The sequence below is a fragment of the Balaenoptera borealis genome (assembly GCF_965194805.1).
Source record: "Balaenoptera borealis genome assembly, chromosome: 8".
In the NCBI taxonomy this organism is placed as follows: Eukaryota; Metazoa; Chordata; class Mammalia; order Artiodactyla; family Balaenopteridae; genus Balaenoptera; species Balaenoptera borealis.
This window is the reverse complement of record NC_138865.1, coordinates 21,520,658-21,592,746: the sequence shown is the minus strand read 5'-3', so window position 1 is coordinate 21,592,746 and position 72,089 is coordinate 21,520,658.

The window sequence follows — 72,089 nt, the reverse complement described above, 5'->3', positions numbered from 1 at the left end:
TGCTTTTCTGGAAGCATACGGAGACCTACAGACTATTTTTTTAATTACTCATCAAATATTTTGTAGGTGTATTTAATAATTAGCCAGGTGACTCTGCTAGATACTTATTTAGAATGCAGCAACCAAACAGGGGCTGTGTCTTCTGGAGCTTGCAGCCTCGCAGGGAGACAGTCCATCAACAAGCACAGGGTGCAGGAAAGTTAGTGACAGAGGGAGCTCTGGGGGTCTGTGGGACAAAAAGAGACCAGTAGTCCAGAGATAGAACTGGACTTCTCAGAAAGAGGAGGAATTATGCAGACAGGGTGGGAGAGCCTGCCGCTGCTTCGGACCAGCCCAAGCAAAGACTGCAAGGTGTGAGGGGGGAAAGAAGGTGAGCGCAGTTGGGATGCAGCAGCCAAGAAGGCAAGTCTGGAGAAAGGGGCAGAGAGACTCCGCAGCCAGGAGAGCCAGGGTCAGGAGTTGGACGTGACCCTCAGCAGTGGGAAGAGTCCCTGAGGCTTTTTAAGCACAGGAATGACCTGGTCACACTCATGCCAGGAGGAGCCGGAAGGTTTTCCTGAATATATTCTCCAGGAGAATATATTGCCACGTCTCAGGTCCGTCTTATCACTTGCTTTACCTTTTGTTCTTTGATTATAACTGAAATTCACAGGAGAAAAGGTTTGCCGCATCATCGCCAAGGTGGAATATATTGCCACGTCTCAGGTCCGTCTTATCTCTTGCTTTACCTTTTGTTCTTTGACTATAACTGAAATTCACAGGAGAAAAGGTTTGCCGCATCATCGCCAAGGTGGTATAACTCCGTGTGCTAGTCAGCTGAGGTGGTCATAACGAAGTGCCACAGACTGCTGGCTCACACAACAGATATTTATTTCTCACAGTCCTGGAGGCTGGGAGTCTGAGATCCAGGTGTCAGCAGGGCTGGTATCTCCTTGGCTTGTAGATGGATGTTTTCTCCCTGTCTTCACATGGTCTTCCCTCTGTACCTATTTGGGTCCTAATTTCCTCGTCTTATAAGGACACCAGTCATATTGGATTAGGGCCCACCCATATGACCTCATTTTAATTTAATTACCTCAGAAAAGACCCTGTCGCCACATACAGTCACATTCTTAGCTACTAGGGCTTAGGACTTCAACATATAAATTTGGTGGCAGAGGGGGGGCGGGGGCGGGGCGGGCAGAGAGCACAATTCGGCTCATAACACCCACTTAAGTAAAACGCTTTTCACAAGATGTTATGGCAAAAGAATTTTGAAGCAAAGGAGCCAACAAATTTTCTCTTGAGACTTTGGGAGCTCAACCAGTCAAATTTAATTGAATCCATTTACCAGTAAGTTAAGTGCATCTGTACACTATGTACAATAGGAAAGCCTATTGTCACTAAATCTATGTAATTGAATCACAAAAGATGGCTTCCTCCTTCTCCCCCAGCACCTCACCCTCCCCATCAAATTCTTTTATCCTTTTCCAGTAAGGAAAAAAGAGAACTCTTTCGGGAATGTTTACATTTTACCTTTAAACAAAAAGGAGTGAAATTAAGCGTTGTAAAGTCTGGCCATGTTACATGTCAGTGTGAAATGATTTTCTCTGGCTAGACTTTACTCCACTTGTAACCACGTCCCCAGCATTATCCGAGTCCTGGAGATGGAATGCATGGTGGGAGAAGAAATAGAGAGACCCATCAACATTATGATATATTTTTGACGGTAAGGATGGCCTTACTTAAAAAGCCTTCAGTGCTTTTTGTTGAGTTTAAAAGTCCCACTTTGCCTTAGATACTTCTCCTCCTTCCAATTTTACTGTGATTTACAACATACTCTCTTATATAAAAATTACCCTCCTGACCAGAAATTCTTCATTCTGACATCTGTCCAAAACTGTTTCTTCTGCAACTTGCAGTCATACTACTTGTTTTAATATCACCACCTCCTTCTTCTTGCTGTCACATTCTTGCAGAAAAGGCAAGTGAAAGAAAACATTCCTCCTCGGAGCCCAGGAAATGCAGTAGAAAAATCTGTGTCGAGTGATTTGCTATATTTATGGAACCAATAGAAAACAAACACAAGACATGTACTACAATCAGAAAACTCCAGTTTGCTCTAGTTTTTAAAATCTTGGTCTGCTTTCTCAAGAAGGAGAGTGAGCGACAGCCAGAGTTTATAGATTCGTTACTGAGAGGGACAACCCATGCAATGATCAACTTAAAGACTTCTCATTTAAAAGCAGTAAGATGAGAAAGGCTAGACAAAATGACCCAGTTAGCATAGTACATACTTTCAGGAGTTCATAACTCTACCACTATGGTGGAAAATTGGGAAACACTGAATTTTCTGTCACAGAGTAGAGTGGTGTGGTAGAAAAAAAAAATTACTGATGAGGAAAGATATTGAGGCAAAACTTCATGATTAATCTATTATGTACAAAGTAGAAGGCCTCTGATCTTGGAGTATTAATTAAGTATCCAGGGCTGATATGTTAACCTAAGATGTTTAATAGCTCTGATATGAGACCATGGATTATTTACAGTTTAGTTACTATAAATTATAAATGATTGGGTCATAGAGTCAGTCACCCTACATTTAATGTAACCCCAGTGGGAATTTTGAGCGAGAATTTCACAAGTTTATCCCAAACATTTTCTGAAAGAGCAAAACATAATGCCAATATAGTTTTGAAAAATAAGGAAAAATAGAGATTGCTTTTCCTTACCAGAAGCAAAACATACTATTAGAGACTTCTACTTCTAGGGAAATGGCATAGATGTACATTTCCTTATTCCTCACTGTAAGTACAACTAAAAACCCTAGAAATCATATGTAAAACCAACATAAGAATACTCTACTTGGTAGAGGGAAGAAAGCAGACTGTTTAGGGATCTTTGGACCCAAGGAATGACACCATAGTGAGTTCCCTGGGTTTTCTTTTCTCTTCATGTATGCTCAGACTGAATATTGAAGAAGGTCAGCAACCTGTAAACACCAATGTACACAGGACAGAAAAGGTTCTCCCAAAAGACTGCTCCCTCTAGTCAAAGAACCAGGAAAGGGGCAGCCTAGCAAGGCAGAAAACTTTTAGACAATGACTACTCTGTTCCATCCAAAGACCACAGAAAAAGCTGTGACGCCACCTCCACACTCACAGCTGGCTGAGTGGAGAGCCTAGACTTGCACCCTTGACAGGCCAATAAGGTGTCCCAACTTCCCACTAGAGTGCTGTCAGACAAGGCAGAGTGAGGAATTGGGACTTTCATTCATATTGGGTGGTAACTAGTCCTTCTCCTATATTCTGTGGTGTCTGTGGAGATCACATGGCAGGTTGGACTTGCACCCTTACTCAAGGTGTACCTCCTCTTCTTGCAGGGGTGATGTTGGAGGAGCTCTAGTGGAGTTTCAGGACTTTCACCACACACTAGCAGTCCAAAGGCCATCCTCCCAGCAGTGTCAGTGGAGACCTCCCCCCAGCCACAATGGTATCAGTAGAGGCCTACTTGGGAGCCTGAAATTCTGCCCCCGTTTAACAGTCCAGCAGTACCTAGGAATCCCTCCCCTCCCAAAGTCAATAGAGATGAATTGGAGAACCTAGACTTCTACCCCATCTGGCAATAACAATGTGACACTTCACCTCCACTTCATCCATCAGAGTAGTATAAGAAGAGGCCTGCTAAAACACAGGTTTAAATGAGATGTCTTATAATGTAGTACCCACAAGGTCCAGGTCTCAATCAAAACCACTTGACACTGCACTGTGTCTGACCTTATTGTGGGCAACAAACACTATTTCTGAGTTTACAGCAAGAACATCTGTGAGCTCAGTGAGTCACCTGGTGTCTCCAAGAATACAACCCAGATCCTCAAGATAGACATCACCTTCATAGTGCCTGAGTACAAGGAGCATGACTTCTGAACGCCTTTCAAGTTCCTGATGCCTCTACTTGACTGGTTGGTCATGGCTGGTTATGTTGCTGCTCTCAACTGTGCCTTCAGAGGCCACCCAAAGTTGAAGGCCATCTGGATGAAGAACAAGATGCGAATTGGAGAAGATCTCAAGTTCCTGATGACCAACTACCAGGGGGTCCTGATGCTGAACACCCACCACTCGTCCCCCTTTGACTTGGAGACTTACTCCTGTTGGGCCATCAGTGAGCTTGGGAAGGTCCTAGCTGAGTGCAGGCTGGACATCTGAGTGCTGCAGTGAAGCTCTGTCTTCCACCTGCCAAGATATTTGGCTGCTAAGTACTAACCTGGACCTCCCCAAACACGTTTCCCTTTCTGAAGTTATCAATGAGAAGATAATAGTCTTGTCTTGAAACAAACAAATGAACAAAATAAAACAAAAAAAACCACTTGACATATAAAAACCAGGAAGGTCTCAACCTGAATGAAAAAAAAAATCTATAGACACCAATGCCAAGATGGAACAAATGTAGAATTATCTGACAAGGATTTTAAAGCAGACATCATAAAAATTCCCCAACAAGCAATTATAAACAGTCTTGAAATTAATGAAAAAAATAGAAAGTCTCATGTTGTACAAATGAAACTAATACAACGTTATGTCAATTATACCTCCAAGAAAGAGAAAGTCTTAGCAAAGGAATAGATGATATGAAGAACCAAATGGAAATTTCAGAACTAAAATATATAAGGACCAAAATTTAAAAACTCAATTGATGGGCTTAACAACAGAATAGAGAGGAAAGAGGAAAGAAACTTGGAGATGCAATGATAGAAGTTACCCAATTTCAACAACAGAGAGAAAATAGACTGAAGTAACAATGAGCAGAGCCTTATGGACATGTGGGACTATAGCAAAAGATTTAACATTCATGCCATTTGAATCCCAAAAGAAGAGGAGAAAGACAGTGGGGCTGAAAAAGTTTTCAAAGAAATAATGGCTAAAAAATACTTATATTTGGCCCCCAAAAAACCCCATTAAGCTACAGATTAATGAAGTTAAGTATACCCCAAATATATAAACTCAAAGAAACCCCCTTAAGGACACATCACAGTCAAACTTCCAAAACTTAAAAACAAGGAAAAAATCTTAAAAGTAGCCAGGGAAAAATGACACATTACCTATAGGGGAAAAATGATTTAAATGACAGTGGATTTCTCATCAGAAACCAGAAAGGCCAGAAAGAAATGGCATAACATTTTTAATGTGCTGAAAAAACCTTTTTAACCCAAGAATTCCATATGCAACAAAAATATCCTTTAAGAATGAAGGTGAAATAAAGATAATCTTAGATGAATGAAAACTGAGAGAATTTGTTGTCACCTGAAAATAATGGTTTAAGGAAGTTCTCTAAAAAGAAAAGAATTAATAAAAACAATCTTGGAAAATCAAGAAGGAGAGGAAAACATGGTAAGAGCAAATGTATGTATAATATAATAGACTTTCCTTCTTGAGTCTTCTAAATTATGTTTGATGAAGCAAAAGTTATGTGGTTCTCAATGTATACAGAGGAAATATTTAAAACAATTATATTCTAAATTGTGGAGGGTAAAGGGGTATAAAGGGAAGTAATTTTTCTTCACTTTGCTTGAACTAGTAAGTTGTCAACAATGATAGACTTCGATAAGTCATGAATATGTAGTATAATACCAAGAGCAACCACTGTAAAAACAACCAAAGAGACACAAATGGCTATAAATAAATAAATAAAAATAAAAATTGAATTCTAAAAATGGCCAAGTAACCCAAGAAAGGTGGGAAAACAGAGAATGCAAAAAGGAAAGAAAAAAACAGAAAAATAAAATGACAGACTTAAGTCTTAACATTGTAATAATTAAATTAAATTAAATTAAATTAAATGTAAATGTTCTAAATACACCAATTAAAAGATATAGATTGACAAAGTGGATTAAAAAAACTTGACCCAACTATACACTGTCCATAGTAACGATATACAAAGGTTGAAAGTAAAAGGATGGAAAAAGTATACAATAAAATATTAATCAAAAGAAAGCAGAAGTGGCTATATTAACATCAGATAAAGTGGACTTTAGAACAAAGAAAATTACTGAAGCTAGAAAGAAATTTTACATTTGATAAGAGAGTCAATCCACATAGAAATGTAGCAATTTCAAATGTGAATAACCTAAACAAAAGGACTGCAAAATATACAAAGCAAAACCAGATAAAATTGAAGGGAGAAACACAAGTCCACATTTAAAGTTGGGGACTTCAATACTTCTCTCTCAAGAGTTGAAAAAAACTAGACATAAAAACAGCAAAGATATGGAACTCAAAAGCATCATCAACAAATAGGATCTAATCAACATTTATAGAACACTTCACTGAACAACAGCAGAATATACACACATAATTTACAAGATCTCACAGAACATATACCATCCTGGGCCATAAAGTAAACAAATTTAAAAGAATTGAAATCATGCAGAGTATGTTCTCTGACTATTGTAGGATTAAAGTAGAAATAAACAACAGAAAGATAACTGGAAATTATCTTTTGGAAGTACTTTTCTCCAAGTGTGTGGAGAGACATTTGGAACATAAACAATACACTTATAAATTATCCATGGGTCAAAGAAGGAGTCTCAGAGAAATTTAAAAATACACTGAAGGAAATTGAAATCACATCTTATCAACATTTGTTGGACACAAGTAAAACAGTGCTGAGAGGGAAACTTATAACACTACATGTTTATATAAGAAAGAAATGAGTAAAATTCTCAAATGAATAAGGTAAGCTATCACCTTAAATAACTAAAAAAAAAAAAAAAAGAAAAAAAGAGCAAAATAAACCCAAAGCAAGCAGAAGGAAGGAAATAATAAAGATAAGAGCAGAAAGCAATATAATTGTGAACAGAAAAACAATAGAGAAAATTAATGAAACAAAAGACTGGTTCCTTGAAAAGATCAATAAAATTGACAAACCTCTAGCAAAACTGACAAAGACACAAATTATTGCTATCAGGAATGAAATAGTGTTTCATGACAGACCCTACAGACATCAGAAGGATAATGAGGAAATGCTATGAACAACTGCACATGCATAAATTTGACAACTTAGATGAAAAGGACAAATTCCTCTAAAAGTAAACTGCCACAATTCACCTAATATGAAATAGATCATTGAATAGCCACTTAACAATTGACAACTGAATTTGTAATTAATAAGCTCCTGAAAAAGAATTCTCCAGGCTTAGGTGACTTCCCTGAAAATTTCACCAAGAGTTTAAAGAAGGATATCACCAATTCTACACAATATCTTCCAGAAAATAGAAGAGAAGGAAACACTTCCATCTTATCCAATGAAGCAAGTATTATCCAAATAGCAAAACCGGGGATAGTACAAAAACAAAGAAAGAAAAAGAAAGAAAGAAAACTCTAGACCAATATCTTCATGAAGATGCAGAAATTCTTTTTCTTCATGTACTGAACCATTTATTTTTATTTATTTTTTTATTGAGGTATAGTTGATGTACAATATTATGTTTCAGGTGTACCACATAGTGATTCACAATTTTGAAGGTTATATTCCATTTATAGTTATTATAAAATATTGGCTATATTCCCTGTGTTGTACAATATATCCTTGTAGCTTATTTATTTTATACATAGTAATTTTTACCTCTTAATCCCCACCAATATCTTGCCCCTCTCCCTTTGCCCTTCCCCACTGATAACCACTAGTTTGGTCTCTATATCTGTGAATCTCTTTCTCTTTTGCTATATTCACTAGTTTGTTTTATTAAGAAGCAGAAATTTTTAATGAAATATTAGCAAATAGAATTCACCAATGTGTAAAAAGAATTACACAGCATGTCCAAGGTATGCAAGGCTGGTTCAATAATCAAAAGTCAATCAATGTAATCTACTGTATTTACAGGTTAAAGCAGAAAAATTACATGATCATATCAATTGATGAAGAAAAAAGCATTTGAATAATTTGACATTCGTGAAAGAAACTCTCAGAAAATTAAGAATAGAGGAGAACTTCCTCAACTTGACAAAGAACATGTACAAAACTTCTAAAAATTATATCTAACAGTATAATTAGCTAAAAATCATACCTACCAGTGAAAGGCTAAATGTTTTCCTTCTATGATCAGGAACAAGGCAAGGATGTTCACTCTCACTGCTTCTATTCAACATTGTACTGGAAGTTCTAGGCAATGTAATAAAGCAAGAAAAAGAAATAGTAGTCATATAGATCAGAAAGAAAGACATAAAACTACTTCTGTTTGCAGATAATATGATAATCTGTGTTCTTGGAAAGTCCCAGGGAAAATACAAACAAAGAAACAAACAAATATATAAAAGTCCCCAGAGTCCTAGAATTAAAAAATGAGTTCAGCAAGTTGAAGGGTAGAAGATCAACATACAAAAATCAGATTTATTTCTATATACTAGCAATGAACATGTGGAAACTATACAATTTACAGTCACTTGAAGAATAATAAAACACTTGGGTATAAATCTAAGAAATCATGTATGGGACTTATATATAGAAAAGTACAAAGGGCTTATGAAATAAATAAACAAATGGAAGACTCAACATAGAAAGGAGGTTAATTCTTCCCAGACTGATACATGGGTTTAACACAAAATTCCAGAAAGATGTTTTTATGGATATAGACAATATTATTCTAAAATCTATATGTAAAGGCAAAGGAAATGGAATAGCTAAAACAATTCTAACAAAGAAGAATAAAGAATAAAAGAAAAAAGAAGAATAAAGTGGGAGCAATCACTCTACCCAATTTCTTGATTACTACAGCTTACTATGAAGCTGTAGTAATTAAGACTATGTGGTATAGGAAGAAGGATGAACCCATAAATCAGTGGAACAAAATAGTGGACCTTTAAATCTTCCCAAAATTATGGCCAACTGATTTTTTTTTTTTTATAAATTTGTTACTTTTTTAAAAAATTAATTAATTTATTTTTATTTTATGGCTGTGTTGGGTCTTCGTTTCTGTGTGAGGGCTTTCTCTAGTTGTGGCAAGCGGGGGCCACTCTTCATCGTGGTGCGCGGGCCTCTCACTATCGTGGCCTCTCTTGTTGCGGAGCACAGGCTCCAGACGCGCAGGCTCAGTAATTGTAGCTCACGGGCCCAGCTGCTCCGTGGCATGTGGGATCTTCCCAGACCAGGGCTCGAACCTGTGTCCCCTGCATTGGCAGGCAGATTCTCAACCACTGCGCCACCAGGGAAGCCCTGGCCAACTGATTTTTGACAGAGTTGCAAAAGCAATTTGATAGAAGAAGGATAGTCTTTTCAACAGATAGTGTGGAGCAATTGTATATCCACAGGCAAAAATTAAAAAACAGCCTCGACCTAAACCTCGTACCTCATGCAACAATTCACTCAAAATGGATCAAAGATTTAAAAATAAAACATAACGCTTTCAGAAAAAAAAATATGAAAAAAATCTTTGGGACCTAGAATTTGGTGAAGAGTTTGTCATGACATCAAAAGCAGGTTGTATAAAAGAAAAAAAAAGATAAATTAGACTTCATCAAAAATTAAACCTTTTTATTTTTTGCAAAAGACCCTGATAAAAGTGTGGAAATACAATGGGATGAAATATTTGCAAACCAAATATCTGACCGAGGACTCATCTAGAATAATAAAGAGTCAACAGACATCAACCTTTAAACAATAATCGGATTAGAAAATGGGCAAAAGACATGAAGAGGATATGTGGATAGCAAATAAGCACTTGAAAAGATATTCAGCACTTGAAAAGATATTCAGCACTTGAAAAACATTTTCATTAAGGAAATACAAATTAAGACTGCAATGAGATATCACTATACATCCATTAGACAGGTTAAAACAAACAAACAAACAATTAGTGATACCTTTAAACTCTGGCAAGGAAGCAGAGAAACTGGATTTCTCATGCATTGCTGGTGGGAATGTGAAATGGTACAGCCACTCTAGAAAACAGTTTTGCAGTTTCTTAGAAAATTAAACATACACTTGCCAAACAATCCAGCAGTTGCACTCTTGAACATTTATCTTAGATCAATGAAAACTTAAGCCCACAGAAAAACCTGTAAATAATTGTTCATAGCAGCTTTATTTGTAATAGCCAAAAGGTGGAAACAACCACAATGTCCCTTAATGGATGAATTGTTAAGCAAACTGTGATCCATTTTACGCGGAATGGACTATTGATACACATGGCAGCATAGATGGCTCTCAAGGGCATTATGCTGAGCAAAAAGCTACTATCAGAAGGTCACATACTGTATGATTCCATTTATACAGCATTCTTGAAAAAACAAAATTATAGAGATCCAAAAGAGATTAGTGGTTGCCAAGGGTTAGAGATGATGGGGAGGGAATGGGAGATGGGTGTGGCTACAAAGGGTTGCACAAGGAAGATTTTTGTGATGATGGAATACTTTTGTATCTTAATGGCGCTTGTAGTTATACAGATTTGCACATAGGATAAAATGACATGGAACTATATACACATAACACTGTACCATGTCAACTTCCTTCTTCTGATACTGTGCTATAATTATGTAAGATGTAACCACTGGGAAAAATGGGAAGGGTACATGGGCTTTCCCTCTACTATATTTGCAACTCCTTGTGATCTATAATTATGTATTTTAAAAGCTCCAAAAATAACAAAATATGAAGTTACACTAATTAAAACAGTGTAGTAGAAACCAAAGGATCAAAAGACCAGAACAGAGTCCAAAAACTCAAACAAGTAAATATGGAAATTTGGTACAGTTTAATGGTGGCATTTCAAATCAGTGTGGAAAATATAGATTATTTAATTAAGAAAATTGGCAATCCAAAACAAAACAAATTAGATCTATATGCCAAGTTATAAAGAAATTCCAGAAAGGTTCAAGAACTAAAATCATATTTATCAATGGTAGAAAAGATGCATAATTTTTGTAATATTCAAGTGGAAATAGTTTTTCTAAGCATGATGTGGAAATTAGAACCTAATGAAGGATAACAGACTTGATGCTTAGAAATAATACATTTTTATTCAGTAAGCTGTACCATAAATAAAACAAGACCTATGACAAATTTGGAGAATGTATTTGGAACACAACAATGAATAATACATAAAATGCTCCTGTTAATGAGAAAGAGAATATGTAATATAAAAATAGACCAAGGAAATAAACAGAGAAGAAAAAAAATCAAAATGCCAAACAATATCTGGACAGAAGTTCAGCCTTACTAATAATCAATGAAATACAAATGAATATATTAATGAAATGTCATAAAATATTGATCATATTAGCAATAATTTGGAACAATTCATTACACTTTGTGTTCTGAAGATTGAGGAAATGGGCACTCAATAGAAAGTTCCTGGATAGTGTCACTATTTGGGTTACAATTTGGCAATAGCTATAAAAATTTAAGTATGATGACTCGTGGATTCAGCAGTTTAAATGGTAGCTATTTATGTTATAGGATTACTTGGGCAGTAGTAACAACATGTATGAAGAGGAAGTATCGACAGCATTGTTTGGAATTGTCCAAAGTTAGAACCACTTTAATGTCTTACTTAATAGTCAATTGGTTTAATAAAAAGTGGTATATCCGTATGTTGGAATATTGAGCAAATTTTAAAAATAGTGACTCAGAACTATATGTATTAAAAATACTTAAAAATGTAGAAAGGAAGCAGTTCAAGTGAAATGAATTTTAGAGAATGAGAAGTAATTTAAGCTTCTACCACGTATACTGGCAATTATGTGTATATTTATATATTCATAGAATAGTTATAAAAGGATACAGAAGAAATTGATAAAAACTTTCTAGAGAGAACTGTGGGATGGGGAATTTGGGAAGGATTCATTCTTTTCTTTAACGTACTTTTAATTTGTATCAAAGTGCTATAGATATGTTGCTTAAAATGTCAAGCAGGACTGCAGGGTTTATAATGAAACCAGTCCTAGGTGTGGATTAAATGTCTCCAGCTAAAAATAATTTGAAAAGGAAGAATCATCATGAAGAGAGAAAATAGATGACACTGAAAATGAAAGAGAAGAAAGCATAAGTTAGGCCAACTGATGAATCCACACATAAGTGTAGTTATACATTTCTCTTCCTACTTTGTGATACTTATGAGCACAATTCTGTAGAAACTTTGCTGATATTTCCAAAGTAATGGACCATATGTATTGATTTAAGAGAAAACAAAGCCAAGAAAAGATAGTGGGCAAGATCATCTCCTTGGTGTAAGAAGGACCTCAGTGGGTTTGACAAAGGACATCAGCAAGAGATTGTGCATTCTTTCAGCTGTTCTAGTAAATGGTAGTAACTCATCATCCCTTCCTTGGATGGGGACAGGTCAGTGTATGATTGTGAAGTCACCAAACTTCCCCCAGGACAGCAAGGGCTGGCTAGACCCTCCACCTGGTTTCTGTGGTTTCACAAACCTGCCGTACAAAATAGTGACACATGGAACGTTTGGTGCCCAAAACAACATGGTGGGATAGACCCTATTCCCTAGGCTTATATTGGATAGACCCTATTCCCTACATCCCAGAATTCCTGCTTAGTTCAGATGATTAATCTTCTTTTCACATGGTTCTGGGGACTTCCAAGCATGCAGTTTTCTCCTAGTATTTTATGACTTTCTTTTACTTTAACAAGCAGCAGTGTTTTCTTTGTGGAATTAGACTCCACAAAAATATCTTTGCAAGCAGATTTGTGTCTTGATAACAATCTGTTGATTAACTTGGCTGCAGAATGCTGATGGAGTGCGTGAATCTCTGGGAAGGCTTCCAGCAGATACATATCAGTGTAATTAAATTCTTCCAGCATTTTACAACTGTCAGGGGGTGATGTTTTACCATTCTGATACCCATTCTGGCTTCAGCTTGAAGGGCTGTGTGTGTGTGTGTGTGTGTGTGTGTGTGTGTGTCTTTTGCAGCTGTTCAAGTGCTATGTTCACACTCAGCCCTCTACACCCAGTTTTTTTGGTGGGTCCCCCGCAAAGATACAGAAACCTCATTTCTGAGGGATACCGGCTTACTCTGTTCATCCTCCTTTCCTCAAAGATCCTTTTGTGCTTTGTCCAAAGGTGACAACAATAGGCATAATAAATAGAGTATAAGAAGTCGTGGGGAAGGGCATAGGTTTTGGAATTAAACAGAGCCATATTTTAATCCTGGCACAGCTATTTACAAGTTCTGCGGCAGAAGCTGTTTCCTCCTGTGTCAAATGGAGCAACAATATTTTAATGGGAGACTGTTTTAGTCAGGGTTCTCTAAAGAAACAGAGCCAATAGGATGTGTATTTGTAGATATATAGGAAGAGATTTATTACAAGGGATTGGGTCACTTGATTTTGGAAGCTGGTAAGTCCCATGAGCTGTAGGGTGAGTCAACAAACTGGAGACCCAGGAAGCTGATAGTTTCGCTCTAGTCTTAAGGCTGCCAGGCTCAAGACCCATGAAGGTCCGATGTTTCAATTAGAGCAGGAAAAAGCCAATGTCTCAGTTCAAAGACAGTCAAGCAGGAGGAAATACCTTTTACTTAGGGGCTGGTCAGTCTTTTTGTTCTATTTAGTCCTTCAACTGATTAGATGAGGCCTATCTACACTGGGGAAGGCCATCTACTTTACTCACTTTACCAATTTAAATGATAGGGCTTCCTTGGTGGTGCAGTGGTTAAGAATCCGCCTGCCAATGCAGGGGACATGGGTTCGAGCCCTGGTCCGGGAAGATCCCACATGCCGAGGAGCAACGAAGCCCCTGTGCCACAACTACTGAGCCTGCACTCTAGAGCCTGCGAGCCACAACTACTGAGCCCATGTGCCACAACTACTGAAGCCCGCGTACCTAGAGCCCGTGCTCCGCAACAAGAGAAGCCACCGCAATGAGATCCCCGCTCACCGCAAAGGAGAGTAGCCCCCACTCGCCGCAACTAGGGAAAGCCCGCGCCCAGCAATGAAGACCCAACACAGCCAAAAATAAATAAATAAATTAAAAAAAAAAAGAAGCTTATAAATGGTATACTCATCCAAAAGCCCCCTCACAGATGCACCGGAATAATGTTTGACCAAATATCTGAGCGCCCTGCGGTCCAGTCAAGTTAATAATTAAAATTAACCATCACAGAGACTTTTGAGAGCTAGAAGTTAATGTTTGGGAAGTCCTTTAGTAGAGGGTCATAGACATATGGGGCTTAGAAAATTCTTAATAAATGGTTGCTAAAATCAAAAAAATTTTTTACATTATTGGATCATTTGATTTCCTTAACAACCTAAGGAGCTGAGTGGGGCAGAGTTATTTGCCTGCTCTTAGAGAAGAGGAAATCAAGGCATCAGTCGGGTGTACTACTTGGCCAGGCTTTTATAGAACATACCAATCCTTGTGCCTTTGGGTTAGGGTGGGGCAGGTGCAGAGCGCTGCATATAAAGACTAGGAGTGTGAGTGCGAGGGTAGGAGAGTGGCATGTGCACTAAGCCAGCGGCATGTGTGGAGTGTTCCAGACTCTGGGACCTACAAAAACCTTTGAGGGATGAGGGAGCAGAGTCAGTGAGATAGCTGAAGAACGCTTTAATGCTCCTCATCAATCTTTTTGTGAGTGAATCTGAGAGTTGATTACTGAACGTGGTAAATCCTCTTCATAAAAGAAGTGGGAGCACTGACGTGACTCAGTGTCCATGAGTGGCAAGCAGCTTGGAAGTGGAGAAGACACAGGACTATTTAGATTCCATACCTTAGAATTTCTGATAATTCTACCTGTGTGAGACAGCAGTCTAACTTTGCACGTCTCATGAACCACAGACTCTGGGGATTGAAAGAGATCTTAACGTTAATCCAGGGCAACTACAAATAATTCCATAACCACGTACGTTACCTGACATTACTGTGTTTTGAGGTTTGTTAGACATTTTCAGGTATATTATTCAGGATGATGTGGACACACATCACAGCAGGAGGTTGTAAGTGACTTGCTCAAGGTCTTACCACTATTTAGAGAAGAGCTAAGACACAGGCTCCAAAGACTTTCCAGTCTCTCCAAACCTCCTGAGGATGGGGAACACCTAATTTCAAACAGTATAACACATTATAACAGATATCTCCCTGTGTTGAAATTGTTTTCACCCATTTCTCATCTATCTACTGTAAATTTTTTATTTGAAATATGTGTTTGTGTAGCTTCTGTTGGCAACTCATAAAACAGGACTAAATCTCTCTTCCAGAGGTCTGTGCTTCACAAATTTAAAGGCAGCTCCCATGTGCCCCGAATGCCCTCCTTTCTACTCCCCTTTTCCAGGCTACAACTCCCAGTTCAATGTGCCCCCAACTCCCAACAAGGGAGCTGACTCCTCACTTTCTAGTTGCTTTCCTTGAGACACCACTCAGTAATTCCTTTACAAACTGCATCCTTCCAACAGCCATGGTGCTCTGCGAAGGACTTAACCTTCAGAGTAGAACATGTGTTGTCCTTGGAACCCCTCACCCCAGGCCCTAGCAGACTGAAAAATGCAAATGATTAGCAATACCAGCTCATGTGGGCAGGGGCACTCACTCTGTCTCCACTTCCACTCACTCCTTGGGTTTTGCTCAACCTCCAATGCTTTCACTAATTTTGGCTCTTGGTTTGGAGGCCACTGGACCCTACACTTCTTCTCTTAATATTTGGTCTTCCCTCTTCCCTCTTCCCTCTGTTTGATAGGTGGGCTTGAACATCACCATCATCTCCTTGGTGCAGACAGGGCTATCCCAGGGAGTGAGAACGGGAGAATGCACCCATGTAGGAACTATGACCATCTTTATTCCAGATGTGCTAGCTTTATTACATTCTATGACCACATTAGCTTTATTGAAGAGCTATTGATATTGAGTTTATTGTCAACTAAGCCCATCTCCCAGTCTTCCTTCACATATTCAGTTTTGTATTGTGCTATTAATTTCTTGGATCCAAGTATAGGACTGCACATTTGCTCCTATTACATTTTCCTTTGTAATATATACCCTTCATCCTACAGTTTAAGGTATTCTTGGACTCCAATCCTGTCATCATTAATGCTCACCTTTTTCGAAGCTTCCAATCATTCATTAAGCGAATTTAAATTTAAAAGGTGCCCTATAATCCTTTCTTTCTTCTTCTCTTTAAGTTTTGAAATCATTTCTTATTTCCCTCTTCCCTTGTTCACATAATCATGAGGGTATCTATGGCAACATTTTACTTCTCTTACATGCACGCACACACACATATACACACTTTTTCTTTATTAGGGGGTTTAAGAGTCAATGTTGAAGGAGATCCACGAGTAACTAGCCCTGGTCAAGTTTTACCAGGAAATTCAGCTATTAATAAGGATTATGGAGCACCACTGGAGACCCACCAAGGCTCACAAACCTCCAAGACCCAGTCCCTTGGGAAATCTCACAAGCATAGGAAAGCGCTGGGGACTCCACCATGTGAAAATGCAACTCAAAATCAAGGGAGGCTGTTCCAAGTCAACCAGTCAAGAATATGACAAAAAAGATGTAGAAGTGAAAAGTTTCCAATGAATGGCAAAGATTCTAGATGTGGGATTTAGCAATGCATTTATACTTGGGTTGCTGAGAAATCCAATCAAGGAGGCAGAGTATGACAAATTTTGCTTGAATTTGTGATGTGGGACAGAGACAGCAGCTCCTGCCACAAAGGATCCCAGGAGAAGACTGTGGCTTACCCAAGGCCCGGGAGGACAGAATGCCTGCTAGTTTCTAATATAAGAATGACCCAGTTTGAGGATTTCAACATTCATTTTAAAATAGATTTAAATTTAATGTTAATGTTGGAGCACTTCACGGATGTATTTTATCCCTGTATCATTATCTTCACCAAATGCCTCCTGGAAGTCCCTATTGCACATGGAGTGAATTAGTACTATTTCTCCATCATTCAGTCCACAAATATGAAATATTTCTAGTAGGTAATATACAATCATATTTTATAACATATAGTATATAATAAAATGTGATATATGACATGTAATATATCAAGGACTGCAAACTATGACCCATGGGCTGGCCACCTGTTTTTGTAAAGTTTTATTTGAACATAGCCACATTCATTTATTTACATATTGTTTATGGCTGCTTTTGCTACAATAACAGAATAAGTAGTGACAACATAGGTTGTACATCCCACAAGCCCCAAATATTTACTTTCTATCCCTTTAAGATAAAGTTTGCCCAATCCAGTAATATATAATATAATATATAGTATATAGCACAATGTACTAATAGAGAGTATACCACACGTACTATATATTAATATAATATTCAATATATGCCAATATATATGATCATAAGTCATATTTAATCATTATATTTGTCTAAAGTTTGAGAATAAGGTATTTGGTGGTCTGTACAATTAAACCATTAAAGCCTTTTTCTAATTTCGAGTGTTTGTCATGTTAGAAAATCTGAAAATTGTCCCGTGGGGCTGGCTAGAATACACAGAAACTGTTCTACAAAAATAATGATTGATACAGCAATTAACAAACACAATTCTAGTTGAGGTTTCTTCCTGTTTTCCAAACAAATCATTAACAGATGGAGTTACTTCTAAGGCTGGGCCTCATCAAAGACAATGGTTCAAATTGGGGTTGAGTGATTGATTTTCAGAGCCTTTCAGAGAACGTACAATTGGCATGAAATCAAGAAATTTGAATTTTGTCGCCCAGACTGAGAAACACCTTTGGGGTCTAGAGCATTCAAAAGCTAAGTTTGAGGGATATGGTATAAAAGTCCAAATGTATTGAACAGATGTATGGAGCTTTTGCACTGTGTGCATTTCTCGTATCCATTTAGTTGTCTATGTTTTGCTCTTTGGCCCTCTTTACTGCAGAGTACCAGGGTAGAGTCGATATTATGCAGGCTTTATCCCACAAGATGGCATATGAAGTCAGGTCATTACGCATGTAGCGCCCTCATTGGGTGCAGAGGCTTTATTTTCTGCCCTCAGACTGCAGTGGACAGGTGTGCCTTGGCATTTCTAAGTCTCACAAGGGTGTTTCACTCTAACCTGAGCAGTTGAGGCAGGGCCTTGGTTAACATGTGTGAACAGAGTACATAAACTTGGCAGAATTGTACACCTCTTTCTGTTTGTTGACAAAGAGACATTGCATAGTCTTACTGGAGCCAAACAATTCTCATCTGATGCATATGAATATTCATTGAACACCCAGGAATTAAATTATAAAGGCATCTGTTACACTATGAGAGACTTAACTGCCACACTGGGCACTTCTTATTTATTTGGAACATCCACAAAGAAACTTTCATCTGAATAAGACAATAAACTTCTTAGTGTACCTCTGCTAAACTCAAATGATTAAGTTCCACTAGCATGGAGGTAGGCATGGCTGGCAGTCTACACACGCCCTCTGATCAGCAAGGTGGTCACGTCTCAGAAGTTGGTGGTGTTTCCCTTCCATCCCTAGTCACTCATTTACCCACCTTCCTTGCTTCTCTCCTCCCCTCTTACAACCCTGCTTCTTTTAGAGAATGAATTCATAGAGGGTTAGTGATGCATTGGTGGCCTGGTGGCCTGGGGATTTGCCTATTAACAGAGGGGCAGAGTTAGAAAGCCTTTATTGGGAAAGATTTCTCTGGGCACCCCAGTTTTTCTTGACAGAACATGTCCTGCAGGAGGAACCGTGCCCACTCCATCTCAGTGTGCCTTAGCGCTTTCCAAAATGCCTCTTTCAGGATCTTTGCAGCTGGACCACAATACGTGTGGTCAACATAAGGAGGGTACTGCATTAGCCTCATCCCAGGCAATGCTGTCTGTGAACGTTAGGTGTGAAAATCTAGTTACATATATTTTAATACATCCTTATTTCCTACCAGTGGCGATAGTGCCATGGTTGGGAGCTGCTGCTATTGGATACCCTCTGGGAAATGGGCACCTGCATCCTTATGAGTCTATCTGAGGATGGGGGGTGGGGGGGACGGTGAAATGAAGTATCACAGGGAGGCTGACTGTGGGTGGAGTGGGCACTGTCATTAGCGGAGAGCCAGGACAAAACAGACAGTGGAGGAGGATTCTCTAATTACCTGTGGACTTTCCTCTCTATTACTAATTAATTTTCCTCCAAATCGGGCAGCACCAGGCTCTCGCTCACTGAGAGAAGAGCTAAGTCCCTGCCGTGCACTCTCACACCACTGGCAGGGGCATCAGAGAGCTGGCACAAGTCGAGGCATTAGCCTCGCAGATCGGTTCTGGCACAACTTGTCTACCTTGTGAGGCTTATAAAGCCACTGACGTTTCGAAATTCTCTTGAGCTTTGTTGTGCTGCTGTTATCCCATCATCCCTCGGGGGCAGTTGTGTCATCTGCTAATTATTCCCAGACGCTCATTATTCTCATTCTGCTGTGATGTAAGGAGGGAGGGGGGCCTCTCCACCTGGAGGTGGCCCAGGACGACAGCTAGTGGAGTCGGGAGTGATCCAACCTGTTGGCTCTGTGGTCTCACTTTGTTTTCATATCCAGTGAGCGCTGTTTGTTTATTGACTTGGTGGATTTGGAAACTACTCTTTTTCCCACAGGTGCTGACAGTCTCAGCGGTGCAGATGTGAGCATCTCCTGTGTGGAGAACATAGCCCTAGTCTCCTAAAGCTGGAACACGAGTCAGCTTTTGCCAAGATGCTGGGGTTGACAGACAGACTTTGTTAGAACGTTTCCTAAAACCTGGGGTTGATCCAGTTCATCTACACAGTCCTGGTTCGTGCCTGTCATCCTAGAGTAATAACTAACAGTGCTCCTTTCCAGTCTCAAGGGTGTCCCGTTTGAACTTCACATCTTACGGTTACCTGCTAATAGGCAGTCTTCTGAGTGGTTTTGAGCAGGTGAGCGTGTTATGTGTTGAGACATGAGGAAAACCAAAGACTCTGCACTCATCTACAAGTGTGTAGTAGTTCCAGCATTAAATTCCCTCCTGGGATGGGGAAACTTTCGATCTTGAAAGTTTTGCATTCAAAGGAGTGGGTGAAGGAGCTAGAATAGTGAACTACTCACTTCCAGCTGTCTACACAGTATATTAATTCATTTAGTCCTCAAAGGAATACTGGGATTATTACTGAACCCAGTTTACTACTGAGAAAAGAAGTTAGAGGTTGTCCCCAAGGTACAAAATAAGTGGGAAGACAGGGATTTGAACTTGGGTATGTCTGCTTTAAAGGACAGACCTATCCATGATGCCAGATTCACTAGGAAGGCAGGTAGCCAAGCAAGCCAAGATCAGCTAAACCTCAGAGGGTTATCACAGGAAAGGGGTAAAGCCAGTTCTTCTAGTGTGGAGTATTGTGGAAAGAGACAGAGATGAGGAAGGGAAGGGAACACCAGGACCAAAATTTCAGAGAGGAGAGTTATTTGAGAGCAGTAAGTCAGAAGCTGCCTACTTAGGATGTTCTCAGGCCCACACTGCTGGACCGTGGACGTTAAAATAACTAAAATAGTGTCTGACTGGGGACCTTAAGAGAGGGGTCACTGAGACAGGGGTGAAGTGACCCTATACATAAAAGTGGAGCAGGTTCCCTGGCTCCAGGAATAAATGCCCTGTGGTTGAGGACAGGACCGTGCTCCCTGCAGAGCATGAGTGAGGGAGAGAAAAGTACTCCTACACAGAACTGAGTCTCTGTCAGGCAGGAAGAAAGAAAAGCTGATGTTGGAAAGGGGGATACTGATGTCAGGGAGGGGAAATTGATGATGGGAAGAGGAAATTGATGATGAAAAAGAGAAATTGATGTTGGGATAGGGAAATTGATGCTGGGGGTTAAATTGATAATGGGAATTGGAAATTGAGATGGAAAGGAGAAATTGATGTTGCCAAGAGGAAATCAAAGTTGGAAAGGGGAGGGACTTCCCTGGTGGTCCCATGGTTTAGAATCCGCCTTCCAATGCAGGAGAGGTGGGTTCGATATCTGGTCAGGGAACTAGGATCCCACATCCCGCGGGGCAACTAAGGCCGGGTGCCACAACTACTGAGCCTGTGTGCTCTAGAGCAGGTGTGCCACAACTAAAGAGAAGCCTGCGTGCTACAACTAAGACCTGACACAGCCAAATAAATAAATAAATATTAAAAAAAAAAAAGATGGAAAGGGGAAATTGATGATGGAAAGGGGAAGTTGATGGGAAGGAGAAATGATGATTGGCAGGGGAAGTAGATGTTGGGAAGGCCAATATTTGCCTCATCCTTCAAAAACAGTGCTTGTTTGCAGGTGCTGGGCCATGGCCAGCCCCTCAGTGTTTGCCCCTCCATCCAAGTTAGTCATGCCAGCTTGGAATCTCATAAGGTTTAGGCTTGATCAAGGCCATGATGGAGCAAGGTAGTAAGCAGAGAGCAATGTCTCAATATCACTTAGCATTCTATTGAGTAGATATTAAAGTACCAGTAACCTTCCTTGATTAACCTTTGCTTCATGATGTCATGAAATTTATGTTTCCCTACAATTACAAGAAAACAAGGCCTAGTGCAGAAGAGAGAGCTAGCCCTAAGTTTGGTAGGTCATGACACTGCAGTGGCCTGTCATCTTCCTGTTCCATATCTGCACTTACTGCAGCTCAGCAGTGTTTCCTCTACTAGGTTTGCTTTCTCAGACTCTGAGAGCATTTTATTTCATATTTTCTTGTAGACTAAAATTTCCCTCTAGTCCCATGTCTCTCGAGTCTGATGGCTTTGCTTCTCACTGAGAAGTGGATGCACCATCAACCCCCTCCCCTTCTTAATACTCATCATTGAGTCCTCAGACTTTGTCTCAAAAACAGATTTTGAATCCATTTACTTCTCTCCATCACATAATTACCACCTGCCCCAAGTCACCATCACCTCTCACCTGCCTAACCACGGAGCTTCCTGATAGATTTACCTACTTTCATTCCAGTCTTTCTCCTATCCATTTTCCTAAAAGGAATCATTTTTTTCAAAATATAAACCAAATCATGTCACTGTCCTGTCAAATATGCTTCCATTTTCCCCTGCTTTTACCATTCCCTCTGTATAACTTTCAGTATATATGGGAAATTTTATAGCACTAAAGACCTCTATTAGAAAAGAAGAAAGTTCACAGATTAACAATCTGAGCTTTCACTTCAAGAAACCGTAAAAAGGACAAAATAAACCCAAAGCAAGCAGAAAGAGGTAAATAATAAAGATGAGAGTAGAAATCAATAAAATTGTAAATAGAAAGATAATGGATAAAATCCACTCAAAAGCTAATTTTGTGAAACTGTCAATGAGAGGTCTTTAGTGCTATAAATTTTCCTGTATATACTGCTTTAGTTGCATTACAAAGATTTTTAACGTTGCAATTTTATTTTCATTCAGTTCAATGTATTTTCCAATTTCCTTTGAGACTTTCTCTTTGAACCACGGATTATGTAAAAGCTATATAATTTTAATTTCCAAAGTTCAGAGATTTTCCTATTATCTTTCTGCTATTTAATTCTAGTTTACTTCCATTATGGTCAGAGAACATAAATGTGTTAAATTTTGTTTTATAGGCCAGAATATAGTCTATTTAAATAAATGTTCTGCATGTGCTTGAAAAGAATGTATATTCTGCTAATGTTAAGTGAAGTGTTTTATAACTGTTAATTAGATTCCATTGGTTGATGGTGTTATTCAGTTCTTATATGGCCTTGCTGATTTTCCGTCTAGGTATTGTATGTATTATTGAGAGACAGGTGTTGAAGACCACAGTCATAATTGTGTATTTGTCTATATTTTCAGGTCTGTCAGTTTTTACTTTATGCATTTTGAAGCTCTGTTTTTTGGTGCACACATATTTAGGATTGTTCTACCTTGTTGGTAAACCAATCATTCTGTCATTATGTAATGTCCCTCTTTATCCTCAGTAGTTTTCTTTGCTCCAAAGGCTACTTGGTCTGACATTAATATAGATACTCTTGGTTTCTTTTTATTAGTATTTTCTTGGTATATATTTCTCATCCTTTTACCTTTAACATATTATACAATTATATTTGAAGTGATTTCCCTGCAGATAGCATAGAGTTAACTCAAGTTAAAAAAATCCGTTCTGATAACCTCTACCTTCTAATTGGGATGTTTACAATTTACATTTAATGTAATTATTGCTATGCTAAGATTTAGGCTATCTTATTATTTGTTTTCCGTTTGCTCTGTCTGTTTTTCATTGTGCTGTTTACCATTTTCTGACTTTCTGTGGATGGCCTGAGCATTTTTTTAGTATTTCATTATAATTCAGCAATAGTTTTTGGCTATTTATCTTTATTTAGTGTGTGTGTGTATACACTCCAGAGATTAAAAATCTATCTTGATATATTACAGTTTTCTAGTATCAATATTTAACTACTTTCAATGGAATGTAGAAACTTCCATTCCCTTCTGATGATATAATTTTCTTAAATATTGCCTTTCACACATGGGCTACTCAGGGGTATGCCCAGGACTTTACACCCAGATTAAAAGATTGCTTTCCTTAACTCCCCCCTCACCCACTGACTCTACCACAACTTTACTGTTGTTCATCACAAGACAGGGTTATTTGACCATAACCCACTTAACAGTCTCTGTGGCCACTGTGCCTGGTGGGAGAGGCTGAGGGCAACCACCTCTGCTTGTGTTCCCTTAGTATAGTGAGAAGATTGTCAGCATGGTTCCTCTCCACTGTCTCTGTGGCTGATGTATCAGATGTGTATGGGAGATGCACCATCTCTTTGCTGATGTTCACTTAGTGTCAGGTAGGAACAGTCACTAGGGCCCCCCTGCCGCCATTTCTACCTGAGGGGGAGGGATGCTATCATTGCTTGTGTTAGTGCAGGGGCAGGGATGGTTGACAACACTCCACCCTAGAGTCTCCACAAGCACAGGGCAGGTGGGGAAGCATTTGACTTCCTTCATGGTGTTTGCCTTGAGTAGAGGAGGTATAGTCTACGTGGTTGCATCCTGCAGGGCTGTCCTATTCCCAGCCTTTAGCTGGAGATAGTAGATTTTCCTTGGGGCTTATTTATTTCCTTAAAATTTTTTTTGGTCTGTGCCCATTCGTGATTCTGGGTTGCAGAATCAACCCAGGTTTGTATAGCACCTGGATCAATATATATAGAAAGTAAAAAACTCCCTAGGAACTCATCATCAGGTTGTCCTTGGAGTCCTGGGGTTTATAGCCAGTCTCTTCTACTTTCAGTCTCCTGACAGTTGTTTTATGCATCTTATCCAGAGTTTTTAGTTTTAAGTAGCAGGAGGAATAGGGTGGAATGTGCTTACTCCATTTTTTCTGGAACCAGAAACTCCTCCCTTTTACTTTTGTTGATAAAATCTTAATAGACTTTTGATGACCACCTTAAACCCAAGGATATACTGGTTTTTATTAATATTCTCACTCTTGAACTCTTAAAGTCCTTTACTAGGTGTCATGCAATGCAACACATAATTATACGCCACATGCTGATTCATTCATGTTTCATGGTCTTATCTCCATGTGGGAGTTATGAGATCTTTTCTGTAGCCCCAGAGTGCTTGTCACAATTTGAGGCTCAAGGTTGGTATTGATACTTTGTATTTCTCGGTTGAATTAATTAGAACTCTAGAACCAATATGCTTCTTTGGAAGCCAGACTGACCTGCATTCTACCTAGTACTAGTTGTAGTATCTTGAATAATTTACTTATCTCTTTGCGCTCCGGTTTCCTCATTTGTAAAATAGTTTCACTAATATCTTTATCCCAGAAGATAAAATTGTGAGAATTGAGTCAAAATTTGCATCGTCAACTATGATGAAACACAGTTGCTCAACATTTTTTCCTTTTTCTTCTTGCCTTCTTTGTTTTGTGGCAACCCATCCTTAACTTCATAAAAGGAAAGTAATAGAAGTTGACAGGCAAAGAAGGAAACTCCAAAGGCATCCTTTTTCTATCTTTGTTGCGCTGACTCGAGTCCAAAAAAAATTGACTCTCCTTAGCTTGTGTCCCAGTGTAAGCTCTTTTTCCTTGGCTTATAATTGAACCTCCCTTATTATTGAAGTGCCAATATTCAAACCTTCAGAAGATTGCTCCATGTAGCAGCTGGCTCAAACGCACCAGCACAGTATGCCCACCCTCTTTGCAAACATTCTGGACTTTTCCACAAGGACCCAATAAAAGTGGGCCCGGTGGATTTAAAAAAAGCAGCTGGATTCTGTAGTGAGGCAGAGAGTGGAAAAAAGGCTAAAACAGTGAGTTGTGAGAGCGACTGTCACTGACGACTAGAGTCTGGGAGGCACTCTCTGTTTCTCCTGGGGACCAGTACTTGGTAACGGTGCCTGCAGTGCAATCCAAGCAACCTGTGTCCCCAAAGGGCCTGGTGCTGCCACACTGGTAGAAATGTGCGGTGAAAGGGAAGAGGGTCAGGTCTAGGCGGGACACTGACTTCAGGTCTCTCATGGGGCAGAAGGGCATGATTCAGGGAAGGAAAACTTGTGAAGGGAGGAAAATTAATAAAACCAGTTGATGAATTCTGTTGAGAATACCAAGAAAGGCATCCATGAAAGATGAAGTTAATCTGGGAAGATTTTGAGGAGACTGTGAGGATTTTCAGGTGGGTAGGATGGGGACTTTTAAGGAGGATGGCCTTAAATGGTTGAAAAGAAAATCAAAGGGGTGCATTACAGAATTCTGGGGCAGGAGCGAGGGGGTGCAGTTACTCACAGGTTAAACCTCAGGCATAAAATGGTAGGTGGGCTGGCTTGGCAGAGAAGAGGCAGTGCCCTTTGTTGATGCAGCAGAATGAAGCTGGCTGTGTCTCAACTACATACTTATATTTAGGTCTAGCTTTGAAACTTGTGAGAGGCAAGGCAAGAATGAATTTGGTACCCTTTGCACTGGGAGATCTGTGTAGCTTTGGAGACGTTAAGCTGGTCCTGAAATATGGTGTTTAGATTTCCAAAATAGTCCATTGCCAATTTTTCTTCATTCAATACTTTTTTTTTTCCTGGAAGGAAAACCAGTGCCTTCCCTGGGAACACACCATCACCCCCCGCCCACCTCCTGATGCACATACACACACGCACACACAAACACAAGAGCACACACTACAGAAAATTTAAAGCAATGGTTCCCATAGTTGTTATAACTGTCACATTTTATAAACAGCTCACATGTATGTTATGGTTGATGAAGAGCAAATGCTCTGCATTTTAACATCCCTATGCAAGTGTGCAATGTGTGTGGCTTATTGATGACCACTGAGGGAATTCCTGATTTGTTATTTCTAGGCATCTATGATTGTAACACTGATGTGATGCAATTTTCTCTGCTTAATTTCCCTGGTGTGCTTGTAATTATTGATTTACCAAGTGAAAGAATTCTCATTTCAGGAGGCAGTCATTACTTCAGCTAATCCTGTCTTGGCTCAGGACCTGATAAATTGTCCTTTATACCTTCAGAGGCCTGTGTACCTTTCTCCTGGGCACTGCCCCCAAGGAGCAGCAGTATTTGTGTGTGAGCTTATGGTCCCAGGATTGCATACACAGCACACGATCTATTTGTTTGTGTGTTTCTGCAGTATTTTAATTAATCTCCAATTTCTTGTGTAAAGCTGTATGCTACTTATAGCTGTACACCACAATGTTTAAAATAAGATAGTATGATCCCTAGGCCAAAGATGAGCACCCTTGCCACTACACTACACTATAATCAGCCTTCTTTGACACCAGCAGTTTTCAAAGTAGGATCTGCGGCCCAACAGTTTCAGTCATCTGGGAAGTGTTTACATGCTAATTCTTGAGTCCACCCCAGACCTACTGAGTTGGAAACTCAGTGATGTGTGTTTCAACAAGTGGCCAGTCTATACTTCAGCTGATTCTGCTTTGGCTGTGAAGCTGGACAGTGGAACCAAGGCTCTCTGTGCTGTCGTGTGTTCCTCCAAGGCCCACTCAGCTCGCAGAGCCTCATTCCTTCCTCCTGGGCAGGATTCTGAGCCTTGCTTATCTGACAAGTGCTGTTAACACCTTCTTAACTGACATCACTTCTTCCCTAAAAGAGTCTCTTGGCTCCTTTTCTTCTCAGTCAGCTACTTGGAGCCCCCTGTGTCCCTCTGACCCCCTGACACACGGCCCACATAGGGAAGGCTCCGAGGCAGTGACCAGCCTATTTGACAAGCACAACACAGCTTGAGTTTTGCTTTCCACTGACCTTCTGTGATTTATTTCATGGGGGTAAACCTGCCCTGCCCCTGGAGAGCTTGAGCAGCTCCCATGACTTTTATACACTTTTACCTCGACTTGGACATCAGAACGTCTTTTCTGGAACAAGGATAAAGCCCTGGACCTGGATGTAGTTGATCTTCCACCAAGTTCGCTGAGAGGAGGTGGGGCAGGGTGGGCACCGTTTCCCTTTCTTTCCCACTCAGCCCGTGGCCCCGCCAGCTGCCCACACTGCCCCCTGCAGGCTGATGGTGCAGACGGAGGGGGTGAGGAAATTCATCGTGACCTGGCTGGATCTTAGTCTGGTGGGAGCTACCACTAACTGCTTGAGTGGGTTACTTTTGAGTTCTTTCTCTTGTGGGGCGCTGTGGAAATCACGGAGGTCCTCAGAGGCCCCTGTCTGGCATCTCCAAAGACTTTCTCTCCTTGAGGTGATCAGTAGCTTGGCAGCCTAAGCCCACCCAGCCCTGCCTTTCACCTCGTATGACTTAATCTGGTGGGTCCATGGCCCCTTCTAGTAGGTTCTTTTAGGCAGGACTGACAAAGGCCCTGGCCAATACTCTAACTTTGGATTCCCCTCCAGTCCTCGGCAATCATGCCCCTTGGGATCCCACCTCCCTCTTCTCTGGCTGAGCATAGGGCATTTCTTCTCAGATGTGGCAGGCACTTGCTTTTCTTACAACCCCACAGCTGATACACAATCTGTCTCCCCATTGTCCTAATTTCCCTGGGCAAGAATCACGCTCCATTCTAGTACGTGTCCCAACATCACACGATTTTGCCCTGAGTGAAAGAGGCAGGGCCTACCCTCCCCCAGGACTCAAACCTTCCAAGGCTCTCTCAAATCTTTCCCATAAAATCCTTCTCCAGTGCTCTTCCTTTCTTGAAGGGGAGGGGCTCAAGAATTGTGAAACTGGCTCTGAACCACCTCTTTTGAAAATCTAGATCTGTGTCTGGATCCTGATTTGTAATTTTGAGTCTGTTGTGTCTTGGTGCTCCCATTTTCCTCTCCTTACACAGCTTGAGATCTGTAGTGTGTCTTCCCATGATGACTTCCACAACTCTACTTACTGGAGCAGGTTGTATTTTCCAAAGTTGGCTCCAACCACCTTCCTGTTGCACAGGATCTTCCGCAAGGTGACCCTGACACTACTCCTATGGGGGTGGGAGGAGTGTCTACTTCCCTATAAACAGGCAGTCTAGTGAATCTACGTGACTTCTGAGGTTAGGTATGAAGGTGATAGAGTTTCTATCTGGTTCTCTTGGAGGTCTGAGCTGCCAGGTTGGAAGGCCAAGGCTCCATGCTGTGAGAATGATCAGGACACATGGAGAAGCCATGCATAGTTATTCTGGCTGACAGTCCCAGGGGAGGTGCTGGCTGACTGCAGCATCTACTGCTAGCCCTGTCCGGGATTTTTGTCTCCAGGTGATTCCTGAGCCCATCCACGGAGTAACTCCCCACATTCTGGTCCTCCGATTTGAGGCCCCAGTAATGGTGGGTGAAGAAGGGTGCTTGCCAGTGCCCTTTCTGAAAGTGCCCTTAGAATCAGTGAGTGTAATATAATTGTTTTCTAAGCCACTAAGTTTTGGGATAATTTGTTACCCAGCAATAGAAATTGATATCCTTACCATCTGTGTATCAATGTCCTTGACTCTCCCTCTGGAGCTCAGATTCCTCAGAGGTCCAGAGCCCAGGCACAGGGACCCTCCTCAAATTCCAACCTCTTCCTTTTATTCTCCCAGCCTTCGACTGGATGCTGCTTCTTTATGGTACCGTAGAGTTCTCTTTTTGCCATTTCAGTTGTCTAGTTAATAACTTTTTAACTTACTTAACAATTCTTTACATGGAATTCTCTCTATTCAAATAATGGCTCTAGCTTCTGTCTCCTGACTAGAATTTGACTAATATTAACAATAGGTAGATGCTATTTGTTATACTGGGTAAAGGAAATCAGCATTTTTATTTCATTGAAATATTTTTAAAATCACAAACATTTAGAAAAGTTGTAAGTACAATACAAAGAAATTATTTTTATTTTCCTGAGTCACTTGATGGTACGTTGCTAATATGTTGCCTGATTACACCCGAATACTTTAGCATGTATTTTCTATGAACAAGGACATTCTCCTACATAACCATGATAGAGCCATAAAAATCAGGAAATTAACATTGATATATTACAAGCTTCTAATCAAGAGCTTAATTCAAATTTCACCAATTGTCCAAATAATGTACTTTATAGCAAAAGTATCCAGTTCAGGACCTGTGTCACATTTTTAGTCTGCAATGATTCCTCCTTTCTTGATTTTCATGACCTTGAAACTTCTGAAATTATTTTGCAAAATGTCCCTCAGTTTGGGTTTGTCTGACATTTTCCCATACTCTGTTTCAAGTGTTGCATTTTTGGCAATAATACCACGGAAGTGATGCTGTGTTCTCATTGTATGCTAGCAGGTGACATATGATTTTGATTTGCCCCATTACTTATAGTGATCACTTGGATGTCTTGAGTAAACTGGTGTCTGCCACACTTTATCACTATAAAGAACTATTATTCCTTTTGTAATTAATAGTATCTTTGGGGGAAGTACTTTGGAACTATGGAAATATCCTATTCCTCAACATCCAATTTTTTCATCTATTCACTTCTATCTCTATGGATTCAAGGTTTCCTCTTTTATTCACTGGGTTATAGTCTATTATTGTTATTATTTATTTTGATGACCAAATTGTCCTAGATTTAATCAGTGAGAGCCCCTTTAAGCTGGCTTCTGTGATCTTTTGTTAAAATTCCATCGTGTTTTGATCATTTCATTCTTTTCTGACAGAAGAAATATTCTAGGTTCATTTTGATCTTTCCCTGCCCTAGCACTACAATCAGCCATTTCTGTAAGGATCGCAGGCCTCTTTCAGTGGAGAATGATGTTCAGATACCAAGATCTGTGTTCTAGATATGCTCATTGCTTCTGAGGTATTGCAGCTCCCAGGTGTTTTCAATTGTGAGAACTAAGGAATATATGTATGTATGCATTTACATGTCTGTATATCTATCTATCTATCTATCTATCTATCTATCTATCTATCTATCTATCTATCTATCTATGTACCTACCTACCTATCTATCTGCTTACTTACCTACCTATGTATTGAAAAGCATAGATTTGTCCTGATATCTCCAATTCCAATGGAGAACCAGAGGGTTCATTCTAAATTTTTCCCTTTCCATATTTTAACTCCCTTCTCTGACAGTGGGAAACTAGGCTGTCATTATTCTTAATATATTTATTTGGTCAATTCCACTGTAAATAACTACTCTTCAACCATAACTTCTACCTCCTACCCTGTGTGAACAGTCTCTTCATTCCACAAAGTCACCCAGAGTATTAGTCTGCTAGGGCTGCCATTAAAAAAAAGCTACAGACTGGGGGACTTGAACAACAGAAACTTATTTGCTCACAGTTCTGGGGGCTAGAAGTCTGAGATTGAGGTGTCAGCAGAGTTGGTTCAGAGTTCTTCTGAGGCCTGTCTTTTGACTTGTAGGTGGCAGCTTCTCCCTCTGTCTCCACGTGATATGCCTTCTGTGCATGTCTGTGTCCAAATCTCCTCTTCTAATAAAGAGACCAGTCTTTATAAGACTGGAGTAGGGACCACCTAGTGGCCCTAGGTCACTTAATTATCTCTTTAAAAACCCTATCTCCAAATACAGTCTGATTCTGAGGTACAGTGTTTAGGAATGGAACACGTGAATTTAGGGAAACACTTTTCAGCCCATAACACCCACTCTCCCTCAAAGATACTCTCTTCCCTGCCTGTGCCCCAACTCCCTGCACCAGACTTGCCCTCTAATACCAGCCCCCATGGGTAACCTCCTCACTCTCTTTGGGCTGTAACACTCACTCGGGGCTTGTTCCCTGCTGCATGCCATCCCACACTGCTTGGTCTCTGTCTCCTGAATGGCCATATTGATGCCTTTCCAACCCCCTAGAGCTCCAACACTTGTTTTGGGCCACTGTGTTTCTCTTCACACCTCCCCACCCAGTGTAGATGATACCTTGCTGACTCCACCTACTGAATTTAGGACTGGATTGTTCAGGAAGGGAGGTGAAGGAAAGGGAAGGAAAGAGAAAAGAAATGAAAGAAAGGGGAATAATGGGGTTTTGTGTCATAGATTGGGTAGTCCAGAAGCGGACGGTGAGACAAGTTTGCAGTGCAAGATGTTTACTTGGAATCATTATCTGTGGAATGAAAGGGAGAGCAAAATTGGGCAGAGGATGTTGTTGAACTGGGATGCAGATCCTATAAATCCTTAGTCAATCCACTGGGGATCCCTGGAGCAGATGTTGCTTATTCAGGTCCCACATTTGTCTTCATTTTCTAGCCCTATTTGATGAAGGGATCTGTACTCACAGGAAGGGTGTGACCACAGAGAACACAGTTGAGGCAGACTCCCCACAGATGGGCAGCAGATCCTTCCTTGAGGGAGATTTGAGTGGTACATCTCTAGATCTACAAAAGTTTGTTTTTTATTAATGATTTCTATTCCTTTTCTGCAGCTTCTTGTTGGAGATTTTAAACTACGATACTTCTTTTCAGCAAGTAAAACTCAATCCAAAGAATTCCATTTTCAGTAATGGAATGATAAAATAGTTAATCCTCTTGTAGACTGTGATTTAAAAGCTAGAAACAACTTAAAAGGCAAAAATCTGAATGCAGAAAATGGAGTAAATTTAACCTTGAAACAAAGGATCAGTGCTTACATAGCCTTTTCCCTGATGGCACTCTCCAGTCTGCCTGGCACTGGGTTGCCAGAACTCAAACAGAGACCTACATTCTTACTGGCTGGAGGTGTCAGAGGACTGAGGGGCTGTCAGAACAGCTGGAATTGGGCAATCACAGAGGGAACCCCCCCCATATCTGCATATAAACTCCCATGAAATCCTTAACTTATCCCAGAATTGCGTGCATGGGGGGTGGGAACTCAACTGGGACCAGCAGAAAGCGACATCTGGAAGTCTGAAAGATCAGGGTGGGCTTTCTCTGCTGCAACTGAGACAAAGCTTAGGGTTTGAGTGCTATCTAGTTTGAGGGGTTAGTGGACACCTTAGTCTTTTCATTGAAACCCCAGAAAAGCCTAAAAATAAAGGGCAAAAACAGAACAGACATGTCCTACAAAGTGTAAGGTTAAATTACATAGAGAATCAAACTGATATAGCCATGTGATAAAAAAGTCAAGCAATAAAAAAAAAAAAAACAACTACCAGAACAGACAACAATATATATGAATCTTAAAACCATAAAAGAAAGCCAGACACAAGAGTACTCACTGTATATTTTCCTTAATATGAAGTTTGAGAACAGGCTAGAAGATATGATCATAGAAATCAGAACATTAGCCTGTATGAAATGGAGACTGACCTGTGGGGGAGGATGGAAAGGTTTATATCTTCAGTGGAGTGGTGGTTCATGGGTGTATATATTTGTCAAAACTCATCAAATTATACACTAATATCTTTGTATATTAATGAAAGATCAACTCAAACCTAATAAAATAATTAAGAAGTCTTCCTTTGCTTCCCTTTATGTGGTTATAGAACATGATCGCTTCATGTGCAGTGTACTGAGTTCTTGAAATATAGTTGGTACTGCAGAGGATAATTAAAAGATCATTTCTTATTAACCACATTCTAAACTATTGTTTCTCTTTTTATCTCGACCCATTAAGTCCAAACTCAAAAAATGGTGTTTGGGGCTTAATTATTTGTATGATATTGAGAAATATCTTTTCAACAGTTCTTCAAATAAGTAGAGTACTATCTAAAGGATTCTCATAAGACTACTTTTAAAAAACCCAAATAATTCTTGCCTCTTGATTTTGGAGCAATGGTAGGAGTAAAGGTTAAGAATTAATTCCAAGAGAACTCCTATTTTCCATCTACTCACTCACTCTTGGGAGTCTTACCCCAGCCCATAGCTTTTTGTTCTACCTTTTGGCTGATTACTCAGATTCTTTGCCTGAATTCTTCACCTCTGACTAACTTCTGACTTGATAACGTAACCTCAAGGTCTGATAAGCATCCAAAACCCAAATTTAAACCATAACTCTTATTTCTGCTCATCCACTTAGATCACACCCATGGGGCAAAAACAAACACCCTTTTCTCTCCTAGAAATTTTTTCTCATGTTTTGCAAGCCCAAATTGAAGATTCATCCCTGTGTCATCCTTTCCCCCCCATTCTTCCCAGGGAAACGTCTCTTGGTTCTGCTGGTTCTATCTCCAACCTACGCCCTAAATATCTCCATTTCTAGCTGTGCCATCGATGTCCCCCAATTACAAGGCACTACTTCCCATCATCTAGGTTTCTGCACAGCTTCCTCCCCCGTCTCTCAGCAGTTTGTTCCCAGTAGTTTGTCTACTCCATGGCAGTGATCATTTGGCAGTAAAAGTTAGTAAAACTTATGTTGGGTCACTTCCTGGCTTATACCACTTCAGTGGTGCTCCAAATTGCACTTAGAATAAAATTGAAATTCCTTACCGTGGTCTGGAAGGCGCTGAGTGATTGAGCCCCACTCAATCTCCAACTCCATCCTTATACCTCACACCAAGCCCACCATCTTCTGGCCACTCTGGCTTTCTCTCTATCCTAGAACATACTAAACTCATCCCTCCCTTGCCTGCCACAGGCCTGGGTCCTTCTCACACTTGCAGTCCAGCTCATGTCCACCTTCTCTGTTGCATCACCTTGTTTATTTCCTATAAAACACTTGGTCAATATACACATAGTAAATATAAGAAGTCAATATAAATATATGGCTTGCTCCTTTCATTAGAAGTTGAAATCCTTAAGGAGAGGGACCCTGTTTGTCTTATTCTCTTATTCTCTTTTATTCTTTTCTGTACCCTGATCACTTATTGTAGTGCTTGATAAGTAGACAGTGATCAATAATAATTCAGTGAGTAAATAAAATGACATAGTCCCTGCCAACAAGAAGGTTATAGCATACTGGGACACCCCTAAACACATCAACTATGGTTACTTTTGTGTACTCACTTTCAGATTTGACTTTCTGCATACATAATGCTTTACATAGATTAAATAATTGAGAATATATAATTTAAGGCTTCTGAAAATGTATTATAATGAATACCTTTCAACAGCCCTACAAAATTTTAGTCTTCATAAGTATTATGTTATTATATGTTAATTTATAATAATTATTACTTTTAAATGATTGCATAATGGTTTGCTTACTGGATGTACCCCAATTTACATCTGGATATTTACAGTGTTTCTAATACAACAAATTACTTTTCTCTCTCACACAGTTCCTCACCCACAAGGTGGAGATAGCACTGATTCTTACTTTAAGGCATTGCTTTGAGGATTAAAGAAGGTATTGCATGTAAAGCTATTAGTAGAATATCTGGCATACAATAAAATGCTCAATACAAATATTTAAATTACTATCATTACTTTTATTCATATTGACATTATACTATATGACATGAATCTTTGTGCCTATATCTTCTATTTTTATCCAATCTGACCTTTGCTGTCTTTTAATTGGAATGTCAACATTTAATATAATTATTATTGTGGTTAGATTTAAGCCTGTCATTTTACTATTTGTTTTCTATTTGTGCTCTGTGTTTTTGTTTCTATATTCTTCCCTTTGTACTTTACGTTGAAGTAATTAAAAATTATTTTAGGGGCTTCCCTGGTGGTCCAGTTGTTAAGACTCTGTGCTCCCAATGCAGGGGGCCTGGGTTGGTCTCTGGTCAGGGAACTAGATCCTGCATGTTGCAACTAAGAGCCTACATGCAGTAACTAAGATCTGGTGCGACCAAAAAAATAAACTATTAAAAAATTTTTTTTTAATATTTTAAATTCTATTTTAATTTACCTTTTTACGTTTTAGATATACCTCTTGCATTTTTAAAAATAATATGCATTCTTAAGTTTCACAGTCTACTTGCAGTTAATATTGTATCATTTCACATAATATTTTTAAAAATCTAAGTGTCTACTCCCACCCCTGTTTAAGTTATAGTTATCACATATGTTATGTCTATATACATTAACTCTAAACTAAAACTATACTTTTTACATTAAGCCATCATATGTATTTTAAAGCTGACAAATAGTCTTTTATATTTGCCTACATATTTGCCATTTCTGGAGCTCTTTATTTCCCCCCCTGAAGATCAGAGTTTCCATATGATGGCCTTCCTATTCAGTTTGAAAAATTTCCTTTAGGAATTTTTGTAGTAAACGTTGGCTGGAGGTGACATTTTCATTTTAATTTTTAATCTGAATATACCGTTGTTTTTGCTTAACATAGAATTTTTTTTCTTTTTTTTTTAACATCTTTATTGGAGTGTTATTGCTTTACAATGGTGTGTTAGTTTCTGCGTTATAACAAAGTGAATCAGCTATACATATACATATATCCCCATATCTCATCCCTCTTGCGTCTCCTTCCCACCCTCCCTATCTCAGTGGTCACAAAGCACTGAGCTGATCTCCCTGTGCTATGCAGCTGCTTCCCACTAGTTATCTATTTTACATTTGGTAGTATATATAAGTCCATGCCACTCTCTCACTTAGTCCCAGCTTACCCTTCCCCCTCTTCATGTCAAATCCATTCTCTAATAAAGTCTGTGTCTTTATTCCTGTCCTGCCCCTAGGTTCTTCAGAACCATTTTATTTTATTTTATTTTTTTAGATTCCATATATATGTGTTAGCATACGGTATTTGTTTTTCTCTTTCTGACTTACTTGACTCTGTATGACAGACTCTAGGTCCATCCACCTCACTACAAATAACTCAATCTTGTTTCTTTTTATGGCTGAGTAATATTCCATTGTATATATGTGCCACATCTTCTTTATCCATTCATCTGTCGATGGACACTTAGGTTGCTTCCATGTCCTGGTTATTGTAAATAGAGCTGCAATGAACATTGTGGTACATGACACTTTTTGAATTATGGTTTTCTCAGGGTATATGCCCAGTAGTGGGATTGCTGGGTCGTATGGTAGTTCTATTTTTAGTTTTTTAAGAACCTCCGTACGTTCTCTATAGTGGCTGTATCAATTTACATTCCCACCAACAGTGCAAAAGGGATCCCTTTTCTCCACACCTTCTCCGGCATTTATTGTTTGTAGATTTTTTTGATGATGGCCATTCTGACTGGTGTGAGGTGATACGTCACTGTAGTTTTGATTTGAAATTCTCTAACGATTAAGGATGTTGAGCATTCTTTCATGTGTTTGTTGGCAATCTGTGTATCTTCTTTGGAGAAATGTCTCTTTAGGTCTTCTCCCCATTTTTGGATTGGGTTTTTTGTTTTTCTGATATTGAGCTGCATGAGCTGCTTGTGTATTTTGGAGATGAATCCTTTGTCAATTGCTTCATTTGCAAATATTTTCTCCCATTCTGAGCATTGTCTTTTCATCTTGTTTATGGTTTCCTTTGCTGTGCAAAAGCTTTTCAGTTTCATTAGGTCCCATTTGTTTATTTTTGTTGTTATTTCCATTTCTCTAAGAGGTGGGTCAAAAAGGATCTTGCTGTGATTTATGTCATAGAGTGTTCTGCCTATGTTTTCCTCTAAGAGTTTGATAGTGTCTGGCCTTACATTTAGGTCTTTAATCCATTTTGAGTTTATTTTTGTGTATGGTGTTAGGGACTGTTCTGATTTCATTCTTTTGCATGTAACTGTCTCGTTTCCCCAGCACCACTTATTGAAGAGGCTGTCTTTTCTCCATTGTATATTCTTGCCCCCTTTATCAAAAATAAGGTGACCATAGGAGCGTGGGTTTATCTCTGGGCTTTCTATCTTGTTCCATTGATCTATACTTCTGTTTTTGTGCCAGTGCCATACTGTCTTGATTACTGTAGCTTTGTAGTATAGTCTGAAGTCAGGTAGCCTGATTCCTCCAGATCCGTTTTTCTTCCTCAAGATTGCCTTGGTTATTTGGGGTCTTTTGTGTTTCCATACAAATTGTGAAATTTTTTGTTCTAGTTCTTTGAAAAATGCCATTGGTAGTTTGATAAGGATTGCATTGAATCTGTAGATTGCTTTGGGTAGTATAGTCATTTTCACAATGTTGCTTCTTGCAATCCAAGAACAAGGTATATCTCTCCATCTGTTTGTATCATCTTTAATTTCTTTTATCAGTGTCTTATAGTTTTCTGCATACAGGTCTTTTGTCTCCTTAGGTAGGTTTATTCCTAGGTCTTTTATTCTTTTTGTTGCAATGGTAAATGGGAGTGTTTCCTTGATTTCTCTTTCAGATTTTTCCATTAGTGTATAGGAATGCAAGAGATTTCTGTGCATTAATTTTGTATCCTGAAACTTTACCAAATTCATTGATTAGTTCTAGTAGTTTTGTGGTAGCATCTTTAGGATTCTCTGTGTATAGTATCATGTCATCTACAAACAGTGACAGCTTTACTTCTTCTTCTTCGGTTTGGATTCCTTTTATTTCTTTTTCTTCTCTGATTGCTGTGGCTAAAATTTCCAAACTATGTTGAATAATAGTGGTGAGAGTGGGCAACCTTGTCTTGTTCCTGATCTTAGTGGAAATGGTTTCAGTTTTTCAGCATTGAGAACGATGTTGGCTGTGGGTTTGTCATATATGGCCTTTATTATGTTGAGGTAACTTCCCTCTATGCCTATTTTCTGGATGGTTTTTCTCATAAATGGGTGTTGAACTTTGTCGAAAGCTTTTTCTGCATCTATTGAGATCATCATATGGTTTTTCTCCTTCAGTTTGTTAATATGGTGTATCACATTGATTGATTTACGTATATTGAAGAATCTTTGCATTCCTGGGATAAACCCCACTTGATCATGGTGTGTGATCCTTTTAATGTGCTGTTGGATTCTGTTTGCTAGTATTTTGTTGAGGATTTTTGCATCTATGCTCATCAGTGATATTGGCCTATAGTTTTCTTTCGTGACATCTATGTCTGGTATTGTTATCAGGGTGATGGTGGCCTCATAGAATGACACTGGGAGTGTTCCTTCCTCTACTATAGTTTGGAAGAGTTTGAGAAGGATAGGTGTTAGCTCTTCTCTAAATGTTTGATAGAATTCGCCTGTAAAGCCATCAGGTCCTGGGCTTTTGTTTCTTGGAAGATTGTTAATCACAGTCTCAATTTCAGTGCTTGTGATTGGTCTGTTTATATTTTCTATTTCTTCCTGGTTCAGTCTTGGAAGGTTGTGCTCTTCTAAGAATTTGTTCATTTCTTCCAGGTTGTCCATTTTATTGGCATAGAGTTGCTTGTAGTAATCTCTCATGATCCTTGGTTTTTCTGCAGTGTCAGTGGTTACTTCTCCTTTTTCATTTCTAATTCTATTGATTTGAGTCTTCTCCCTTTTTTTCTTGATGAGTCTGGCTAATGGTTTATCAATTTTGTTTATCTTCTCAAAGAACCAGCTTTCAGTTTTATTGATCTTTGCTATTGTTTTCTTCATTTCTTTTTCATTTATTTCTGATCTGATATTTATGATTTCTTTCCTTCTGCTAACTTTGGAGGTTTTTGTTCTTCTTTCTCTAATTGCTTTAGGTGTAAGTTTAGGTTGTTTATTTGAGATGTTTCTTGTTTCTTGAGGTAGAATTGTATTGCTACAAACTTCCCTCTTAGAACTGCTTTTGCTGCATCCCATAGGTTTTGGGTCATCATGTTTTCATTGTCATTTGTTTCTAGGGATTTTTTGATTTCCTCTTTGATTTCTTCAGTGATCTCTTGGTTGTTTAGTAATGTATTGTTTAGCCTCCATGTGTTTATATTTTCTACAGATTTTTTCCTATAATTGATATGTAGTCATAGTGTTGTGATCAGAAAAGATACTTGATATGATTTCAATTTTCTTTAATTTACCAGGGCTTGATTTGTGACCCAAGATATGATCTATCCTGGATAATGTTCCATGAGCACTTGAGAAGAAAGTGTATTCTGTTGTTTTTGGATGGAATGTCCTATAAATATCAATTAAGTCCATCTTGTTTAATGTACCATTTAAAGCTTTGTTTCCTTATTTATTTTCAGTTTGGATGATCTGTCCATTGGTGAAAGTGGGGTGTTAGTCCCCTACTATGATTATGTTATTGTCGATTTCCCCTTTTATGGCTGTTAGCATTTGCCTTATATATTGAAGTGTTCCTATGTTGGGTGCATAAATATTTACAATTGTTATATCTTCTTCTTGGATTGATCCCTTGATCATTATGTAGTGTCCATCTTTGTCTCTTGTAATAATCTTTTTTTTAAAGTCTATTTTGTCTGATATGAGAATTGCTACTCCAGCTTTCTTTTGATTTCAATTTGCATGAAATATCTGTTTCCATCTCATCACTTTCAGTCTGTATGTGTCCCTAGGTCTGAAGTAGGTCTCTTGTAGACAACATATATATATATGGGTCTTGTTTTTGTGTCCATTCAGCCAGTCTATGTCTTTTGGTTGGAAGACTTAATCCATTTACATTTAAGGTAATTATCGATATGTATGTTCCTATTACCATTTTCTTAATTGTTTTGGGTTTCTTATTGTAGATCTTTTCCTTCTCTTGTGTTTCCTGCCTAGAGAAGTTCCTTTAGCATTTGTTGTAAACCTGGTTTGGTGGTGCTGAATTCACTTAGCTTTTGCTTGTCAGTAAAGGTTTTAATTTCTCTGTCGAATCTGAATGAGATCCTTACTGGGTAGAGTAATCTTGGTTGTAGGTTTTTCCGTTTCATCACTTTAAATATGTCCTGCCACTCCCTTCTGGCTTGCAGAGTTTCTACTGAAAGATCAGCTGTTAACCTTATGGGGATTCCCTTGTATGTTATTTGTTGCTTTTCCCATGCTGCTTTTAATATTTTTTCTTTGTTGTTAACTTTTGATAGTTTGATTAATTTGTGTCTTGCGTGTTTCTCCTTGGATTTATCCTGTATGGGACTCTCTGCACTTCCTGGACTTGATTAACTATTTCCTTTCCCATATTAGGGAAATTTTCAACTATAATTTCTTCAAATATTTTCTCAATCCCTTTCTTTTTCTCTTTTTCTTCTGGGACCCCTATAATTTGAATGTTGTTGCGTTTGTTATCCCAGAGGTCTCTGAGACTGTTCTCAATTCTTTGCATTCTTTTTCTTTATTCTGCTCTGCAATAGTTATTTCTACTATTTTATCTTCCAGGTCACTTATCCGTTCTTCTGCCTCAGTTATTCTGGTATTGAATCCTTCTAGATAATTTTTAATTTCATTTATTGTTTTGTTCATCATTGTTTGTTTGCTCTTTAGTTCTTCTAGGTCCTTGGTAAACATATCTTGTATTTTCTCCATTCTATTTCCAAGATTTTGGATCATCCTTACTATCATTACTCTGAATTATTTTTCAGGTAAACTGCATATCTCCTCTTCATTTGTTTGGTCTGTTGGGTTTTTACCTTGCTCCTTCATCTGCTGTATTTTTCTCTGTCTTCTCATTTTGCTTAACGTACTGTGTTTGGGGTCTCCTGCTTGCAGGCTGCAGGTTCATAGTTCCCATTGTCTTTGGTGTCTGCCCGCAGTGGCTAAGGTTGGTTCAGTGGGTTGTGTAGGCTTCCTGGTGGAGGGGACTAGTGCCTGTGTTCTGGTGGATGAGGCTGGATCTTGTCTTTCTGGTAGGCAGGACCACATCCGGTGTTGTGTTTTGGGGTGTCTGTGACCTTATTTTCATTTTAGGCAGCCTCTCTGCTAATGGTTGTGGTTGTGTTCCTGTCTTGCTAGTTGTTTGGCATAGGGTGTCCAGCACTGTAGCTTGCTGGCCGTTGAGTGGAGCTGGGTCTTAGCGTTGAGACGGAGATCTCTGGGAGAGCTTTCACTGTTTGATATTACATGGAGCCGAAGGTCTCTTGTGGACCAATGTCCTGAACTTGCCTCTCCCACCTCAGAGGCTCAGGCCTGACACCCAGCTGGAGCACCAAGACCCTGTCAGCCACACGGTTCAGAAGAAAAGGGACGAAAAAAATGAAAGAAAGAAATAAAATGAAATAAAATAAAGCTATTAAAATAAAAAATAATTAATAATAAAAAAATTAAAAAGTAATAAAATTAAAAAAAAAGAAAGGAAGAAAGAAAGAAGAGAGCAATCAAACCAAAAAATAAACTCACCAATGATAACAAGCAATAAAAACCATACAAAAAACAAAAGAAAACAAAAAAACGGACAGACAGGACCCTAGGACAAATGGTAAAAGCAAAGCTATACAGACAAAATCACACAAAGAAGCATACACATGCACACTCACAAAAAGAGAAACGGAAAAAAATACATATCGTTTCTTCCAAAGTCCACCACCTAAATTTTGGGATGATTCGTGTCTATTCAGGTATTCCACAGATGCAGGGTACATCAAGTTGATTGTGGAGATTTAATCTGCTGCTCCTGAGGCTGCTGGGAGAAATTTCCTTCTCTTCTTTGTTCGCTTAGCTCCTGGGGTTCAGCTTTGGATTTGGCCCCGCCTCTGCGTGTAGGTCACCTGAGGGTGTCTGTTCTTTGTTCAGAGAAGATGGGGTTAAAGGAGCAGCTGATTGGGGGACTCTGGCTCACTCAGGCCAGAGGCAGGGAGGGGTACAGAATGTGGGCAGAGGCCAGCATGACATTGCAATAGCCTGAGGAGCGCCGTGTGTTCTCCTGGGGAAGTTGTCCCTGGATCACGGGACCCTGGCAGTGGTGGGCTGCACAGGCTTCTGGGAGGGGAGGTGTAGATAGTGACCTGTGCTTGCACACAGGCTTCTTGGTGCCTGCAGCAACAGCCTTAGCGTTTCATACCCATCTCTGGAGTCCGCATTGATAGTCGTGGCTCGCGTCCATCTCTGGATCTCGTTTAGGCAGTGCTCTGAATCCCCTCTCCTTGCGCACCTGAAACAATGGTCTCTTGCCCCTTAGGCAGTTCCAGACTCTTTCCCCAGACTCCCTCCCGGCTAGCTGTGGTGCACTAGCCCCTTTCAGGCTCTGTTCATGCAGCCAACCCCAGTCCTCTCCCTGGGATCTGACCTCTGAAGCCCGAGCCTCAGCTCTCAGCCCCCACCCGCCCCAGCGGGTGAGCAGACAAGCCTCTCAGGCTGGTGAGTGCTGGTTGGCACCAATCCTCTGTGTGGGAATCTCTCCGTTTGCCCTCTGCACCCCTGTTGCTGCGCTCTCCTCCATGGCTCCGAAGCTTCCTCCTCGCCAGCCCCCATCTCCACCAGTGAAGGGGCTTCCTAGTGTGTGGAAACTTTTCCTCCTTCATAGCTCCATCCCAGAGGTGCAGGTCCCATCCCTATTCTTTTGTCTCTGTTTTTTCTTTTTCTTTTGCCCTACGCTGGTACATGGGGAGTTTCTTGCCTTTTGGAAGTCTGAGGTCTTCTGCCAGTGTTCAGTAGGTGTTCTGTAGGAGTTGTTCCACATGTAGATGTATTTCTGATGTATTTTGGGGGAGGAAGGTGATCTCCACGTCTTACTCTTCTTCCATCTTGAAGGTCTCTGTAACATAGAATTTTGAAGTGACAAATTTTTCTTTTTTAACACTTAAAGATGCTGTTCTATTGTCTTTCATTTTTCATAATTTATGATGTCGGCAGATTTTCAAATTGTTTAATATTTTCTCCTTATATTTGGTTTTCAGCAGCTAGCCTATGACGTTCCTAGGTGTGGTTTTCTTTGCTTTTATTCCTGCTTGGACTTTACTGAGCTTCTTGAATCTGAAAATTCATGTCTTTTAAGAAATTTGGGAAATTTTTTGACATTATTTTTTTACATATGTTTTATGCCCCAATGTCTCTTCACCTTCTGAGATTCCATTTACACATACATAAGAACTTTTTATATTTTTCATAGGTAATTAAAGGTCTGTTTATTTTTTTTTTTGTCTTTTCATCTTTTGTCTTCAGATTGGATCATTTCTATTGACTAATCTTCAAGCTCACTTTCTTCAGTCATCTTCAATTTATTATTAAACTACTATTTGTATTATGATTCCTGTTATGTTGTATTTTTCATCTCTAGAATTTCCATTTGGTTATTTTTGATATTTCTATTTCATTGCTGAGAAATATTTTCATTCATTGAATGCATTCATGTTCTTGAGCATATCTATAATAATTGCTTTATATTCCTTGTTTGTTACTTCTGACATCTGGGTCAACATGAGTGTACCTTCAATGATTTTCTTTTTCTTTTAATGAGGGTTGTCATATTTTCTGCTTCTTCTTTGTTTAATAATATTGAGTTTTATGAAGGTTTTATGGACATTATGAATAAAATGTTGTTGAGGGTCTGGATTCTATATTACTCCAAAGAAATTGATTTTTGCTTATTTGTTTCAGTAGGCATTTGACCTGGATGAATTCAAATTCCTCACTCTGAAATCTTAGTTTAGTTATCTACCTTAGGCTGGGCTGCTTAAAGTCTACCTCACAGATGTGATGTTCAGGAGTCAACCAGAGATTTTGGCAGAGTTAATAAACAGAGTTTGGGGTACTCTCTGTGGTTTTCTCCTTTGATTTCCCCCCTTACTTTCCAAATGCTGTGGTTGCTCTGAACTTTGTCTTATTTTTCAAGCCTGTAAAACTGCAGAATTATTTTGGTCAGAGTTTTATCTACTTCGTGGTGTACACTGGGGACTGCAATCAGGCTAAGTGCCAAAACAAACGGGAACACACCCAGTTCTGTTCCCTTCCTCCACATGTCTACCCTCTTCCAGAGTCTGTCTGCTCCAGATCACTCTTCAGTACCTTCAGGTAGTTGTTTTTATATTTAGCACCTAGTTTGTGCTATGTTCAGGTTGTTATTTGCAGGAAGGTTGATCTGATAAGGACAACTTGCTCTTACTGGAAACTGAACCACCCTAGATTTTTAGTGCTTTTGAATTGCTCTCCACCTGAATGCGAGCTCTTTGTTCCCTCATGCTAAATAACAAAGGGTGAATAAGCAGTGTATGAATTCTAACTCCCACAGATTCTTCTCAATCATTGTTTTTCTACCTTTCAGAAAAAGCACCTCTTCCTATGAGGCTGATTCTTCAGTATTTAGTCTAGCTAACTCAAGAAGCTTTAAGCCACAGGGCTTTTAATATAGGGAATTAAAATCTTAAAAAATTGTTAGAAAGTCTGGAGAAGTAAACCTTCATCTTGGATTTTAGTAATTACAGCCATAAGACCATAGAACTGGCCTGCTAGTGGAATGCAAGAAGAAGTAGAAGAAGAAGAAGAAGAAGAAGGAGGAGGAGGAGGAGGAGGAGGAGGAGGGGGAGGGGGAGGGGAGGGGGAGGGGGAGGAGGAGAAGGAGAAGGAGAAGAAGAATAGATGTGGAACAATAGCAGGTCACCATTGTAGGTACTGACATGAAGAACACACTGCCATAGTTTCAATTCAGGGATCAGGCAACTGGAATCAGGAAGCTTATGCTACTACTGTTGCTACAACTGTTTCTCAACATCCATGTATCTGAAATGCTGCCTGATCCCAGCCAAAGCTGCATTTGCCTCTCAAGATTAATGAAGCTAGAGATTGGCCACCAGAACTTAGCCACAGAGATCCTCTGACCCCACAATCTTGCTTGCCAGCAGAAAATTGCCAAAGTACAAGAAAATAATCTCCACCTGTTTTCACCTTCCATATTTTATTAAGTACATATAATTGAAGAGTCTGACTTTCATTTAGAACCCTAACAGTGAGAGTCTGGGAAATTTAGTTTGAAGGTTTTCAGCCTCTGTAATACAGAAAATCACTGGAGGTGAGAATAGATATGTGTTAGTTAACCACAGAGCTTTGTGTCACCCAGATACATCACCCTCTGCCTTGCCTTGTAGCTGTCCCCTAGTTTTGGACTATTCCCCTGTATTTATTGGTGACTTTGTCTACTGGATCCCTCATAAGCCCAACTCTTGTCATCTTTTAATCCAGATGAGCTAATTCCTATATTAGTAGTTCTCTGATTTTGGTGGCAAATTAAAGATGGCTACAAATTCTTTGGCATTCTTTCCATCAAAAAGTGGGGTCTGCTTCCTTTCTCCTTGAATATGGACTGGCCTATGACTGCTTTGATCAAGTATTGAGGAAATGATGCTGTGCTAATTCCAGACCTTTTTGTTATGAGGACTGGCAGCTCTACCTTGGTCTCTATACGTCCTCAGCTACCATAGCTGACTGACTTGCTAGAGAAAATGCATGGAGAGTCTGAGACTATGTAGAGTGACAAGGAACCCAGATCAGCCCAGCCATCCCAAACAAAGTACCATGCATGTGAGAGAAGCTGTCTTGGGCTCCCTAGGCCGGACCAGACATGACTGCCACATGGAGCAGAAGAACTGCTCGGCCTAATCCTGTCTGGATTCCTGGCCTAAAAAAATGTAATATATAATAAAATGGTTCTTGTTTTATGTCACTAAATTTTTAGATAACTAACTTTGTATACAACAATAGATAACTAGAACAATGTCCTTGTCTTTAATGATCTTCATCTCCATCTCAACTCTAATCCCACACCTTTGATTCTGTCATTTCTAGGGACTGCTTCAACACTGAACTCTTCCATTCATAGGCTACACACACCTCTCCATCCTGCTCCCACCACAGCAGAGCTTAATATTTGACAAACCTCATGACCCTTAAGTCCTGAAATTTTTTCCAGTCTATCAGCAGACTTCTGGCTTTTCTTCACTTCTTTTCTATCCTGTTCAGGCCATATAATCCATCATATCAGTAATCTCTGTCATGTTAAAACTTCTGTGATTCATTCTTTTTCTCAGCCTTCAAATTCTTAGCTCTGGATTTGTCTATTCACCTCTTCCACTTTCACATATAGGAAGCTAAAACCTACTTGAGTATTTGTTCTGTGGTTTCTCGCATCAAGTCCCTATGATGACATTTAAAAGATAATGTAGATCTGTCTTGTTAACCAGTAATAAAGTGTTAATCAGGTAATTAAAAGAATATAAAGGAAATTCTAAGTTTCATGGAGGTAGCAACTGCAGAAAGCAGCTACCACCCATAGAAGTGGGGGAACAAAGGAAAGGGATTGGACTTATTAAAATTTAGAAGGGGTGGTCACATGGTGTGGGACATAGGCCTCTGAGGAGAGGTCACTGGTCAGCTGGTGCTGGTATCTATGAATTGGTGGGGGGAGGTTGTTTCAAGGAGTATTGGAAGAATTTTAATCAGGAACCAACTCCTTCCAGCTGAACAAATTGCACTGTCAGGGTGAAGAAGCAGAGCTTTTTCTTTTCCTCCTCCAGTGTCCAGGTGTCCCTTTCTATTGACAGAACATAAATGTGGTTTGCAGAGTCCCTGCCACAGCATCATGTACCTGGATATGGAAGGATAGGTTTGAAGCTGATAGATAATAGCCTAACAGTACAATAAGTTGTAAAGAATTTGTAGCCAGACTTTGGTACTAGACCCAAGATGGAGAATCCTTACATTGTTTAATCTTATTAGAAGAATTTAATGCATTTATCATTATTATAATAGCTCAAACATGTGGTGTATTTCTACAATCTTATTTTGTATTTTCTGTTTATTTTGCTTTATTTCAAAATTTTCTTCCATTATTTTCATACAGTGATTGATCACATTGCCTTTAAAGAATTATATTCTTCAGTAACTTGTAAATTAGTTTACTTTTATTATACAGAATTACCTTTCCATTAAATTAGCAAAGACAACTAATTATTTGAAGCTATATTTTTCAGTGATAAGAATAAAATTGGATAGAACACCAAACCCCAGCAAAGAACAATGGGCCCTCTTTTAAGGAAATTATGCTAAAGCACTTTAGAAAAAGCTATGTCTTCTAGTCTGGGAGTGTGCATCTTGTGTGTTTCTCATTTTGGCACTTTTGGAGCCTTCAGTCTAGATGCTAATACTTCCCTGTTTACCCAAGGTAAAGCCTGCCAGTCTGTTTGCTCTGGCATGCCCCACCTTGCCCAAAGCACCCAGCAAGAATTCCCACGTAGTAGTGAGACAAGTGAAAAATAGGAGAATGTATACAACAGCAGAGGAAACCATACCATTCACCACAACCTTCTGATTTAACTAGAAATGGGCAACTGAAAAACTCATTTGTATGTAAGGAGAAACCAAAAACAAAACCCCAAGAAACATAAAAGGGATAAATCCAAAATAAGTAACAGAAAAACTGTCCAGGAAAGAAATAGAGAATCAGAAGGAAACATTAAAAATCCATTTAATTAATAAATTTAAAAAGATTTAGAAGATATTATATCTAGATGTAACTTACAAGATGTCATTAAAGTGTGACAAAAGACTGAAAGACGTTTAATAAAGTAAAAATATAATTTCTGAAAAATTTTAAGAGAAGGCTTAGAAAATCAAATTATCTCCCAAGACTAAGAGAAAAAAAAAAAAAAAGGAAAAATAAGAGAACCAAAAACAGATATAGACAATCAGTTCAACAGGGGTTCCAGAAGGAGTGAAAAGAGAAAATTAAGAGAACAAAATTATATTTTTAAAAAATTGAAGGGAATTCCCAGGCTTGAAGGATATGAGTCTTCAGATTAAATGGGCATGTTGACTTCTGAGTGCAGTGAATGAGAAAAGATCCCATTTGGGACTTATCCTCAAGAAATTTCAGAACATCAAATAAAAAAAGAAGTTCTAGAGACTCCCAGAGAGAATTAGGAGAAAAAAATTCCTCTTTAAAAGAGTGAAATTCAAGTTGGCTTTGGACTCTTTAAAATGAAGCAATATCCTTAATGTTTTAAGATAAAACCATTTTTAGTGTTGCTAAAAAAACAGGAAAATGAAAGATCCAGGGATATAATGAGAAGAGCAGTGAAGGAGTACCCCATGATAACATCATGTCTGGACTATCTTGGGCCAGTTCCATAGCCCATCTGGGTATCATGTTCCTTATCAATAAGGTGGATAGAGGCTGAAAAGACCCTCTCATGGTGAATATTCCTTAAGTCTATGTTTTAGTTATTTATGCTGTGTGACAAATTGTCACAAACTTCGCAGCAGAAAACAACATACATTTATCTCCTCAAAGTGCCTGTGGTCAGGAGTCTGGGCACTGCTTATGTGGGTCCTCTTCTTAGGGTCTCACAAAGCAGCCATCAAGGTGTCACCCAGGAATGTTTCTCATCAGAGGCTCAACTGGGGAAGGGTCCATTTCTAATGGGACCACTTCAAAATCTGCCTACAGTCTACCCATTCTAATTCCCAAAACACAATGTACAATATCTTTAAATCTGCAAAGTAGACTATAAGCCAGAGTTGGAGGGATGTTGCCAGGAAAGCTGGGCTCAATTGTGGAGCAAACAAGAACATGATCTGTTTGTGGGAAAACCCAGTGGGTTTCACTAAACAACTGGGATGCTAGGGCAGTCAGGCGAAGAATCTCTAAATCAGAAGAGTAAAACTTTAATGACAAGATGAGAGGAAAGCCAGGTTCTCCACTCTTTTCTTCTTAATTCTGGGTAACAGGCATTATTTCTTTATTTTTGTGAAATTTTCTAAGTAGAATCCACTCTACTCCACTCTACTTGGAAGGTCTCTGATTGCCCAGAATCCTGAGGGTGAAATCCCTGGTATCCATGAAGTTCACTTGGCTAACGTGAAGTGAATGGAAAAGAAAGGAGGGATAAATAATCCATGTATGGATTTTTCTTGGATGTTATAAACAAAGACTGAGAGAAGGCCTTAGGGAAATAAAACTTTTCTCATCTAGTTTTTCAGTTTTCTTTAAAAGAAAATTATTCATAAAATATTTTGAAAATGTCACATTCTTTCCATATCTTGTAGGCAATATCTTGTAGGCAGTATCATGTTTTGACAATGTATTCTGAGTTTAAAGACGCTGTAACTATTACAAGTTGTCATACCAATTTCTTCTTATGTCATTATTAAAATAGTTTTTAAAGTAAGAAACAGCCCATTGTTTAACTTTAGGGCTTTTCTTCTACATACTGTACCATACCTCTTCCTTCCGTCCTTCCTTTCTTTTAATAGTTTGTTTATTTATTTATTTACGGCTGTGTTGGGTCTTCGTTTCTGTGCGAGGGCTTTCTCCAGTTGTGGCAAGTGGGAGCCACTCTTCATCACGGTGCGCGGGCCTGTCACTATCGCGGCCTCTCTTGTTGCGGAGCACAGGCTCCAGATGTGCAGGCTCAGCAATTGTGGCTCACGGGCCCAGTCACTCCACGGCATGTGGGATCCTCCCAGGCCAGGGATCGAACCCGCGTCCCCTGCATTAGCAGGCAGACTCTCAACCACTGCGCCACCAGGGAGGCCCTGTCCTTCCTTTCTTCCTTGCCTCCTTCCTTCCCTACTTTCATCCTTCCTTCCTTCCCTCCTTCCTTTCTTCCCTCCTTCCCTCCTTCCTTCCTCTCTTTCTTTCTTCCTTTCTTTCTTTTTCTTTCTTTCTTTCTCTTTTCTTTGTTTCCTCTCTTTCAATATTTTTTTTTGTACAATCATTTTCCTACGTTTTCCAATCAAACAGCTTTATAAAGCACCCTTTGTTGCTCAAGCAAAAAAGAGTCACTTTATTGCAACCTCATGCTTTGTTATTCTGTGCCCAGAGTCTCCATTTGAGTAATTTTTTTTTCAATGACCCTGCCTGGTTTAGAAGATTCTCTATCATTTTCTTTTAATTTGGTAGTCTGTTTAAATTTTGTCTTTAATATGTTGATGGGATGAAATATACATTAATATTTCAGAATTACAAAACCAGAATGAGAACCCTAAAGGATGCATCTATAGCCATTAGGAAAGAAACAGGTGTGGTATCTATGCTTGATAACCTCTATCTATGACATCTTTATGAAAAATATAATGTAATTTGGAAACATGGCTCCATTCTAATGCTTATTGGCAAGTGCCATAGCTTACAAGTGCCATAAGTTACTCTATACCTTATCACCATTTAAAATGGCATTTTGAAAGATAAAACTTTAAAACAGCATTGGGTAACATTCTTCAGGAGACTGCATAATAAATTCACATGGTAATGCCACTTTTACCATTCTTGTCATTTTGTGAGAGAGATTGGGAAAGTCCTTGAGGGGATCCAGGCCAACCCTTAGATAAACACAGCCCTCAGTTGGTGTCCTGAGTGTAAACACAATTAAAACTATTGACTTGAAAGAATTGTGTGGGCTCACAATTAACAGAAATGGTGAGATTGGACAACACTGAGCAGGGATACCCTAGAATAGAAAAGGGGATCAGGAAGGAACTGGAGAAAGATCCCCTACCTCTACCTTTATTTTTATTCTAAATTCTTTGTGGGAGTAAGTGAACTTGCAGAGATTGCTTCATTTTTAGTACTTGAGACCTCATGAGTACTCTGTGATATGTTTTAATCCTTCTGGCCAGTTAAAACCATGAGTCAACCTTAATAAAAATTGTCACAGCAGTCCCTACCTGTTACAGGTAACCTGTTCTGCATATATAAAACAGACAACAATTAGCATGTATCAGGCTGGAGAAGGTGGCACAGCCCTGAAGCAGGGAGGGTGTGCAGGGGTAATGGTGAGTGTGGGTGAGACACTCAATCCAGGTGTACAATACGTTCCTCATTTCATCACTTTTTGCATTGAAAAGGAAGTGAGTTTCAAGCAGATCTCATTAGGAAACACAGAGGTTCCTTCAGGCTTTGATTGACATGTCAAAATGGACATGTTAGCATCCTACCATCCAGCCTCAAGTCCCTTCCCACCCACCTTCTCTGATGGTCAGACTGGCTGCAATTTCTTGTGTGCCATCAACACTGGGCATGAAAGCACCAAGAGGGCCCACTGAATCCCCTGAATTCCAGACCACCTCTTGCCATCCCCACTTTGTAGCAGCAACCCCACCTTCTCATAATGGCTAGGATCAATTACTCCATCAAGCAGCAAATTCTTTCATCATCTGCTGGTCCATAAGCAAAAACTACCCGAAGTGTCCAGGTGGTATTTGTAGCAGCAAGTGCAGCAAGATGCTACTTGGTTCCTGGATTTCTGTTTCAGCAGAGCTTAAGTTTACAGGAGTGAGAGGATTGTTTTTTCTTTTTTTTTCTTTTCCTTCCTTCTTTCCTTCCTTTCTCCTTCCCTATCAACCACGTTGCAGTAGAATGTGTCTGCAATAAAATGCACATACCTTAAGTGTACAATTAGATGACTCGACAAATGTATATACCTGTGTAACCACCACCCAAATCAAGATATAGAACATTACCACCATCCCTATAAAGTTCTCCTGGCCCCCTTTGCCAATCAAAAATATAAAAAGATTTTCAGGCAGTTATTTTCCTCAAGTGTTTGATTACCTACATAGAACAATATGGTATGTATACTTTTCTCCCATCTCCTGGCCCAGAGACCCTATGTTGGATTCTGTCTTTTGAAATCTGATTTAATGGAGTGTGCATTTCTTTACTGTTCCAAATCAGGTGCTCATAAAGACCATGGCATGGAGGCATGATGGACTGATAGTGAATTATTTTTAGTTTAATTAACAAAATGGACGAAGGAGTCAGGAGCTCTGTGCCTGTAGGATGCTAAATAAATTGGCTGTCACCTTTCACTCCTGCTCTGCAAAGCCTGAATTCTGGCCCTGATGAGTGCTGATGCCATTTCTGGATGAAGGAGAATCTTCTAGACACCTTGCATTCTTCAGCTTGCTTGTATTCCTTACCTGCCTTCAAAAGTTCGATTTTTGCTGCATAATATTTAAAGGAGGAGAGGAAAGAATTGGAGTTTCTTTTTCTCAAGCTTGCCTGTTCAGCTCCCCACCTCTCACCTCCTGACTTCTCTAATGGCCTTACTTTTGATTCCCATCTCTACCTCTCTCCACCCATCTATCTTTCCTTTCCTTCCTTTTCCCAGACAAGGAACTGGCAAGGTGTACTAGGAAGAGTTTGTGGCCAAGACTGTCAGAGAAGGGTTTGTGTAGGACTGGATTTGAGAGACTCTTGAGGGATGAGAAGGAAAAATGATCCAAACTGGGGAAATGGCAGGTGCAAAAAGGCAAAGGCAAAAATCTGAACAGCACAGAGAGATAGCCTGATGGTACAGGTCTGGGGAGTCTGACAGAAACTTATCACTTGTTGAGAGACTTTGGGTGAGTTATTTAATCTCTGTGACCATCAAGTTTTCACATCTGTAAAATGGAGAATAATTAACATCTATGTTGAGGGTGGATGTAAGAATTATTGCTGAAATATGTGAAGTGTGTATGATGTGCATGATGTTTGTGAAATGATGTAAAATGACGGCCACTATTATAATGGGATATGGGCAGGAGCAATGAGGAGACAAGTCTGGCTGAGGAAAGCGAGAGCAAGTAGAATTAGAAGAATACAGTAGGAGCCAAATCATGGCATACCATTAACTGATGTAATTTCTTTTAAAATCAGTCCCCACTGCTCAAAGCTTCTTAAAAATGGAGACACATGGAGGTTGTATAAAACCTGTCACATGCATTTTGAGATTTTCAGATAAAAAATAAGGGAAGAAATTAAATGCAATTGCTACCACTGTGTTGCTATGTAATGAATAGTTCAGCACTCTTCATTATTACGACTAAGGCAATGTAAGGAAAATATGCTGAATGACTCTTGATCCTAATGCAATATGACTTCCTATTGTGATAAAATATTTATTATAGTGGTGTTGAGAGAGTGGTAATGTTACTGAGAAACTGACACTAGGGGTGTGCTGGGTATGAAAGTAACTTTCCAGGGGCAATGTACTCAACAAATATTTATGCCACAAACATTCATGGAGTGTGTAGTGAATGCCAGGCTCTCTTCCAGGCATTCTGCCCTTATTCTACACTTCTGTATCCAAGATTCCTCCCTAGAGATACAGATGGATAAATGCCTGAGTTCATGGTTGAATTCATTTCTATTACACTGTCTTGTTTCCTCTTTCATTTGGTATGTATGAGCTTTTCCTATACTAACTTTTTATCATATTGGAAATATTTCCCCCAAGTTATTTTTCCCGTTGTAACAATTTTATTGAGGTATAATTGACCTACTATAGGCCACATATTTTTGCTAAGTTTTGACACATGTATATGTCCATTAAATCAGCGGTACCCAACATTTTTGGCACCAGGAACTGGTTTCATGGAACGCAATTTTTCCACAGATGGTGGTGGGGGGATCGTTTAGGTGGTAATGCGAGTGATGGGAGGGATGGTTCAGGTGGTAATGAGAGCAATGGGGAAGAGCAGATGAAGCTTTGCTCGCTTGCCAGCCACTCACCTCCTGCTGTGTGGCCCAGTTCCTAACAGGCTGTGGACCGGTAGTGGTCCATGGCCCAGAGGTTGGGGACCCCTGCATTAAACCATCATCACAGTCAACATAATAATCACCACATCTAAAAGTTTCCTCTTGCCTCTTGTAGTCCCTTCCTTTCACTCATTACTGAGTCCTGCACAAGTGCCATTGGGAAGTGGGGGTTGCATTTTTCCATCCTGTCCCCATTTGTGGAGTGGAGACTCTACATTGGGCATGGAATCTTGAGAATACTGGGGCCTTGATCATCCTTGCCTCAATTTAAAACAGTGGTTTTACATCAGAAGAGTTGACTGAGAGAACCTCAGGCTTCTACCCCCCTTTCACTGAGTACTCAGGTCCTAGAGTGTGGGTGTCACTGAGAGAGAAGCCTGTCATTGTCCCCACCTCTAACTTTAGTGCTCTGGCTCAGAGATTCTGCCTGGAGAGAAGAAGCAGGCCATAAAACAGCACCTAATCACTTCCCAAAGGAACTGACTTCATTCCAAATAAAGGGCGGAAAAGTTCAGGCCTAAGGGCACTCTCAAGAACAGTGGAGATTTTGTGAAGGCAATTGGAAGGAGGTTTAAGATACAAGATAGACTGTAGGCCTAGTAGTTTGCAGGAGAGAACTGTGGAATAAGGCAGCTGGGAGACCTACCGGGCTCAGAACAAATATCAAACACTGACCTTAGAACCTACTCCTTCAAAGGAACCAAAATTTGATTGGATTAGTTTGTAGAGCAATTTATGCCCCAAGGCATTGTTGAAAATAATAGAGCAATCGGCTGACAATTAGTGAAGCTTAAAAGCTGGGTGTGATCAGGGAAAGAGAGAAGAAAGCTCTACCAAAACCACTGTCATCCCAGAGTGACTGTGGGCATACCCCAAACTGAGCCTTCCTGAGGAGCAACATCAGAGGTTCAATACTCTATATGTGTGTGTATGGCGGTGGTGGTGGTGGTGAGAAATAGACTTAACTAAAATATTACTGCCAGCCACTAAACAAATAACAATAATAACCCCCAAGAAGGGGAGGCATCAGTACCTGGAGTTGTTACAATATATTATCTAAACTGTCCACTTTTGAACAAAAATTATGAAGCGTATAAATAAAGGAAAGTGTGACCCATACACCAAAACAAAAGAAGGCAATAGAAATTACCTGTGAGAACAACAAGATGTTGGCTTTATCAGAAAAAGACTTCAAAGTAGATATTATAAACATGTTTACAAAACTAAATGAATCTATGATGAAAGAAATAAAGGAAGATATTGTGACAATTTGGCATCAAATAGAAAATATCATAATGAGATAGAGAAAAAAAGAACAAAATGGAAAATTCTGGAGTTGGAAAGTACAATAGCTAAAATTAAAACTTTATGAGCTCAGTAGTAGATCTGAATAGGCATAAGAAAGAATAACCAAGATTAAGGCACATTAATTGAAATTACGCAAGCCAAGAGGGAAAAGAATAAAGAAAAATGAAGAAAGCTTATGAGAAATGTGGCACATCATCAAATACACCATCATATGCATAATGGGAATACAAGAAGAGGAGAGAAAGAAAGAAACAGAAAATAAATTCAAGAAAATAATCCCTGTAAACTTCCTAAATTTACTTATAAACAATAACCTACACAGCCAGGAAACTCAGTGAACTCCAAGTAGAATAAATGCAAAGAGAAATACATCACAGCAAAACTGATGAAAAATAAAGAGAAATTCTTGAAAGCAACAAGAGAAAAACGACTGGTCACTAACAATGGAAACCCAATAAGGTTAACAGCTGACTTCTCAGCAGAAACAATAGAAGCAAGTAGACAGTAGGATAACATATTCAAAGTGCTCAAAGTCAAAAAGGTCAAACAAGTCTCATATATCCAGCAAAATTATCTTCCAAAACTGAAGGCAAGATAAAGACTTTACAGATAGACAAAGAAACATAGAATTTGTTACTAGCAAACCCACCTTAGAAGAAAGTCTAAAGGAGGTTCTTCAAGTTGAAAGCAAGAGTCCCAAGATAAAAATTCAAATTCAAACAAAAAAGAGCCCTGACATCAGTAACTTTGTAATTATAAAAGACAGAATAAAGGTATATTTTTGTCCTGTCATCTCCTAACTGATTTAAAAAAATTTTATAAACTAATATGTATGTAATGTATTGTGGAGCCTATCACATATAGAAATGTCACATAAGTGTCATATATTTGCCAATAATAGCACAAAGGAAGCGTGGGGAGTGAAGCTTTATTGGGATAAAGAAATGACTACAGATGGTAAAGTAATAATTTTAACAATTTTTGGGGAGTTTATAACATTAATAGATGTAATATGTATAATTATACCACAAAAAGAGGAAAAAGGAAACAGATATATAGGACTAACATATCTATATACCACTGGAAATAAACTGTCATAAATATGAAGCTGATTCTGATATATTAAGATGTATATGGTAAACTCTAGAGCAACCAGTAAAAAAACTCTCAAAATATAGAACTCATATGATCATCTCAATAGACTCAAAAAAAGCATTTGGCAAAATCCAGCATGATTCCATGATATAAAACACTCAACAGATTAGGACTAGAAGGTAACTTCCTTAACCTGATAAACACATCTATGAAAAACCCACAGATAATATCATACTTAATGGTGAAAGACTAGATGCTTTCTTCCTAAGATCATGAACAAGATAAATATGTCTGCTCCAGCCACTTCTATTCAATACCATATTGAAGGGTCTAGTCAGGTCAATTAGGCAAAAAAAAAAAAAAGAAGTAAAAGACATCCCAGTTGAAAATAAAGAAGTAAAATTATTTCTCTTCACAGATGACATGATCTTGTTTATAGAAAACCCTAAGAAACTCACTAAAAATTATTAGAACTAATAGATGAGCTCAGCAAGATAGAAGGATACAAAATCTAAATACAAGAATCAGTTTATTTCTATACACTAACAATGAACAATGTGAAATTAAATTAAGAAGACAATTCCATTCACAATAGCAACAAAAAGAATAAAACACTTAGGATTGAATTTGACAAAAGTAGTGCAAAACTTACACTTCAAAAAATACAAAATATTGTTGAAAGAAATTAAAGAGGATTTAAATAATTAGAAAAGGTACCATGTTTATGGATTGGAAGGCTTGAGATTGTTAAGATGGCAATACTCTCCAAACTGATCTATAGATTCAACAAAGTCCCTATCAGAATCCCAGATGATTTGCTTGCAGAAATTGTCAAGCTGATTCTAAAATATATAGAGATATGCAAGGAACCCAGAAAAATGAAAACAATCCTGAAATACTTGTCATAATAGCCAATAAGAACAAAGTAAAAGGACTCACACTTCCCAACTTCAAAATTTACTACAAAGCAATGATAATCAAGACAGTGTGGTACTGGCACTAGTTATAAAAAATTAACTCAAAATGGATCAAAGACTGAAATGTAAAAACTAAAACTATAAAATTCTTAGAAGAAAACATAAGGTAAATCTTCATGATTTTGGGTTTAGCAAAGGATTCTTAGGTATGATACCAAATATAAACAATAAAATAAAAAATAGATAAATAGGACTTAAAATTAAAAACTTTTGTGCGTCAAAGGACATTATCAATAAAGTGAAAATATAATCCACAGAATGGGAAAAAATGTTTGCAAATATATACCTGATAGGGACCTTGTATCTAGAATATATAAAAACTCTTACAACTCAATAATAAAAGGACAAATAACACAATTTTAAAGTGAGCAAAGGACCTATATAGGCATTTCTTCAAGGAAGATATACAAATGACCAATAAAGATGCTCAACATCCTTAGTCATTAGGGAAAGGCAAATCAAAACAACAGTGAGATATGACTTCATACTCACTAGAATGACTAGAATAAAAAAGTCAGATAACAATGTGTTGACAAGGATGTGAAATCAGTACCCACACCCACTGCTGATGGGAATGTAAAATAATGCAGTCACTTTGTAAAACAGTTTAGCATTTCCTCATGTGGTAACTCTATTAAGCAGAATTCTCACATGACCTAACAATTCCATTCCCAGGTATAAATCCAAAGGAAATAAAGACATGTGTCCACATAAAAACTTGTACACTAATGTTTATAGTAACATTATTAGTAATGGTTAAAAAGTAGAAAAAACCCAGATGTATATCAACTGATGAGTGGATAAACAAAGTCTGTTATATTCATACAATGGAATATTATTCAGCCAGAAAAGGGAATGATACATGTTACAGTGTGGATGAACCTTGAAAACAAGCTATGCAAAAGAAGTTGGTCACAAAAGACCACATATTATGTGATTCCATTAATATGAAATGTCCAGAACAGAGAAATCTATAGAGATGGAAAGTAGATTTGTAGTTGCTCCAGGACTGGGGTGGGAGAAGGAGGTGGAGATGATTGCTAAAGCATACAGGATTTCTTTTTGAGGTGATGAAAATAATCTGTGCTGATGGTTGCATGTATCTGTGAATATACTACAGACCATTGAATCGTACACTTTAAATAGGTGACTTGTATGTTTTGTGAATTATATCTCAATAAAATTGTCAAAATTTGAATATCTAATTATTCATTTGTTATAAATATAAATACAATATTTTATCTGGTCTCCTATCCTGCAACCTTCCTAAACTCACTCATTGGTTCTAGGTGATTTTGTTTCTATTCCTTTGGGTTTTCAACATAGATAATCATGTTTTCTGTGAATAAACACAATTTTACTTCTTCCTTTCCAAACTTCATGCCTTTTATTTCTTTTCTTGTTTTATAACACTGGTTCCAGTCTTCAGTAAAATGAATAGAATGATGGAGCAAATATCCTTATCTTGTTCCTTATATTTGGGGAAAAGGATTCAATCATTCAGCATTAAATATGTGTAAACTGCAGGTTTTCCACGCATTCCCTTTATTAGGTAAAACAAGTTCTCTTCTATTTCTAGTTTTCTGTGAGTTTTTGTTTTTTAATCAAGAATGACTGTCAGATATTTTCAAATGCTTTTTCTGTATCTACTGAGATCATCATATGTTTCTATTTATTTTTTATCATTGTAATATTCACCTTCTGCAGATCTGTAGAATTCTCTCTTTGGCCACTCCCTCCTCACCAGTACTCCTGGAACTCCAGTTTCCTTGGTCTTTCTGGCCTCTCAACTCCATTTTAATTCAAGGAGTCCTGTGAGTTCCCCCCTCCCAGTGCTGTGGCCTGCAAACTCACTCAAGGCAGTAAGCTGTGGGACCATAAGGCTCACCTCTTTGTTTTCTGTCTCTCAGAGATCACTGGCTTTGTTGTCTGATATTCAGTATCTTAAAAACTGTTGTTTCCTATATTTTGTCTGGTTTAGAGGGCTGTTTCATGCAGGAGGCTACATCAAGTTTCTTTTTGTCCACGTTGGTGGTAGATGGAAGTTTTTCACAGATTGGTAATGAAGGGACTATATGGAGAGGTGGGTTGGCAGAGTTAAGGGAAGCGATAGGGATACACTCAAGGATTAGTCCCCACCTGTACCTGCAGAAGCAAGGAGGAGGCAGGTGCTACTGGAACCTGGGGAGTGTAACTAGAGAAGAGGGCCAACTGGGAGGAGCTGGGACCACAGAGGAAAATAGCCACTGCCATGACCTTGGTGTGCAGAAAAGAGTCAGCACAGCAGGTCTGACCACTGTCCTCTGGAAAGCCTACTTGCAGGGTTAACCCTTGGCTGGCCTCTGGGAACTTGGATTTGAGAATTCCCCACCACCCTAACTGATAAGAGTTGTTCACTGTGCCAAAGCTGTGTGCAAACAATGTGATTTATCCTGAACCCCTGTTTTCCTTCTGGGAGTCTGGAATTTTGGTACAGGCTAGGCAGAGGTTGCCTGCATGGACCAGCTCCCAATAAAATCACTGGGACCTGAGTCTCCAATGAGCTTCCGTGAGTTGCAAAATTTCACATGTGCTGTCACAACTTTTTATTGAAAGAATTAAGCACATCCTGTGTGACTGTCCTGGGAGGGACTTGGAAGTTTGTGCCTGGTTTTCTCCAGACATTGCCCCATGTGTTATTTCCTTTGGATGATTTTTCTTGGTATCTTTTCACTGTAATAAATCACAATCATGAGTATGACTATATGCTGAGTCCTGTGAGTTTTCCTAACTAATCATCAAAACTGGGGTTCTTGGGGAACCCTGACATACTTGGCAAGGCAAGGAATGAGCAGGGGACATAAACACTCCAACTTCTCTCTTTTTCTATGTCTGATTTCCTGATGGTGAGCAAGATTCACCTAGAAGCCAGAAGGCAATGGAGCCTGGAGTGTGCAGAGCATTGAGGTGAGCCTCAAGAACAGAGCAGGGCAGAAGAGGGTGGGAAGTTCATGGAAGGGTTGGAAAGCCAATGGTGAAGCAGCACAGATGCAGAGTATGCAGTTACGGTGTTCCCTGCTCTTCAGCAAAGTCCCTGGGACCTGAGGATATAATGCCAAAGCACACATGGTCACACCAAAAAAATTAATTTTAAACTTTAAAAGTTCAAAAGATAACATTCAAAACTTAACAAATCAAAACACAACATTGGGAGCTACAATATTGATCTAAAATTCTCCATGATTCTCTTCTTTGGTTGCCACTTTGAACTTTCAAATGCCTTTATTAGTGAAAAGTGCTTTCGATGTCAATATTTAAACATCCCTGTGGGAAAAGACTAGCAAAATGACAATCATGGGATTAATCTGGAAACTTTCTTAAAGGAAATTCTGTGCTTTTAATTTAATTATAAAGAACTTTCATTTCGACCAACCCAGTATATTAAGAATTTGAATGATATTGACAATTTTCTTGGCCCTGTTATCAGCATTAATTTATCCATACAATAAATATTTTTTGCATACCTACTATGTGGTAAGCACTGAACTAAGTATTTACAAAATAGCTAACTTACATTTCAAAAACAGTGATTGTTTTTTCTTTGGAGGGAGCAAATATTAGACTTTATAGAATCTGTGTAGTACTCCCAACAGACACTCTTTTGAACTACAGGTTAAAAATTTTGTATGCCTTTGCAAAGATAAAACATTATCTTTCATATCTCAACACGCCCTACTTGATAAATAACAATTAAATTAAAATTTTAGAGTCAGTATTAAATATCACTGAATCCTCAGCTAATCGAATGCCTTCTTAAACAACCAAGGGGAATTAAAAGTCATGAAAAGCTTTTCTAACTGAGATGACATTCCAGAGGGGTCTAGAGGACATTCTGAGAAAACTGTAATTTTGTGGTGCTGTGTTTCCCAGTATTGCCTGGCTGACTGAAGCAAAGAAAATCCTTGGAAAATTCTAGGTCAGAAGTGAAGGGAGGCTCTGCCTGTCAAACAAGGGCTTCCCTGTGGTTCTCCAGGAAGCAGTGGTAGGCAGCAAGGGAGCATGAACTTTAGAATCCAGCACAGTACAGAGTAACGGATGATAGCTTTTATCCAGTGCAAGCTCCCCTTTCCTCATCACCAGACCACCACCACTAGTTAGCCCTTTGGCTCTTAATTATCCAGAGGGAACATAAACCCTGATAAAAAGCTGGCTGGAGCATAGACCTTGGAGTCATTATTCTAATTCCAGCTGGAATGTTTACTGTGTGATCTTGGCCAACTTACTTAACCTTTCTGAGCTTTTTTCACATCTGAAATATGGCAGTAGTGTTGATGATATAACCCATAGTATAGCTATGCGTAAACTGATTAACTCAATTAATATTATCTGCCTTTCTCTCATTCTTAGCAACTAAGATTGAAGCTCTTGGTGCACAATCCCCTGCATGTTAATCAGAGTCCTGGAGACTTAAAAACCCTTGAGTGTCTGATGTTAAGGTTAAAAACTTCAGCCTACCAAGCAGTGTAATAGGTTAGTAGAGATTCCATCTGTTTTAGGTTCTTCACGATGCTATCTGAATAATTGTTTTCAGTGTGCTAATTTTATTTTGAAATCCAAATATTGAGAAAAGTTGCAAATACTATACTGTATAAATTGTTGGGTTTTTTTTCCTGAATCACTTGAAAGTGAGTTGTGACCAGGAGGCCCAGCACTCCCAAATACTTCAGTACGCATACTGACTGTCAAGGGCATTCTCTGGATAATCTAGAACAACCATAAAAAATGAGGACATTACACTGATACATTACTACCATCCACTCTTCAGACCCCACTCATTTTCACCAACAATGTCATTTACAGCCAACCCAGGAGCATGTGTTGCACTAAGCTGTCATGTCCTTTTAGTCTCCTTCATTCTGAAAGAGTTAAGACGTTGACCTTGAAGCCTGGCATTTTGTAGCACATGCCTCAGTTTGGGTTTGTCTGATATTTTTTCGTAATTGGATGCCGGTTATGAATTTTGAGAAGAATATTACAGAAATACTCTGAGGTCTCATGCCTTCTACTGGGTGGTAAGTGATATGTATCCCACTCCAGGTGATGCTAAGTGTGGTCATGGTGGCGGTGTTCCAGTTTTCCCCTGTAATGTTATTCTTTCCCTGTTTGTGTGTGGCATTTTGTGAAAGTGTATTTGAGACTATTTGATTATCCAATCCCTTATCAAACTTATACCCATTCATTTTAACACCTAGTGATGTTTCCTGGCTAAGTTAATTATGATGTTTGGCAAACTATGATGTTTGGCATTTACAGTACATTTATTATACATTTATTATTAGCATTATATTGTAAAAAAAAAAATGCTTTCTTTTCTCGCCATTTGTATTTTATTTGTTTTGTGACTACATCAGTATGGATTCATGGTTTCCTGTTTTAATAAAAGGTTATCATCCCTCATTTATTTTGATATTCAAATTATTTCTGATTTAGTCAGGGGCAACCCCTTTGCATTTGCTTCTATGTCTTTTTGCCATGTCCCCATTTTTCTTTAAGCATGTCCTTACACTCTGTGACAAAATGTTTCAGGATCTTTTATATTTGTCCTGCCCCAGCCCCAGAATCAACCATTTCTCCAAGAAACCCTGATTCTTTTTCGTGGAGAATGGTATCTAATTCTGAGGATTTTCTCAAATTAAGTTCAATCAAGTTGCTGTTTATCGGGGTATTGATGACTATAGGTTGTGAGCTCATATTTGATTGACCATAATCTGAGAAGAATCCTCAGGGTTAAAGTAGGTTACTCTGTAACATATAGCATTTTTGTTTGCTTTTGCTAGGTACTACCAAACCAGATCTACAACACCTCTTTTGAAGCTTAAGTTCAGATCCTTAACGCTGCAGTGGTTCAAAGTCTGGCCTCTTCTTTTCAGTGCCATTCTCACAATTAGCCTCAGATTTCTGTGTGTGTTTACCTGTTCTGTTCAGGTTTATGCTCATTATTTTACCACCTTTTCCCCTCTTTCCTCATGCTTGGAATTTTTCCCTACTGTCTTAGGAGCCTAGCATATCTGTTCTAGTGAGAGAATCCTTCAGAGTATCTAGAATCCTGCAGTGTCAGAAGCCCTTAATACCCATCATGAGTACCTACAGGTGATAATCCCCACACCAGCCAGAGACTTTTAAAATGTGTAAATCGGATTACACTCCTTCCTGGTTGCAAAGTCTCAAATGGGTCTCCCAGCATACTGAGAACAAAAATCCAAACACCTTATCTTGGTGTCTCAGGCCTGCATGATCTGGTGGGGACTCTTTTTCGGGTTCTATGACCACTGCGTGCCTGGTCTGCAAGAGCATTCTCTATATTCCTTCAACAGACCAATCTTATTCCCACTTCAGTTTTGCACTGCATATTCCTTGCCTGAAATGCTCACCATTTCCCTCAAGCATCCATTCTCTCCTTGGCTGATCACGGCAGGACTGAATCTTTTTCGAAGTCCAATTGCAGCAATAATGATGCTGTTTCAGCCTGGTTTTCCAGATCCATTCTATTGAACACTACTACTCTCTCACCCCAAGCCCCTATGTATCACATGTTTGCCTAATGGCATTTATCACTATTTGAATAATAGTAATCACTTTTAAGTTTCCCCTGTTTATTTTTGCTTCTTTCCTAGAATAGCTGGGAGAACAGAGGATGCTGAACCCCATGCTGAGAAGTCCTGGCACAAAGTAGTCACTCAACAGATGTTTGTTGAATAAATAAATGAAAGAAAATTTACAGCTCAGAAATACTGATTCAGAATCCTTGCAAAGTACATTCTCTTCTCTTAGGAACATATATGAGGTACAGGTAGCAAGATGGAGCTAGGAAAACTAAGTGGGGAGGCATGGCCCTCTGCATCAGGGTTTTCAGTTGACAGCAGAATTCCATGTCTTGTTCATTAATTTACCAGCGCAGCATTCAAAAAGTCCATGAAGGTCAGCTTTTGGCTTTGTCTGTCAGCCCAGAGTTTACCCTTTTATCCACTGAGCAAAGTAGGCTCTGCTTTCGCTTTCATTCTATCAGGATTTGTTGCTGTTGTTTGTTTTTTAGTACTCATGGAACTTGCAAGACTTGGGACAAACACACACATACGCACAAAAGCTAAAAAATATTTCAAAAACACTCTCATTGAATCTATGTAGACATTCTTACTAGGGGCAGCATAGTAAAAGTCACTCTCTTGGGATCTATTCAGAAAATGCTTTTGTATACTATGTTCTCAGGAAATGAAAAATTCATGACACTATTTGGTGTAAAGCAGGAATAAGTTCAACTCTTATTTTTTGTTCTATATCAACCCTTTGCATGGCAATGTAAACTCTGACTCTTGCTGTGTACAGGAAGCTGGGACTGTAGCCTAGCCTCCACCTGGTTAATGAAAATGTATTTTACTTACTCTCTGGCTCTTTCTTTTCCTTTCAGTCATGCGTAAACTGGAAACTGAAAACTCATATAAATATGTTGCAAAAAGTCAAGTGTTTGGAAATGTCATTGTATTGGCAGATGTAGTTAGTCTTTTGAGCATGGCCAAAATGGTCCCTTGATTACTTCATTTTAACCTTACCAGTATTAATTCTTACTGGAGGGGGGCTTCTGCCACATTCTTCAAACTATTTAGGACTGGAACTTGCCATGGATTTTCTAGGACTTCTCTGGTTAGAATCAGGGTTCCAGGCAGTGTGTGCCTTCCTCCCACCAATTTTCCTCAGTTAAAAATTTTTTTAAATTTAATTTTTCAAGCCTTACAGCAGACTTTAGGCCAACCAGCTGTGTTCCATATTGTAAAATGGTTTTGACTCAGGTTTGCATTTTCACTCAAGCCTGTCACTAAGGGTTTTACAAACCTGATTTTCCAACCATTCTCATATATTTATGCACATGATTCATGCTGGTGTACATGTGTAGCATGCATAATGTTTGCTTTTGGTGGAAATCAATTCCAAGAGGCAAACCTTGGAAACAATTTTCTGAAGTCTGATTCTCTTATATTTATTGCCTTTAGGTGGTATGTAGTATACACCCAAAAAGCAAGATCAGTCATTATTATTCGTCATCACAGTAGAAGAGGCAGCAGTCGCAATACTATCTTTTTCAAGTAAAAAATATAGTCCATTGTCACTAAATAATGTAAATTTTTCTCTTGGACAGATTTCAGGGAAGTCACACAAAAGAAGAGAATGTATTTAGATTTATTCTTGGGTAGTAAAGCAAGATCTTCACTCCCCTCTGTTGGTGAAAAAGAATCTCATCCTGTAACTGTGAACAAGCTATAAAGGATTTATATAATAAAGAATTTGTCTGGTCTTTGTCCCAGGTTCCTGGCACAGAGTTTCTAAAACCCTTGGAACTTCCTGAGTGATAGAATGTCTTCATTATTCACGAGTCCCTTGAATCACCCCTGAGTTTATGCTAATGAGGTGATTGTGGTGGGTCTCTAGAGAGCTTCAGGATGGGGGTTGGTCACCAGAAAGACCAAGCACATGATTAGAGAGTTGGGACTTTGAGCCAACCTGACCTCCAGGGAGGGGAGAGGGAGCTGAATGGAGATATAGAGTTCAATCACATGGCCAACGATTTAACCAATTGTATCTACTTAATGAAACCGCAGTAAAAACTATGGACGCTGAATCTCAGGGGTGCTTCTTGGTTGATAAACACACTGATCTGCCAAGATGGTAATGTGCCCTGATTCCACGAGGAGAGGACCTGAAAGCGCTCCCAGAACTCACCACAGTCTCTTCATTTGAATGGTCCTGAGTTGTATCCTTTCAAGTAAAACTGTAATAGTTAAGTATAGCACTTTCCTGAGTTCTGTGCATTGTTCTAGCGAATTATCAAACCTGATGGGGTCGTGGGGACTCCCAATTTTGTTGCCAGTTGGTCATAAGTGGGGGTGATGTGGGACCCCCCTGAACTTGTGGCTGGTGTCTGAAGTGGGGGCAGTCTGTGGAGGATGGTGACCTTCACTGTGGGGTCTGTGCTAACTCCAGATCGTCTGTGCCAGGACTGAATTGCAGTTACACCAGTTAGTGTCAAAATAAAAGTAAAATAAAAATCTTTGAAGCAGGGTAAAAGACCTAGTACACGTGTCTGGGTAAAGCATTTAGAGACCTTTCGAGTGTGAAAGGGTGATTGGACAGACTTATAATATAGAAAGCACCCTTTCCCCATCTCTTCAAAAGACATTAGCATCTATTTCCATTTATCGATATGGGTGGAGATTTGCTTTGTGTCTATAGAAGTTTTGGGAAGTCTGGGAACATGAATTGGTGCTTAGGAGCCAGAGTAAATTCCAGCAAAGAGTTGGGTTGTTCTCCCCAAGTTGTGTGGAATACACTTGTGCACTGGCTTCTTGAAATTTGCAACCTGAGCAACATCAAGAGGCATAAAGAATGATGTCTTCATGATGAGTCCTGTACGCAGTGATGATCAGACCCCTCTAGTGGCTTTGGGATCGTGATGTGTTGACAGGTGGGACCTGGAGCTCCAGGGGCAGCACTAGCAACGCTGAGTGTTAACTGTGCCTGGCACCCTGGTTGGGAGCTCAAATGAGATACCACTTGGGGAAGCGTGGAGAGAGTTGGCTGATGGGGTTCCTGGGAGCATGCAAGGGTGGGCCTGGCTGTGCTGCTGTCCATGTGGAGTCCTGTGTGGATGGAGGCCAATGAGGCTGGTGGCATTGGGATATAATGGAACTTTCTGGATGCATGACAAGGGGCTAATGTCCCTTGAGACTATCACTGGATGTGATTTATAAACAACATTTATTTTAAATTTCAGGCAGGCTTGGATGTGCTCCCCACCAGGCAACATAAAAGCCCGTGGATTAGAGCAAAGGAAGGCTTGCAGACAGAGCTGCAGGGAAGATTAAATGCTGGAAAACCTGACTAGTTTTAGTCCAATCCTGCTGCTGAGACCTAAAAAACCTGGACAAAATAAATCTGTATAAAGGAACCAGAAAGTTATCAGAAGAGCAAGGGGTTGAAGTCACAGAGCCAGGACAAGTGAAGCCAGTGTTTGGTGCCATTTTTCCTCTGAAAGCATGTATTCTGTGCTGTTTAATACAAGAGCCACTAGTTACATAAGGGTTTTGAGCACTTGAACTGGGGCTAGTTCAACTGAAGGACTGAATTATTTATTTATTTTTAAATTTTATTTATTTAATTTAATTTAATTTAATTAATCTATAGCTAAGTTTAAATAGCCCCGTTTGGTTATTAGCTGCCCTACTGCACATCACAGGTCTACAGGCCCATGAGGTCCTGGGGAAAGCAGGGTGGCAGGATACGAATGTTGGCTTGTCCTAGAGTAACTGTCCCAGAGACCTTAGGGGGATTAGTTTCCTTCTCTGTGCTCAGTTTCTTCACCTATAAAAAGCATATAAATAAAGCTACTTCATACAATTGTTTCATATATGAGTGCCTGCCCATAGTAGACATTCAATAAAGGTTAGAAAGTCTGCAGATAATGAATTAGAAAATGATGAGTTACACCATTTTGAAAGGTGAGTTTTCTTGTCTTCAAAAACAAACGCCAGTGTTCATGTTATTGAACTTATTTATGCTTGTATTTCTTTCAAAAATATATTCACATATTATATTTGGAAAATAAAAATATATTTCACAATATAGATGCTCTAAAGAAACTGCTTTCTTAAGGAGCTGCCCAAGGTTAGCTACACTATCCAATAAATATATCTCGACTTTACCTTCAGATGAAGGACAAAAAGGGTCTTCCTGGGACAAAAAGTGTCTTCTTACCACTTGGAGTCATTTTTCTCATTTTTAATGATAAAATTCACAAAGTAGCATGTTCTGGTACACACACGCTTGGGAAGACTCTTTCAGAGACTGTCTTGGTGTTGAAACAGGGGCCATGTTTACTGCTCTGTGGGCAAGCAAAACAGTGCTTCTCAGGGCCACTTCCCACTCACGAGTTAAGAGCCCACTTGTGATTGTGCTTCAGGCTTGTCACCACGAGAGGCGAGCAGAAAGTAATGTTCAGCTGCTTTTGATCACAAGAAAAAAGACTTCCTATGGTAATTATGGACTTTAGCAGTGCACTAGCAAAGAGTGTTCACTAATGCACAAAGATTCTGCTGAGAAATGACCGTGTGCTAGGGTAATGCTCTTTGCACCAGACCAAATCATTCAAAGTTGTAAATGATATACCTTCCTTTTCAAGAATAAAGAGATGCTTGGGAAAGACATGGAAAAGGGTAAATGTGAGGATTTTTAGCACACACCTGGTCATTTCACCATCATGATATTAAGAGGTGCCATTCCACGAGTTCATGAGGCATGCCAGCCTTGAGCTGAACCCCAGACACACTGCTCCACTTCAGCCTCACACCACACTTGAGCCAAGTGTTCAACTCAGGAATTTGAAGAAAAGAGAGAGAGAATAAGAAGATATTAAGAAATTAAAAACCAAAAATAGCAGGGAGAATTAAAAGCAGAAGCTAATTTTTGAAAAGAAATGAAGTCTACAAACTCTGGAAGGTTTATTTGGAAGATAAAAGAAAACAACAAAGGCCACTGGAAGGAAAGCAAGACTTGGATGCAACTGAACCACAGGTGAAAAATCATAACCAAGTATGATGACAATTTTATGCCAATAAATTTTAAAACCTAGACAAAATGTTCATTTTTCTAGAAAAATAAACAACAAGGTCCTACTGTATAGCACAGGGAACTATATTCAATATCATGTTATAAACCATTAATGGAAAAGAAAAAAATTGAGTATAGAATAAATAATAAACCTGGATAGATCTATAGCCATAAAAGAAATTAAATCAACAGTCAAAATCATTGAAAAAAAAAGCACAAATATCAGATGATTTTATAAGTGATATTTACTAAATTTTCCAGGAACAGATAACTTCTTGTCTTTTAAGACTGCTTCACAGAAGAGCAACAGAGAGAAAACCTGACAAGGCAAAGAGGCCAATCTCATTATGTATGTAAATATAAAAATCCTACAAAAAAATTCTACAAACTACATGGTTCAATGTATAATATATCACACATAAGTACGCTTCAATGGAAAATCACAAAGATTAACATTAGGAAATACGTTAATATAATTAATCATATTAAAGACTAAATAAGGAAAAGCATGTGATCCTCAGTGCAGAAAAATGCATTTGTTGAAATTCTATGCTTAGTCTTATGAAACACATTAAAAAACTAGTAATAGAATGGAACTTCCACAGACAGGTAAATCTTATCTACTGAAAACCTACAGCAAATATTACTACTTAGCAGAAGAAGATTAGAAAGAGTACCTTTTAAATCAGGCATGAAGTTGTGCTGACCACTTTGACAGTTATAGTCAGCTTTGTTCTGTAGGGCCTGGCCAGCTCAACGGGATGGATGGGGAAAGAGACATACAGTTGGAAAGAAGAACAAAAATGAAAAGCATTTTTTGCAGATGATGTATTGTCTATATGGAAAATGCAAGAGAAGGACCCATAACCACAGAAGAATGTTATTTTCATAATATATGAAGATTTATGCAAATCAGTAAGAAAAAGGCAATCATCTTAGTCCTTTGGGGCTGCTATACCAGAATACTGTACACTGGGTGAATCACAAACAACAGAAATTTATTTCTTACAATTGTGGGGCTGGAAGTCCGAGATCAAGGTGCCAGTGGATTTGGTGTCTGGTGAGGGCTGCTTCCTGGTTCATAGATGGCCACCTTCTTGCTGTGTGCTCACGTGGTGGTGTGGTGAGGAAGCTCTCTGGGGTCTCTTTCACAAGGGCACTAATCTCATTCAAGGGGGCTCTACCCTCATGACCTAATCACCTCCCAAAGGCCCCACCTCCAAATACCATCACACTGGGGGTTAGGTTGCCACATATGAATTTGGGGTGGAGGGCACACAGACATTCAGCTATAGCACAGTGCAATAGAAAAACAAATGGGCAAAAGAAGGGATTATTCTTCAAAAACAAAACCTGAATGGTCAATGAATGTGTGAAAGAGGCTTAATCTCACTAAAAATTTCTGAAATGTAAATAATAAATGAAATAGTTCACACCCATCAGATTGGAAAAATATTGGGTCTGATCATTCCAAGTGTTGGTAGGATGTGGAGGGGTGAGTGGTTTAGCAATATGGTGGGAATTCAGTGCTAGGTATATTTCTCAGAGAAATATACTTATGATCACATAGAGACCTAACAAAGGTGTGTGTTTGTAACAGCAGAAGTCTGAAAACCACCTAGTTGTCCACCTATAAGGAACTGGATAAATTGTTGTATATTCTTACAATGCAATAATGTTTGTCAGCGATAATGAATAAGCTAAGCCATGGGTATCAACATACAGCCATCTTGAAAATACTCGTTGAATGAGGAAAGTCAATTACTGTGAAGGAACGTGTACCTTCATACAAATTTAAAACACGCACTACAATATTATAAGTTGATTTTGAATACTTAATAGTGATAATTTGGTTTTGAATACTTAATAGTGAGATAATGGTATAAAAACGTGAGTCTGCTAAATCCCTACACACTTCAGCAGAGGGGTTCCTTCTGGGCAGGAAGGGGCACGGATCTCACCTGTACAGGTGAGGGTGTACTGAAGAAACAAGTAATTGTGGCAAAGAGTTAATGTGGGACTCCTAGTGGTGAGTAGGTGACACATTATTGCCTGTACTTGTGGTTGATTTGTTTTTTGTGGAAGAAAAGAAGGAGCGAGGAAGGGAGGGAGGGCAGAGTTCACGGCAGCTGTGAGGGTCTGGTTCCCCGTGCCTCTCCTTGGGGCCCATGTTAACAGCCACGCTCTGCAAAGATGGTGAAGTGAAAACCCTCAAGCAGGCTAAGTGAGGTAGGGGGAGGTGCTCCCAGGGCTGCCTGGGACGAGGCGGGGGGAGTGAGGTTGGGCCCTCGGGCTCAAGCGGACCTCTGGGGGAGACCTACGCCTCATATGGGCTCTATTTCTCTGTAAGAAGAAAGAAAACAAAGCACTGGTTGGGATGCACAGCCCTTTTTAAGGCCCATTTTGGTGCTCCTAGGAACCAAAGGTTTGGGGCTGGAATCCCTAACCTCATCCCTAAGGCAGAGCTTCTTGGATGGAGCAACATTTGAACTGTCAGGAGGGTTTGTGAAAGCACGGATGCTGACCACACACCCCCCCCCCCCCCCCGCAACAGAGGCCCTGACTCAGCAGGCATGGGATGGGCCCTACATGGTGCATTTCTCACAAGTTCCCAGGGGAGGTGGGGAGGAATGTGTGTCAAGGCTGCTGACTCAGGGAACACACTTTGAGAAACACATCATCACATGTGCTCTCATCACAACTATCCTGCACCCCTCTTCACCTTTCGGAGTGGGGAGGGGGGTAAGAAAGAGGTCAGGGACACGGTGGGCTCCATTAAATACAGGAAGGGAGGTGGGAGCAAGACATGCCCACACACAGGGTGGACGTGGGTACATTGGTCCCTCTCTGTGGCAGGAGCTGACCTGGGAGGGAGGACGGGCACCCAGGATTGCAGGCTGAGGCCTGACGTTCACTTCTGCAGCTTCGCGATGATTATTCTTGTACGGGACCTCAGGAGCTCAGATGTGTACAGTGGACAACTTTCCTTGAGCCTCACAGCCTTCACAAAGACATGCTAGTGAGTGGTTTCTCTCCCCCTTGCTTCTCAGGCTCTGCCAAATTCTGACTCTATGCCTTTTCTAGGCAGTAAAGGGAGCTTCCACAGGCATGGAGGAAGACAGCCCCGAATGAGAAAGAAGGACTGAAGAAAAAGAAAGAAACTTAGCTCCCAACTGGTCAGCACCCAGTTGAGATTGTTGGCTCTTAGGAAATTTGGGGGGTTTGTTTGTTTTATTTAGTTTGATTTCCATTTGACAGCTGCCACAGAGATGCGCACAAATTTAATTATCGTGAATTCAATGAGATCTCCGTGTTGTTCTTTTTGTTGTTGTGTTGTTTTTGTTGTTTTGGTTTTTTTTTCTAGGCCCTGAGTCAAACATCTTACTTTTGTTATCTCCTTTAACCTTTTATTTTTTATTGCAGTATAGTTGATTTACAGTGTTGTGTTAGTTTCAGGTGTTCAGCAAAGTGACTCAGTTGTACATATATATATGTATCTATTCTTTCTCAAGTTCTTTTCCCATTTAGGTTATAACAGAATATGGAATAGAGTTCCCTTGTGATACAGTAGGTTCTTGATGGTTAGCTGTTGTATATATAATAGTGTGTATATGTTAATCCCTAGCTCCTAATACATATCCCTCTCCCCACCCAGTGTTGTTTATGGGGATGGAGTTTTGTTTCTGT